This window comes from Oncorhynchus mykiss, chromosome 6 (assembly GCF_057628025.1).
Source record: "Oncorhynchus mykiss isolate SJ-2025 chromosome 6, ASM5762802v1, whole genome shotgun sequence".
Taxonomy (NCBI): Eukaryota; Metazoa; Chordata; class Actinopteri; order Salmoniformes; family Salmonidae; genus Oncorhynchus; species Oncorhynchus mykiss.
In genome coordinates, this window is record NC_143027.1 from 40,689,556 (window position 1) to 40,760,013 (window position 70,458).

Below are 70,458 nucleotides of genomic sequence, written 5' to 3' on the forward strand. Positions count from 1 at the left end.
GCCACGCCTGTCAGGTGGATGGATTATCTTATTACAATGAGAAATGCTCACTAACAAGGATATACAAATTTGTGCACTTTGAGAACATTTCTGGGATCTTTTATTTCAGCACATGAAAAGACTTGACATACTGCGTTTATATTTGTGCAGTATAAATGGCTCAATATTACTTTGACAGTAAACGATACCAAGTTAACACCGCTCTGGGGATGGTAACAATGAAGGCAGGGGTGCCCCACTGGCAGGTATGGAAAATAGGTGGGACACTGCATGTGTAAGGCCTATGCCATCCTGCAAAGAACCCACACCAAGACATGAAACTCACACAGGATGATCTGCAAGATTAAAATACATCTTTATGACATGAACCCGCCTAGCTTGTGAAGACAGATTGAGTAACGGATGTTTAAGTAGAATGAGTATCATTTTCTACACACACACACGAGGCCCTGAAGTACTAGCCAATAAGCATGAACGAACCTATGGCGGCAGGTGTCAAGAAACTAACAGCCGGCAGTAGTGACCTCACGTTATTATACAAATATAGACAAATCAACCCTTCAATTCCTACGTCCATGACACGTCAAATCAAACTTTGTCACATGCGCCAAATACAAGTGTACACCTTACTTACAAGCCCTTAACAAAGCAGTTCAAGATACAATATTTACCAAATCAAGTAAAAATTAAAAGTAGCAATAACGAGGCTATCGGTACCGAGTCAATATGCGGGGTAGAGGTTAGTGGAGGTAATTTGTACATATGTGAAGGGACTATGCATAGATAAACAGCGAGTAGCAGTGTACAACAGAGGGGGTGGGGGAAAAGGTGTTGTGCCCTCTTCACAACTGTCTTGGTGTGTTAGGACCATGATAGTTCGTTGGTAATGTGGACACCAAGGAACTTGAAACTCGCTCTGTCGATGTTAATGGGGGCTTGTTTAGCACGCCTTTTCCTGTAGTCAACGATCAGCTCCTTGATGCTCACATTGAGGGAGAGGTTGTCCTGGCACCACACTGCCAGGTCTCATCATTGTCAGTGACCAGGCCTACCACTGGTGTTGTGGTGCACCTCAAACTTGGTGTGTGAGTCATGTTTAACCACGCAGTCGTGGGTGAACAGGGAGTACAGGAGGGGCCCAAGTGTTGAGGCTCAGTGTGGCAGACGCGTTGTTGCCTACCCTTACCACCTGGGGGTGGCAGAGGGAGGTGTTTAGTCCCAGGGTCCTTAGCTTTTCCAACCACACTGTAGCTGGGAAACCAGTCACCCTCAAATGGTGCACCTTTAGCCCCTTGTCAGCTACACTGGGGTGGAACTAGTGAAAGCAATGTCCAAAAACATTGCCTGAAACTTGATTTTCAAAAATAACTGGAAATTGAGGAATCTGCTTTTAAACTGATGCACCCAATGTGGTAGGATTCTGACCCATATTGCAACAGACTAGATGGAACTAGCAAAGCCTTCATTTCTACACTGCTGGGTTGACATTTGCTATAAAGCAGTCACATTAAAATGTAGAAAATCCATTTTGGCCCAAGTGTAATGTTGACGGAACTACGCTATTCTATTGAATCCCACATTCATCCAACTCAAACCTTGCCTCATTATTACAAACTTCAATTTTCCCCTGAAGTTCTACCCATTGATATGAAATGCTGAGACCATTCAATGCCTTTCACATTTTATTAATCCAAAGAGTGCAGTAGATCTTCACATTCGTTTGCTGGTCCTCTTGTATGACATGCCAGACAGAGTCATGGTCTGAAAAGAGAAAGCATCTGTAATCATTACACTCAATAAATCCATGCCAGTACGCTATGCTTACCAAACCGGACGCGCTCGTTCTCACATTGATTTTGTTCACCCACACTAGAAGCGATCAGGACATGCAGGTTGAAATATCAAAACAAAGTCCGGAACAGTTATATTTGGGGCAAAAAGCATTTCATATTTATGACAATTTAGCTAGGCTAGCTAATTTGTCCTAGTATATAAACATTGGGTTGTTATTTTACCTGAAATCTGACAATTAAGCCACAGAAAACCGAATGTTTCTCATCATCTCGCCTCCTTTATATGGCGGTTGACAACCAACGTTACAACTGACCAGAGTGTGGACCTTAAAGTTCCTCTTTCAATCACCCACATGGGTATATGCTCCTAAGAACCAATGAGGAGATTGGAGAGGCCAGACTTGCAGCACATCAAATAGAACCAATTTTTATTTTAGCACCTGGCCACGCAGATGCTTGCTGAGGCGCGCGAGCAGTGTGGGTGCAAGGTTGAACATTTATTTTGCGAAGCGAGCGGTGGGGTCAGCATGTAATTAGGACATTGGCGGCAGCAAACTGTTGAATTGCGTTCACGGCACTGTCATAGACTACCCATTTTGTTAATGGTATAAATTAACCCTGAAATTGTGTCGCTTCGTGAAACCCCCAGACATATGCCCCAGACTCACGTTGACGAGGGTGTTTGCGTCTGTAAGTTCTGTGACATATTCAATCCCATTCAGGATGGCCGTCAGCTTGTTACCCTCCCTCGTCACCACAGACTGAAACAGGAGAGGTCAACGGTTAGATCTGAAAGCAGTGGTCACCAACTACAGTCAACTAGGACCAATTTAACAGGCCCAAGTTGGATGGCCATATATGGAGAAGAAAAAAAAGTGTGACAGTGTGCATCAGGTGTGCGAGTTGGTTTTGAGACGTAACTGTGCGCCCAGTCCCTGGAGAGCAGAGGAGATTCTGCCAACGAAAGTCAGTCCTCCCACAACATCACTGGGACCTGAACTAACCATAGTGACCCCACATCAGCTGAACTTATAGTGTAGTTAGATACTGGCTGTATATGTAGGGAGATGGATAAACCCAGGCTACATGTATGAAACTCATGGTTGGGTTGTGACATGCGCCACTCACATTGACCTTCTCCCCGGTCGGCGACTCGAGCTCCGTCTCCTGGCCAATGGTGAAGGAGTTGGTGAGGATCTTTGTCCCCGTGGTGACAGTCACCTTGAAGTGGTCTCCAGTCTCTTCAATCTCAGAGATGCTCTTGATGTCTTTGCCCTCCTGGATAAGCTCATCAGGGAGACCTACATGTTTGCGGCAGCGAGAGAGTCATATACGGTGCTTTTTAGTACTACAAAAAGTGAAGTGGGACATGAACACTGAATTATTACTACTGAAGTAAAGCGCTGATGCACTATAATATGGCAACACAATGATGGCTAGCACATAACATTCTGAGGACCATACGTTTTAGGGCTTGGTTATTTTGCATACCACATTCTGGCAATGGTGCAGGACAGTTGCTTGGCTTTGAAACATTCTCATTAAGGAATTTGACAAAATGTTATTTTCTTGGCATTTCATTATTTGATCAGAATATTTCCTGAAAGTTCAAACATTTAATTTAAGGTAAAGTTCTAGGAACATTAGTCATTTTACATTGGGAATGTTCTCAAGTTGTTCAGATGACTTTAAATATTCTCCTGTGGGAATGTCAGTACTTCAGCATAATGTTCTGTAGGTTCTCATAGTTACAGTTAGTCATGTTCAGAACACTAAGAACTTGCCATACAAAAACATTAATAAAAAAACATTCCGTTCCCAGAACATCCAAGGAAACTCAGAAGTAACCATTGCATTGGCAGTCACCATTGAACATCATTACCGAAAGGACTAAGACTTCTGCAATTAACACCCCAAGTCTAATCAAATGTACAAACCCAACTTCAAGACTTACCAACAGCCTCCATGAAAGACTCAAAGTTGTCATGTGACTCCATCTGGTATTTCCCTGAGAAAGACATGGTGACTACAAGACAGTGACAGTAGAGTCAGCCACAGCTCTCTGCTTGTCTTTATACCCCCATCTATCCAGCCCTGCACTCATTAACTAACTAAAGGTGTCTTCAATTGAGAACCCCTCCCCTCATATCTTCCCTGCTACATGCCTGTAGGCACAGATCTAGGATCAGCTTCCCAGCCAAGGGCAACTAATCTACATTGCAATGGTCAACTGTATTGTACTCCACTTCTCATCCACTTCTTCTACTTTGGCGGTGTGAGTGATCATTGATCTGATTTGATAAACAAGAACTCCTCGAAAAATGATAAGCAGTCTCATCATTGTAATACAAGTGTATGGATCAATCAACACATTTCAAATTCAACTTGACTTTATCTCACTATACACCTGTGTTGAAATTAAACTAGGCTACATTGCACTTTGAGTTGAGAGGTGTATTTTGTCTCCCTGCACTATAAAAAAGTTGAATCAATGTACAATTGTAAGGCAGCAGACTGCAATAGGATTGTGAGTTTGCAAAAATGTTTGGCATATAGCTGAACCAACATACATTCTCAAATTGAATTTTAATGTTCACTCAACTTTTCATTTGACGTTGAGTGAACATACAATTCAACTTGAAAAATTGGAATCCAGCCAGAGAACGTTAATCACCCCCAACCTGCACTGACAATGACTGCCAGGAATTATTTGATGTACGTAGTCTCAATAATAACTGGAACAGCCATCTCAGTAACAGATGCAAAAAGTCAAACTAATAACAGATTGGATTACTTTAGAAAAATGTATGCTACTTATGTTGGTGTAGCTTAAGATAATCAACCAATCAATGTACATGCAAAAACACAGGTCTTAAAAAATAGAATTCAACGTACAATTGTAAGGCAACCAGCTGCAATAGGGTTGTGAGTTTGCTCCACATCTGGGAATATAGCTGAACCAACATACAGTGTTGACTTCCAAAAACAAACATGAAATTGTAATTAGACTCAACAAGTTTTTATACATTCAGCTCACTGTGAGCAAAGTTTGTTGAGTGAACAAACGTTCACCCATTAGCTACATTTATTTTCCTTCTGAAGTCCAACAAACTCAGAGAATAACATTGATTAATCAGTTGGTTAAGTGAAGACACTTGCCAGTCGATCAGCGCATGCTCGGAGTACACATCCTGTTAATCGTTCTAGCCCTGCGGCCTTGTGAATGTTGACCTGTTTAAAGCTCTTACTCACTTCTGCTATGGAGAGCATGATCACACACTCGTCCGGAACAGCTGATGCTCTCATTCATGTTTCAGTGTTACTTGCCTCGAAGCGAGCATAGAAGTAATTCAGCTCGTCTGGATGGCTCGTGTCACTGGGCAGCTCTCGGCTGTGCTTCCCTTTGTTGTCTGTAATAGTTTGCAAGCCCTGCCACATCTGACGAGCGTCAGAGCCGGTGTAGTACGATTCGATCCTAGTCCTGTATTGACGTTTTGCCTGTTCTATGGTTCGTCGGAGGGCATAGCGAGATTTCTTGTAAGCTTCCGGTTTAGAGTCCCGCTCCTTGAAAGCGGCAGCTCTATCCTTCAGCTCAGTGCGGATGTTTCCTGTAATCCATTGCTTCTGGTTGGGGTATGTACGTACAGTCATTGTGGGAACGACGTCGTTGATGCACTTATTGATGAGGCCAGTGACTGATGTGGTGTACTCCTCAATGCCATGGGAAGAATCCCAGAATATATTCCAGGCTGTGTTCGCAAAACGGTCCTGTAGCTTAGCATTTGCTTCATCTGACCTCTTTTTTATTGACCGAGTCACTGGTGCTTCCTACTTTAGTTTTCACTTGTAAGCAGGAATCAGGAGGATAGAATTCTGGTCAGATTTGCCAAATGGAGGGCGAGGGAGAGCTTTGTACTTGTCTCTGTATGTGAAGTAAAGGTGGTATAGAGTTTTTTTCCTGCTCTGGTTGCACATTTAACATGCTTGCGGGAATGAGGTAAAGCGGACTTAAGTTTCCTTGCATTAAAGTCCCCGGCCACTAGTAGTGCCGCCTCTGGATGAGCGTTTTCCTGTTTGCTTATGGCAGTATACAGCTCATTGAGTGCGGTCTTAGTGCTAGCATTGGTTTGTGGTTTTAAATAAATACAAAGAATAGGAAAAACTTGAGACTTCCTTAGATTTCGTGCACCAGCTGTTGTTTACAAATAAACATAGACCGCCACCCCTTGTCTTACCAGAGACGTCTGTTCTATCCTGCCGAAAAAGCGTAAAACCTGCCAGCTGTATGTTATTCATGTCGTCGTTCAGCCACGACTCAGTGAAACATAAGATATTACCGTTTTTAATGTCCCATTTGTAGGATATACTGTATGTGCTCATTGCTCATCTATTTTATTATCCAATGATTGTACTTTGGCTAATAGGACCGATGGTAAAGGCAGATTACCCACATTACCCACCTTACAAGGCACCCAGACCTACATACCCGATATCTCCATCTCTTTTTCCTGCGAATGACCGGGGTGAGGGCCTTGTCGGGTGTCTGGAGTAAATCCTTTGCATTCGATTCGTTAAAGAAAAAAATATATTCTTCCAGTACGGGGTGAGTAATCACTGTCCTGATATCTAGAAGCTCTTTCTGGTCATAAGAGATGATGGCAGAAACATTATGTACAATATGAATTACAAATAAAGAGGATAAACACACACAATAGCACATTTGTTTAGGGGATCGTAAAACGGCAACCATCTCTTAGTGTTACATAAATAATAAAATATCAAGCATTACTAGCTGGCCAAAGCTCTGGTTAAACCGGATGTCCTCAGATAACTTTGGGCCCGGTATCCTGAGTCAAGTTTAGAGCCTACATGCAATAACATGATTATCCGAAGGACACATGGCTGCCATCACCCAAATATACTCCCCTGTAAACTACAAAAAACATCCTGCAACACTAACGAGCTTAGAGTGCCAAACTATTTCACTGACACTGATCCTTTCATGCTCTCCTGCAAAAACAGGAAACACCTGAGCCTAAAGCAGACACTGCCAGTCCCCCTATCTCACGCTTCCTTGACACACAAACATTTCATGAGCACGCACACGCACACTCCACTCCACTCCCCTCTACTGGTCCGGTGCCAAGAGCAGAGGACTCTGCTGTGCACCAATGGGGCTCCTGCTCTGGCTAGAGCAGGCCCGCCTCCAACCTTCACCGACCAGTCAGAAGACAGAACTACAAGAATCAACCTACGTCATTCTATGTACAAAATCCGCTGCACACTCTGTTTAAGCACCCTTTTCAGCTGTCTCCTTCCGAGCCAAATGAATAGGTCCGTGCACGTTAAACTGATAGGACAAGATATCTTTGACCTTAATAAACTGCCTTTTTGCTATACTTGATTCCACTCTGTCCAGCATCTTGATTTGGTCTCTTTCTCTCGTAGTTAAACATCAACAAAACTTGGTAGCAGAGGATGGTTTCAACATCTGAATTCGATTTATGACAAGTTGATGTGAGAGGACACAAATCATTGGGTGCGATCCAGACGGAAGAGTGACCTGTCGCAAGGAGACATCGGCCATTCAACTTGCCTCAGGAAACTGATCAGAGCTCTCGACATAAAAGGTAAGCAGAGCCTGTTAAATCAAAATCTGCATATTATATTTTAGTCAATTGCCAAATTTTTGATCAGTAGTGCTGAGCGTGAGTATGAATTGCTGTTAAATTGCTTTTAAGAAATCAAGGCACGGTTAAAAGATATCTTGCATAAATAGAGACTGGTTAACTGAATCTGCATGTAAAAGATCCTATTAAATAAGTGGTATACTGTTTAATTGGTTATGTTAGAGGTGTAGTTAACAGATAATTAACTGAATCTGCATGTAAAAGATCCTATTAAATAAGTGGTTTATTGTTTAATTGGTTGTGTTAGAGGTGTAGTTAATTAATAGATCGACTGAATCTGCATGTAAAAGACCCTATTAAATAAGTTGTAGACTGTTTAATTGGTTATGTTAGAGGTGTAGTTGAATAGATATAGTACATGTAAATTTAGCGTTCCACAAGACAGAGATCGGGAATGATGTGACCATTGCACATCAAACTATAATTAATATAACCAGATTTGACATTCCGCGAATTTGTTGTGCCCAATTCAGACAAAACATTTGTTGGGGAATGATTGCCATGCTGTAAATAAATAAACAGTGTAATATTGACGGTCGCTGAGCCAAATACTGTTATTACCAGTCACCGAGCTGTGATTTAACCCAGCCGCCGTGCTGAATGCTGACTGGTTGCTATCTTCCTTTTTCTGCTGTTGGTATTCCCCAAGATGGTAATATTATTCTGATAATTGTTACACACCCGCCTAAATTTACTGATATATTGTTCCAAAAGGAAATTACGGAATTATTTCTAGAAAGTACTTAAATAAGCAGCCGAGCTGAGCACTGACTTTTGATTGACAGCCGCCGAGTTAAACACTGACTTTTAGTTTTTTCATTTCTATTGGTAGTTCCTAAAGTACTAAAATTATTCTGACAATTGTTATAGAACCGCTTGAATTTACTAATATATTGTTCCAAAAGGTGATTGCTGAATTATTTTTAGAAAGTATTTGAATAATTCACTGAACAAATCCGAATAAAAAATACCGGTTCCCAAAGTGATACAATTATTCTGACAATTGTTATAGAATCGCCTGATTTCACTAATATATTGTTCCAAAAGGAATCATTTCTAGAAAATACCTAAATAAATCACTGAACAAATTCAAATAAACTACCGGAGAAACACACACGTAGCTGTCACCACATACTGAGAAATCTTTGCGTGCGAGGGTGAGACACAAGAGATAAGTCTGTGCCGGCACCGCGAATACATCCCAGGTCTCGACCAAGGACGGGCTAAGTATACAAAGATAGAAATAAACACATATACACAGAGGACTGACTGAAACCTAGAGGACACATTACAGACATTACCAGATGAGCTAGAATAAGGATTAGGAGCCAAATAAGACCTTTTTCAGATAATCACTGCCTTAGTTATATCCTGCCTAACCGCGTTAATAATTACCTTAGCAGTTCACGTAATTATTTTGTGATAACATGTCTGGCTCAACTACACCCAAACTCAAGTTCAATGAATACCTAGAACAGCGCATGACTGATAGAGCGGGAGGGAAAGAACAGTATAGCAAAGTGAAGAAAGTGTGGGAACGGATAAAACTAAAATGGACACAGGCAGGTTACCTTAGAGGGGGACCTCCCGTAGAGGAGGAACTCCAATCTATGCAGAAAGGGCTAGAAGAAGCCGTAGAAAGATAACGAGAGCAAGTGAGACAGAGGGGAACAAGACTCATTTGTTCAGCAAGGAAGGCACTAAAGAGGGAGAGCGAGCCGAAGCGGAGTTGAAAATAGGGACATGGGCGATAGAGGAGAGTAGGAGGGTGCTACTAAAAAACATACTGGACATGATGTGTGTGGGCTCAGCAGAGACCAAAACTCCACTCGAGAGTTTACCCACAGTCCCCCAAACTGACAACACCAACACGGCGTCTGCTCCTCCCACACTATATCCAGAAATACCAATAGAGGTGGCCCAACCTCCACCATATTCAATGGGGCACAATCAACGTGGCCCGTCTCATAACCCGTTCAATGGTAACCCTTTCCTCACCAGGGCCCAGCCCGCAATACAGGCCCCAGTTCTAACTGTACAGGCGGGCCAGCTGAATGGGGCTATGAGCTTCGGAATAACAGGAGGGCAGATAGAGTGTGAGCCACCCCCCACCACCAGCACTCCATATCCAGAGAACAGAAGCAAGAGCACCAATGCAAGGAAGGAGCCTTCCCCGGAAACTCCGCCGGTTCTCTCCTGATAGATCTCGGAGGCTCTGTAGGGTCCCTATCAGGTCCGGGAAATGGAGCTGCAGGTGGGCGTTTCCCCCTGGAGGCACAACGACCAAACCCCAACTACTTCCATCTAAAGGGTTCCCCGCGTAGCCTCCAAGTAGAGGAAGGGTCCATACCTCAGCCACGAGAGTCAGGGAACGGAAGATGATGAGGACAGCAACAGAAAGACACCCACCAGTTCAGAAATAGACTGTGAAATACAACACTTAAGAAGAGAACTAAGTGAATCAATAGCCCAAGTGAAGGGCCTGATGAACGATGAAGGCAGAGGGATGGGAGAGTACCACATCGAAGGCATGATGAAGGGAAAGGTGACTGACGTAACCGAAACACAGGGGGCGACCGCCACCCGGAAGTCTGCCAGGGTGGCTGGACTAAGATCTAAAGGAGTGACCACCAGAGAAGACTGGGACCTGGAATGGGGTGGAGCCAGCATGTATCCCCTACACCCAGCAGCTGATCCACGCTACGTAGAGAACCAACCCTGGAAAATGACTGACCTGACCACACTGATGGAACAGATGCCCAGCCTACATGGAGGAGCCTCCGCATGACTACACCAGCTGCAGACTCTGACCTCCGGTCTGGATCTCTGCCTAGGAGACATGAAAGCACTACTAGCCAGAGCCACCAACCATGGCCCCTAGATCGTTTCAGGACCATTTTATGGGATGAACTGCGCAGATCTTACCCTACTGAAGGGAACTATGCCACTCTGTCCTCCTTCACTATCAGGACGTGGAGGAGCACCAGGGAGAGGAAGAGGAGGACCCCCACCTCTACACTACAGCCCACCAGAACCTAGCTATATGCAGCAGGAACAGCCGGAATACAACCACCCAGGATCCAGCCACATGCAGCAACAGCAAGATATGGCAGGGAACGCTATGCCCTGGCAATGAAGATGTCCCCCACCCGCTGCAGGAGAAGGGAGCCAACTTACTGAAAAAAAAAAAAAATGTTTTTTTGTATTTTTATTTTTTACCCCATACCAATGAACCTCCTCGCACCCGGATCATCAACAGGTTTTGTACAACTGACAACAGATCTATCTGCGGTTGGATGTTTCTGTAAAAGACGAATTCACCTCATCCGTCCTTTTCCAGAAACAAGAGGGGGAGGAAGCAGAAAGGAAGCAGAACAAATAACAAAGAACAAAGGACTGGTGAAACTAAAGACCCTTCAAAAGGTCTCGCACATCTGGTGGCATCCTCAAATTAAAGTAATGACTGACTTATTTTGCGACGTAATGACTGACTTATTTTGTGACAAATGCAGCATCTGTGGCAGACACAACCCGAAGAAACCATATCAAACATACCTAATGCATATTTTCAGGACAGTAGCATAGAACGCTATCTCCCAATTATGGTAGATAGGTGTCCAAATGGTTAGAAGCAATACCAACAGCAAAAGAGAATGCTAGGTCAGTCATTAAGTGGCTACAAACCAAACTAATACCCAGGTATATTGACAGTGGCTCACATTTCAGTAACAAACACCTAAGACAGGTGGAAGAAAGATTTGGCATAACACACAGATTCGGTTCTGTGTAACATTCCCGGTCCCGAGATCTGGTGGAACGTCAAACCAAAAGCTGAAAGCTAAGATAGCTAAAGCATGTGCAGGTACGAAGTTGACATGGGTTGAAGTCCTGCCTCTGGCACTGATGGCTATGAGAGCCTCACCAGGAGCAGGCACCCATCTCTCTCCTCATGAGAAAATGACTGGAAGAGTCATGCCTGGTCCACCAAGGGAGGGAGGTCATATGCCCGCTCTTGATGTACAACAAATTGTAATGTCTGATTATGTGAAAAAATTGACGCTTCTCTCTGCAGCACTCTCTACCCAGGTTCGCAAGGTCCAAGAGGGGGAGCTGCCGGGGGACACACCACCACTGAAGGTAAAAGTTGGTGACTGGGTGAGGGTTAAAGTCCACAAAAGAAAGTGGCTGGAACCCAGGTGGACTGGACCGTAAGAAGTGAAGGAGGTTACTTCACACTCAGTTCAGGTCAAAGGTAAATCAGGCGCACCTTGGCACCACCTCACACATTGCACCCAGCCCCAACTCCTTCCAGAACACTGACTGAAGTCAGAGCTGATTTGAACAGCCTAATTTCGATACCAAATGAAGACACTCCTGACTCAGGTGATGGGGCATCAAACTCCGCATCCCCTGAAAAAGGAACCTCGCCCAGTTAGAGGGACATTTCTCCCTCCCTGGGTAAGGCTAGGAATATCTGGCCCCTTATTTGTGATATTCCTACTGATATTTGGGGTGTCCCTGGGCACTTTCACATGGTTAATTGAACACCTATCTCACCCTGCCACTCCACTTACCACTACCCGAATCTCTAACACCGTTCCTGACACCACTCCCTCCAATCACTCCCGTTCCAAACGCAGCACTGCACCCACACACCAACAATGTACTCCAGACAAGGTTAGAAGCACCACCTTATGTATACCCACGAATGCAACCACCACAATTGCACTACCTTGGGGGACATGGGGAGACAAGAGGAATGGGAGGGGACTGACGGCTCTTTCATACACCAGGTATGACTGGTACATGACAAAAGGGAAAACCTATGACGAATGGACCTGGCAAAATCTGGTGGCTGAGACTGGTTATGACTGGTCAAGCTGTTCCTCTGGTCAGACAGTTCTTGAATGGAGGAGCAGATTGTCCCTGACCAGGACCAGTACCGGTCTCCAATTAATTATCCGGGCCCAACCCAGTAAGGGCTGTCAGGATTTTTGGGTTGCTCCATATGTAGGCTCTACTGAGACAAGGGTATTTTGGCAAGTACAAATCTGCTCTGTGGAAAAGGGTCAGCCCACAGCAATTACTGTAGGAAATGACAAAAACAAGACTGTCTCTGTAGCTCAGGGGACAGGAGTCTGGGGTCCTGTAACTGTGGTTTCCACTCCCACCTCCCCTGATGACACCATACTCACTACCACTGGAATTTCTGGGTTTTCCAATAATTGGCTCTTATTGGCTGAACAAGCAGCCAACACAACCTTGCAAAGCTGTGTTGTGTGCATGGGAGCCAGGCCTCTGCTTCGCATAGTGCCGGCAGTACTGACTGATGACTGCCTACTGCCCCTTATGAATAAAGACAACCCACCCGCCAATTGCTCACAATGGGACACGATTTATCCAGTAGTCTCCGCTATTGCTAAGAAACCCACATTTTCCTCTAAGGTGGCTAAGGCTAATTTCACATGCATCACCATGACAGGTGTAGGACGGTCCTTGGGACAACTCCCTGCCAGTTGGTGCACTCACACTCATGTTATTATAAGTTATTTTCAACCGATGTCCAGAGCTGATGTATGGTGGTGGTGTGGGGGGCACTGGGCTGTTTGACAAACTTCCCCGGAACACCACTGGAGTTTGTACGCTTGTTAACCTTTTGCTGCCAATCTCTGTTTACCCAATAGGCGTCCAGGACCTGCTTTCTCGTATTAACTCTCCAGGTCCTGACAGGCTGTTGTCCAGGCCCAAGCGAGCAGTGGGACCGATGACAGGGGATCCCACCTATATTGATGCCATTGGGGTTCCTAGAGGGGTACCAGATGAGTATAAACTCGTTGACCAAGTGGCTGCAGGCTTTGAATCTTCTATCTGTTGGTGGTGTACAGTTAATAAAAATGTAGATCGTATTAACTACATTCATTTCAATGTCCAAAAACTAGGCAGTTGGACTCAGCAAGGATTCGAAGCAGTACATGGTCAACTGGCAGCAACATCTTTGATGGCGTTTCAAAATAGAATTGCTGTTGACATGTTATTGGCTGAACGTGGTGGGGTTTGTGCTATGTTTGGTGAGCAGTGTTGCACTTTCATTCCCAATAACACAGCGACTGATGGTAGTCTTACTGTTGCCCTAGAGGGTCTTCGTACACTTAATGGGAAGATGAAGCACCACTCCGGGGTTGACACCTCTATGTGGGACTCCTGGATGGATGCGTTCTGTAAATATAAGACTCTGATCTCCTCTGTCCTAGTGTCCGTAGCTGTTTTTGTGGCTATCCTAACCCTGTGCGGTTGTTGCTGTATTCCTTGCGCCCACACTTTGGCCACTAGAGTGATTTCACTGCCATTACCCCAATGCCTACAGACCAGGCCCATATGTACCCGCTTTTGGGGGTTGATGACCCTGAGGCAGTGTTTGCACCTTTTGAGGAACCCCTTCCTCCTGACTTCTCCTCTTGCCCATTCCATGTGTAGCACTAGTGTTGCCTTTTCTGGTCCTTGTCTTATTGCCTAGTTTCGCTGCATAATAGAGGGGGTTTTTGTTTTCGTTATCTCCTCCTTCTCGGTTCTATATGGTTTTCACTTCTTAAAAGACGTGAAGAGGGGGACTCAAAAATTTGGTTTCTACCAAATTGTTTGGTTGCTCCATATTCTATTTCTATTGTTCACGTCTTATAGAAGTGAAGAGGGGGATTTGTTATATAAATAATCAAATATCAAGCATTACTAGCTGGCCAACGCTCTGGTTAAACCGGATGTCCTCAGATAACTCTGGGCCCAGTATCCTCAGTCAAGTTTAGAGCCTACATGCAATAACATGATTATCCGAAGGACACATGGCTGCCATCACCCAAATATACTCCCCTGTAAACTACAAAGAACATCCTGCAACACTAACAAGCTTAGATTGCCAAACTATTTCACTGACACTGATCCTTTCATGCACTCCTGCAAAAACAGGAAACACCTGAGCCTAAAGCAGACACTGCCAGTCCCCCTATCTCACGCTTCCTTGACACACAAACATTTCATGAGCACGCACACGCACACTCCACTCCACTCCCTTCTACTGGTCGGGTGCCAAGAGCAGAGGACTCTGCTGTGCACCAATGGGGCTCCTGCTCTGGCTAGAGCAGGCCCGCCTCCAACCTTCACCGACCAGTCAGAAGACAGAACTACAAGAATCAACCTACGTCATTCTATGTACAAAATCCGCTGCACACTCTGTTTAAGCACCCTTTTCAGCTGTCTCCTTCCGAGCCAAATGAATAGGTCCGTGCACGTTAAACTGCTAGGACAAGATATCTTTGACCTTAATAAAGGTCAGTGTAGTCAGCTCAGCTATCCCCTTTGACATCGTGTCTGTGCCTCGATCTATGTTGGGCAAAACTAAACATGGCGGTGTTCGCCTTAGCAATCTCACTGGAGTAAAGACTTCCTCAATTCTGGTCATTATTGAAAGAGATTGTGATATCTCATATCGCAAAATAGGGCTACTGAATGTTAGATCCCTCACTTGCAAGGCAGTCATAGTCAATGAACTAAATACTGATCATAATGTTGAGGTGACTGGCCTGACTGAAACATGGTTATAGCCTAATGAATTTACTGTGTTAAATGAGGCCTCTCCACTAGTGACCATATCCCCCGCATATCCCACATAGGCGGAGGCGTTTCTAATATTTACGACAGCACATTTTTATTGACAACAAAAAACGACTACATTTTCGTCTTTTGAGCTTTTAGTCATGAAATCTATGCAGCCTACTCAATCACTTTTTAGTGGGTATTGTCCAACATGTCTCCGGGCCTACTCATTGCCACAGTCATACCCTGGATCTAGTTTTGTCCCGTGGAATAAATATTGTGGATCTAAATGTTGTTCCTCATAATCCTGGACTATCGAACCACCATCTTATTACGTTTGCAATTGCAACAAGTAATCTGCTCAGACCCCAACCGAGGATCATCAAAAGCCATGCTATAAATTCTCGGACAACCCAACAAGTCCTAAATGCCCTTCCAGACTCCCTCCACCTACCCAAGGACGTCGGAGTACAAAAATCGGTTAACCACCTAACTGAGGATCTAAATTTAACCTAGCGTAATACCCTAGATGCAGTCGCACCTCAAAAAATCGAAAGAAAATTTGCAACAAGAAATTAGCTCCCTCGTATATAGAAAATATCAGAGGCCTGAAGCAAGCTTCCAGAAAATTGGAATGGAAGTGGCTCTCCACCAAACTGGAAGTCTTGGAAAAGACAGTACTGTGCTATATCAAAGAGCCCTCACTGCTGCTCGATCATCCTATTTTTCCAACCTAATTGAGCAGAATAAGAACAATCTTAAATGTATTTTTGATAATGTCACAAAGGTAACTAAAAAGCAGCATACCCCAAGAGAGGATGTATTTCACTTCATCAGTGACTCCCGGAGGACCTGAGCCCTAGGACCATGTCTCAGGACTACCTGGCCTGATCAAATCAAAATCAAATCAAATTTATTTATATAGCCCTTCGTACATCAGCTGATATCTCAAAGTGCTGTACAGAAACCCAGCCTAAAACCCCAAACAGCAAGCAATGCAGGTGTAGAAGCACGGTGGCTAGGAAAAACTCCCTAGAAAGGCCAAAACCTAGGAAGAAACCTAGAGAGGTACCAGGCTATGTGGGGTGGCCAGTCCTCTTCTGGCTGTGCCGGGTGGAGATTATAACAGAACATGTTCAAGATGTTCAAATGTTCATAAATGACCAGCATGGTTGAATAATAATAAGGCAGAACAGTTGAACCCAGACAGGATGACCACATCAGTGAATCAACCCACTCAGGTGACGCACCCCCTCCAGGGACGGCATGAGAGAGCCCCAGTAAGCCAGTGACTCAGCCCCTGTAATAGGGTTAGAGGCAGAGAATCCCAGTGGAAAGAGGGGAACCGGCCAGGCAGAGACAGCAAGGGCGATTCGTTGCTCCAGAGCCTTTCCGTTCACCTTCCCACTCCTGGGCCAGACTACACTCAATCATATGACCCACTGAAGAGATGAGTCTTCAGTAGAGACTTAAAGGTTGAGACCGAGTTTGCGTCTCCGACATGGGTAGGCAGACCGTTCCATAAAAATTGAGCTCTATAGGAGAAAGCCCTGCCTCCAGCTGTTTGCTTAGAAATTCTAGGGACAATTAGGAGGCCGGCGTCTTGTGACCGTAGCGTACGTGTAGGTATGTACGGCAGGACCAAATCAGAGAGATAGGTAGGAGCAAGCCCATGTAATGCTTTGTAGGTTAGCAGTAAAACCTTGAAATCAGCCCTTGCTTTGACAGGAAGCCAGTGTAGAGAGGCTAGCACTGGAGTAATATGATCAAATTTTTGGGTTCCAGTCAGGATTCTAGCAGCCGTATTTAGCACTAACTGATGTTATGACTCCTGACTGTCCCCAGTCCACCTGGTCGTACTGCTGCTCCAGTTTCAACTGTTCTGCCTGCGGCTATGGAACCCTGACCTGTTCACCGGACATGCCACCTTGTCCCAGACCTGCTGTTTTCGATTCTCTCATTTGATTTGGGTGCTCAGGGTCCCATCTAGCTAAGAATTTAACTCCAATATTTGCCATACATGAAATGTCAAAGAGTGAAATTCTGAGCTAGTTCCCTTCCAGTGATGTTGCCTATATACTGAAGAAGGAGGTCAGTAAATGGGTGGGTAACTTTGAACTACAAATCCTATCATCCAATCTCTCAAGTGACCCCATGGAACCCTAGCATCACTTGCAGCTCATTGGACTCGATAGGAAGGCTGTGGTCAGCTAAGTCCAGGAGCCTTAGGAAAATGTCACCAGAGTTGCTTCCCTCTGATTGGCTGATTTGATTGTCACCTTCCAACTCGGCCTTCCAAGATTGGTCCACACTGCAGCCCTATGAGATTTAAAATAAAGGATGGAGCAGGACACACAAGTCAACTCCCTCCCTGAATCACACCTTCACTTTTCTAACCACATGTCCCTTACATACCACCTTTGCATTCCCGAAGACCCCCAGCATAAAACTTAAAAAGCCCTGATGTGGGGAGTGAGTCTACTCTTTAGTCATTATAGACTAGATAGCTGATTTTATTACAGACATAAATACTCCTGTTTAAATCAGCTGTCAAGGTCCTAGGCTGGTGTGGTAACACATGGTCTGCGGTTGTGAGGCAGCTTGGACGTACTGCCAAATTCTCTAAAATGACATTGGAGGTGGCTTATGGTAGAGAAATTAGCATTTCATTATCTGATAACAGCGCTGGTGGACAGTCCTGCAGTCAGCATGCCAATTGCACACTCTCTCAACTTGAGACATTTGCGGCATTGTGACAAAACTGTACATTTTAGTGGCCTTTTATTGTCCTGATATGCCACACCTGTCAGGTGGATGGATTATCTTATTACAATGAGAAATGCTCACTAACAAGGATGTATACAAATTTGTGCACTTTGAGAACATTTCTGGGATCTTTTATTTCAGCACATGAAAAGACTTGACATATTGCGTTTATATTTGTGCAGTATAAATGGCTCAATATTACTTTGACAGTAAACGATACCATCCTAACACCGCTCTGGGGATGGTAACAATGAAGGCAGGGAAAATAGGTGGGACACTGCATGTGTAAGGCCTATTCCATCCTGCAGAGAACCCACACCAAGACCTTGAGATAAGGCAAGAAACTCACAGGATGATCTGCAAGATTAAAATGCATCTTTATGACATGATCCCGCCTCGCTTATGAAAACAGTTTGAGTAACGGATGTTTAAGTAGAATGAGTATAATTTTCTACACACACAACACACAGGAGGAGGCCCTGAAGAACTAGCCAATAAGCATGAACGAACCTATGGCGGCAGGTGTCAAGAAACTAGCAGCCGGCAGTAGTGACCTCATGTGATACAAATATCTCAGACAAATCAACCCTTCAATTCCTACGTCCATGACACGTCAAATCAAACTTTGTCACATGCGCCAAATACAAGTGTACACCTTACTTACAAGCCCTTAACAAAGCAGTTCAAGAAGATAAAATATTTACCAAATCAAGTAAAAAAAATAAAAGTAGCAATAACAGGGCTATCGGTACCGAGTCAATATGCAGGGTTAGAGGTTAGTGGATGTAATTTGTACACATGTGAAGGGACTATGCATAGATAAACAGCAGTGTACAACAGAGGGGGTGGGGGAAAAGGTGTTGTGCCCTCTTCACAACTGTCTTGGTGTGTTAGGACCATGATAGTTCGTTGGTAATGTGGACACCAAGGAACTTGAAACTCGCTCTGTCGATGTTAATGGGGGCTTGTTTAGCACGCCTTTTCCTGTAGTCAACGATCAGCTCCTTGATGCTCACATTGAGGGAGAGGTTGTCCTGGCACCACACTGCCAGGTCTCATCATTGTCAGTGACCAGGCCTACCACTGGTGTTGTGGTGCACCTCAAACTTGGTGTGAGAGTCATGTTTAACCACGCAGTCGTGGGTGAACAGGGAGTACAGGAGGGGCCCAAGTGTTGAGGCTCAGTGTGGCAGACGCGTTGTTGCCTACCCTTACCACCTGGGGGTGGCAGAGGGAGGTGTTTAGTCCCAGGGTCCTTAGCTTTTCCAACCACACTGTAGCTGGGAAACCAGTCACCCTCAAATGGTGCACCTTTAGCCCCTTGTCAGCTACACTGGGGTGGAACTAGTGAAAGCAATGTCCAAAAACATTGCCTGAAACTTGATTTTCAAAAATAACTGGAAATTGAGGAATCTGCTTTTAAACTGATGCACCCAATGTGGTAGGATTCTGACCCATATTGCAACAGACTAGATGGAACTAGCAAAGCCTTCATTTCTACACTGCTGGGTTGACATTTGCTATAAAGCAGTCACATTAAAATGTAGAAAATCCATTTTGGCCCAAGTGTAATGTTGACGGAACTACGCTATTCTATTGAATCCCACATTCATCCAACTCAAACCTTGCCTCATTATTACAAACTTCAATTTTCCCCTGAAGTTCTACCCATTGATATGAAATGCTGAGACCAGACCATTCAATGCCTTTCACATTTTATTAATCCAAAGAGTGCAGTAGATCTTCACATTCGTTTGCTGGTCCTCTTGTATGACATGCCAGACAGAGTCATGGTCTGAAAAGAGAAAGCATCTGTAATCATTACACTCAATAAATCCATGCCTGTACGCTATGCTTACCAAACCGGACGCGCTCGTTCTCACATTGATTTTGTTCACCCACACTAGAAGCGATCAGGACATGCAGGTTGAAATATCAAAACAAAGTCCGGAACAGTTATATTTGGGGCAAAAAGCATTTCATATTTATGACAATTTAGCTAGGCTAGCTAATTTGTCCTAGTATATAAACATTGGGTTGTTATTTTACCTGAAATCTGACAATTAAGCCACAGAAAACCGAATGTTTCTCATCATCTCGCCTCCTTTATATGGCGGTTGACAACTGACCAGAGTGTGGACCTTAAAGTTCCTCTTTCAATCACCCACATGGGTATATGCTCCTAAGAACCAATGAGGAGATTGGAGAGGCCAGACTTGCAGCACATCAAATAGAACCAATTTTTATTTTAGCACCTGGCCACGCAGATGCTTGCTGAGGCGCGCGAGCAGTGTGGGTGCAAGGTTTGAACATTTATTTTGCGACGCGAGCGGTGGGGTCAGCATGTAATTAGGACATTGGCGGCAGCAAACTGTTGAATTGCGTTCACGGCACTGTCATAGACTACCCATTTTGTTAATGGTATAAATTAACCCTGAAATTGTGTCGCTTCGTGAAACCCCCAGCCATATGCCCCAGACTCACGTTGACAAGGGTGTTTGCGTCTGTAAGTTCTGTGACATATTCAATCCCATTCAGGATGGCCGTCAGCTTGTTACCCTCCCTCGTCACCAGACTGAAACAGGAGAGGTCAACGGTTAGATCTGAAAGCAGTGGTCACCAACTACAGTCAACTAGGACCAATTTAACAGGCCCAAGTTGGATGGCCATATATGGAGAAGATAAAAAAAGTTTGACAGTGTGCGAGTTGGTTTTGAGACGTAACTGTGCGCCCAGTCCCTGGAGAGCAGAGGAGATTCTGCCAACGAAAGTCAGTCCTCCCACAACGTCACTGGGACCTGAACTAACCATAGTGACCCCACATCAGCTGAACTTATAGTTTAGTTAGATACTGGCTGTATATGTAGGGAGATGGATAAACCCAGGCTACATGTATGAAACTCATGGTTGGGTTGTGACATGCGCCACCCACATTGACCTTCTCCCCGGTCGGCGACTCGAGCTCCGTCTCCTGGCCAATGGTGAAGGAGTTGGTGAGGATCTTTGTCCCCGTGGTGACAGTCACCTTGAAGTGGTCTCCAGTCTCTTCAATCTCAGAGATGCTCTTGATGTCTTTGCCCTCCTGGATAAGCTCATCAGGGAGACCTACATGTTTGAGGCAGCGAGAGTCATATAAGGTGCTTTTTAGTACTACAAAAAGTGAAGTGGGACATGAACACTGAATTATTACTACTGAAGTAAAGCGCTGATGCACTATAATATGGCAACACAATGATGGCTAACACATAACATTCTGAGGACAATACGTTTTAGGGCTTGGTTATTTTGCATACCACATTCTGGCAATAGTGCAGGACAGTTGCTTGGCTTTGGAACATTCTCATTAAGGAATTTGACAAAATGTTATTTTCTTGGCATTTCATTATTTGATCAGAATATTTCCCGAAAGTTCAAACATTTAATTTAAGGTAAAGTTCTAGGAACATTAGTCATTTTACATTGGGAATGTTCTCAAGTTGTTCAGATGACTTTAAATATTCTCCTGTGGGAATGTCAGTACTTCAGCATAATGTTCTGTAGGTTCTCATAGTTAGTTAGTCATGTTCTCAGAACACTAAGAACATGCCATACAAAAACACTAATCAAAACGCATTCCGTTCTCAGCTTCAACAAACGCCATCTTCTCTTAAGTGTGTTGAACACAGTAGTTGGCCACACCTGATCTTAATGAGTGCTTGTTCCTGTTGAAATGGTCTGAAGAGACTAAATTTATAGTTACAAAACTAATGCATGACAACTCCATCCTGGTGGCACAGTGGATTAATTCCACAGATAGAGGACAGAAGAGCATAGGTTTGAATCTCAATGACATAATAAATTATTAATGCCTAAGCAAATCATTTAACAATCCCATTGTTGCTGGAAGTTCAAAATAGTTAGCCCAAACCAAACTAGCGGTGTTAAGTCTTAAATTAAACATTCAGTGAAAGTTATTCAAAAGAAACCTATAATTTGTTAAATCTAACACCATTGCAAGTACCCATTGCATTTGCAGTCACCATTGAACATCATTACCGAAAGGACTAAGACTTCTGCAATTAACACCCCAAGTCTAATGAAATGTACAAACCCAACTTCAAGACTTACCAACAGCCTCCATGAAAGACTCAAAGTTGTCATGTGACTCCATCTGGTATTTCCCTGAGAAAGACATGGTGACTATAAGACAGTGACAGTAGAGTCAGCCACAGCTCCCTGCTTGTCTTTATACCCCCATCTATCCAGCCCTGCACTCATTAACTAACTAAAGGTGTCTACAATTGAGAACCCCTCCCCTCATATCTTCCCTGCTACTTGTCTGTAGGCACAGATCTAGGATCAGCTTCCAAGCCAAGGGCAACTAATCTGCATCGCAATGGTCAACTTTATTGTACTCCACTTCTCATCCTCTCTTCTTCTACTTTGGCGGTGTGAGTGATCATTGATCTGATTTGATTAACAAGAACTCCTCGACTCCTTAGAAAAATGATAAGCAGTCTCATCATTGTAATACAAGTGTATGGATCAATCAACACATTTCAAATTCAACTTGACTTTATCTCACTATACACCTGTGTTGAAATTAAACTAGGCTACATTGCACTTTGAGTTGAGAGGTGTATTTTGTCTCCCTGCACTAAAAAAAAGTTGAATCAATGTACAATTGTAAGGCAGCAGACTGCAATAGGATTGTGAGTTTGCAAAAATGTTTGGCATATAGCTGAACCAACATACATTCTCAGGTTGAATTTTAATGTTCACTCAACTTTTCATTTGACGTTGAGTGAACATACAATTCAACTTGAAAAATTGGAATCCAGCCAGAGAACGTTAATCATCCCCAACCTGCACTGACAATGGCTGCCAGGAAATACTTCTATTTGATTTAGGTAGTCTCAATAATAACTGGAACAGCCATCTCAGTAACAGATGCATAAAGTCAAACTAATAACAGATTGGATTACTTTAGAAAAATGTATGTTACTTATGTTGGTGTAGCTTAAGATAATCAACCAATCAATGTACATGAAAAAACACAGGTCTAAAAAGAAAACAATTCAACGTACAATTGTAAGGCAACCAGCTGCAATAGGGTTGTGAGTTTGCTCCACATCTGGGAATATAGCTGAACCAACATACAGTGTTGACTTCCAAAAACAAACATGAAATTGTAATTAGACTCAACAAGTTTTTATACATTCAGCTCACTGTGAGCAAAGTTTGTTGAGTGAACAAACGTTCACCCATTAGCTACATTTATTTTCCTTCTGAAGTCCAACAAACTCAGAGAATAACACTGATTAATCAATTGGTTAAGTGAAGACACTTGCCAGTCGGTCAGCGCATGCTCGGAGTACACGTCCTGGTAATAATTCTAGACCTGCGGCCTTGTGAAGGTTGACCTGTTTAAAGCTCTTACTCACTTCTGCTATGGAGAGCGTGATCACACACTCGTCCGGAACAGCTGATGCTCTCATTCATGTTTCAGTGTTACTTGCCTCGAAGCGAGCATAGAAGTAATTCAGCTCGTCTGGATGGCTCGTGTCACTGGGCAGCTCTCGGCTGTGCTTCCCTTTGTTGTCTGTAATAGTTTGCAAGCCCTGCCACATCTGACGAGCGTCAGAGCCGGTGTAGTACGATTCGATCCTAGTCCTGTATTGACGTTTTGCCTGTTTGATGGTTCGTCGGAGGGCATAGCGAGGTTTCTTGTAAGCTTCCGGTTTAGAGTCCCGCTCCTTGAAAGCGGCAGCTCTACCCTTCAGCTCAGTGCAGATGTTGCCTGTAATCCATTGCTTCTGGTTGGGGTATGTACGTACAGTCATTGTGGGAACGACGTCGTTGATGCACTTATTGATGAGGTCAGTGACTGATGTGGTGTACTCCTCACTGCCATGGGAAGAATCCATTCTGGGATATTCCAGTCTGTGTTAGCAAAACAGTCCTGTAGCTTAGCATCTGCTTCATCTGCCCTCTTTTTTATTGACTGAGTCACTGGTGCTTCCTACTTTAGTTGTCACTTGTAAACAGGAATCAGGAGGATATAATTATGGTCAGATTTGCCAAATGGAGGGCGAGGGAGAGCTTTGTACTTGTCTCTGTGTGTGAAGTAAAGGTGGTATAGAGTTTTTTTTCCCCTCTGGTTGCACATGTTCTATTTTGGTTTCATCTGACCATATGACATTCTCCCAATCTTCTTCTGGATCATCCAAATGCTCTCTATCAAACTTCAGACGGGCCTGGACATGTACTGGCTTAAGCAGGGGGACATGTCTGGCACTGCAGGATTTGAGTCCCTGGCGGCGTAGTGTGTTACTGATGGTAGGCTTTGTTACTTTGGTCCCAGCTCTCTGCAGGTCATTCACTAGGTCCCCCCGTGTGGTTCTGGGATTTTTGCTCACCGTTCTTGTGATCATTTTGACCCCACGGGGTGAGATCTTGCGTGGAGCCCCAGATCGAGGGAGATTATCAGTGGTCTTGTATGTCTTCCATTTCCTAATAATTGCTCCCACAGTTGATTTCTTCAAACCAAGCTGCTTACCTATTGCAGATTCAGTCTTCCCAGCCTGGTGCAGGTCTACAATTTTGTTTCTGGTGTCCTTTGACAGCTCTTTGGTCTTGGCCATAGTGGAGTTTGGAGTGTGACTGTTTGAGGTTGTGGACAGGTGTCTTTTATACTGATAACAAGTTCAAACAGGTGCCATTAATACAGGTAACGAGTAGAGGACAGAGGAGCCTCTTAAAGAAGAAGTTACAGGTCTGTGAGAGCCAGAGATCTTGCTTGTTTGTTATTGACCAAATACTTATTTTCCACCACAATTTGCAAATAAATTCATTAAAAATCCTACAATGTGATTTTCTGGATTTTTTTTCTTCTCATTTTGTCTGTCATAGTTGAAGTGTAGCTATGATGAAAATTGCAGGCCTCTCTCATCTTTTTAAGTGGGAGAACTTGCACAATTGGTGGCTGACTAAATACTTTTTTGCCCACTGTATATCCTACAAATGGGACATTAAAAACTGTAATATCTTATGTTTCACTGAGTCGTGGCTGAACGACGACATGAATAACATACAGCTGGCAGGTTTTACGCTTTTTCGGCAGGATAGAACAGACGTCTCTGGTAAGACAAGGGGTGGCGGTCTATGTTTATTTGTAAACAACAGCTGGTGCACGAAATCTAAGGAAGTCTCAAGTTTTTCCTATTCTTTGTATTTATTTAAAACCACAAACCAATGCTAGCACTAAGACCACACTCAATGAGCTGTATACTGCCATAAGCAAACAGGAAAACGCTCATCCAGAGGCGGCACTCCCAGTGGCCGGGGACTTTAATGCAAGGAAACTTAAGTCCGTTTTACCTCATTCCCGCAAGCATGTTAAATGGGCAACTAGAGGGGGAAAAAACCTCTATACCTTTACTTCAAACACAGAGACAAGTACAAAGCTCTCCCTCGCCCCCCATTTGGCAAATCTGACCATCCTCCTGTCAATACAGGACTAGGATCGAATCGTACTACACCGGCTCTGACGCTCGTCAGATGTGGCAGGGCTTGCAAACTATTACATACAACAAAGGGAAGCACAGCCGAGAGCTGCCCAGTGACACGAGCCATCCAGACGAGCTAAATTACTTCTATGCTCGCTTCGAGGCAAGTAACACTGAAACATGCATGAGAGCATCAGCTGTTCCGGACAAGTGTGTGTTCACGCTCTCCGTAGCAGATGTGAGTAAGAGCTTTAAACAGGTCAACATTCACAAGGGCTAGAACGATTACCAGGACGTGTACTCCGAGCATGCGCTGACCGACTGGCAAGTGTCTTCACTTAACCAATTGATTAATCAGTGTTATTCTCTGAGTTTGTTGGACTTCAGAAGGAAAATAAATGTAGCTAATGGGTGAACGTTTGTTCATTCAACAAACTTTGCTCACAGTGAGCTGTATGTATAAAAACTTGTTGAGTCTAATTACAATTTCATGTTTGTTTTTGGAAGTCAACACTGTATGTTGGTTCAGCTATATTCCCAGATGTGGAGCAAACTCACAACCCTATTGCAGCTTTACAATTGTACGTTGAATTGTTTTCTTTTTAGACCTGTGTTTTTTCATGTACATTGATTGGTTGATTATCTTAAGGTACACCAACATAAGTAACATTTTTCTAAAGTAATCCAATCTGTTATTAGTTTGACTTTTTGCATCTGTTACTGAGATGGCTGTGCCAGTTATTATTGAGACTACCTAAATCAAATAGAAGTATTTCCTGGCAGCCATTGTCAGTGCAGGTTGGGGGTGATTAACGTTCTCTGGCTGGATTCCAATTTTTCAAGTTGAATTGTATGTTCACTCAACATCAAATGAAAAGTTGAGTGAACATTAAAATTCAACCTGAGAATGTATGTTGGTTCAGCTATATGCCAAACATTTTTGCAAACTCACAATCCTATTGCAGTCTGCTGCCTTACAATTGTACATTGATTCAACTTTTTTATAGTGCAGGGAGACAAAATACACCTCTCAACTCAAAGTGCAATGGAGCCTAGTTTAATTTCAACACAGGTGTATAGTGAGATAAAGTCAAGTTGAATTTGAAATGTGTTGATTGATCCATACACTTGTATTACAATGATGAGACTGCTTATCATTTTTCTAAGGAGTCGAGGAGTTCTTGTTAATCAAATCAGATCAATGATCACTCACACCGCCAAAGTAGAAGAAGAGAGGATGAGAAGTGGAGTACAATAAAGTTGACCATTGCGATGTAGATTAGTTGCCCTTGGCTGGGAAGCTGATCCTAGATCTGTGCCTACAGGCATGTAGCAGGGAAGATATGAGGGGAGGGGTTCTCAATTGAAGACACCTTTAGTTAGTTAATGAGTGCAGGGCTGGATAGATGGGGGTATAAAGACAAGCAGAGAGCTGTGGCTGACTCTACTGTCACTGTCTTGTAGTCACCATGTCTTTCTCAGGGAAATACCAGATGGAGTCACATGACAACTTTGAGTCTTTCATGGAGGCTGTTGGTAAGTCTTGAAGTTGGGTTTGTACATTTGATTAGACTTGGGGTGTTAATTGCAGAAGTCTTAGTCCTTTCGGTAATGATGTTCAATGGTGACTGCCAATGCAATGGTTACTTCTGAGTTTCCTTGGATGTTCTGGGAACGGAATGTTTTTTTATTAATGTTTTTGTATGGCAAGTTCTTAGTGTTCTGAACATGACTAACTGTAACTATGAGAACCTACAGAACATTATGCTGAAGTACTGACATTCCCACAGGAGAATATTTAAAGTCATCTGAACAACTTGAGAACATTCCCAATGTAAAATGACTAATGTTCCTAGAACTTTACCTTAAATTAAATGTTTGAACTTTCAGGAAATATTCTGATCAAATAATGAAATGCCAAGAAAATAACATTTTGTCAAATTCCTTAATGAGAATGTTTCAAAGCCAAGCAACTGTCCTGCACCATTGCCAGAATGTGGTATGCAAAATAACCAAGCCCTAAAACATATGGTCCTCAGAATGTTATGTGCTAGCCATCATTGTGTTGCCATATTATAGTGCATCAGCGCTTTACTTCAGTAGTAATAATTCAGTGTTCATGTCCCACTTCACTTTTTGTAGTACTAAAAAGCACCGTATATGACTCTCTCGCTGCCGCAAACATGTAGGTCTCCCTGATGAGCTTATCCAGGAGGGCAAAGACATCAAGAGCATCTCTGAGATTGAAGAGACTGGAGACCACTTCAAGGTGACTGTCACCACGGGGACAAAGATCCTCACCAACTCCTTCACCATTGGCCAGGAGACGGAGCTCGAGTCGCCGACCGGGGAGAAGGTCAATGTGAGTGGCGCATGTCACAACCCAACCATGAGTTTCATACATGTAGCCTGGGTTTATCCATCTCCCTACATATACAGCCAGTATCTAACTACACTATAAGTTCAGCTGATGTGGGGTCACTATGGTTAGTTCAGGTCCCAGTGATGTTGTGGGAGGACTGACTTTCGTTGGCAGAATCTCCTCTGCTCTCCAGGGACTGGGCGCACAGTTACGTCTCAAAACCAACTCGCACACCTGATGCACACTGTCACACTTTTTTTTCTTCTCCATATATGGCCATCCAACTTGGGCCTGTTAAATTGGTCCTAGTTGACTGTAGTTGGTGACCACTGCTTTCAGATCTAACCGTTGACCTCTCCTGTTTCAGTCTGTGGTGACGAGGGAGGGTAACAAGCTGACGGCCATCCTGAATGGGATTGAATATGTCACAGAACTTACAGACGCAAACACCCTTGTCAACGTGAGTCTGGGGCATATGGCTGGGGGTTTCACGAAGCGACACAATTTCAGGGTTAATTTATACCATTAACAAAATGGGTAGTCTATGACAGTGCCGTGAACGCAATTCAACAGTTTGCTGCCGCCAATGTCCTAATTACATGCTGACCCCACCGCTCGCGTCGCAAAATAAATGTTCAATCCTTGCACCCACACTGCTCGCGCGCCTCAGCAAGCATCTGCGTGGCCAGGTGCTAAAATAAAAATTGGTTCTATTTGATGTGCTGCAAGTCTGGCCTCTCCAATCTCCTCATTGGTTCTTAGGAGCATATACCCATGTGGGTGATTGAAAGATGAACTTTAAGGTCCACACTCTGGTCAGTTGTAACGTTGGTTGTCAACCGCCATATAAAGGAGGCGAGATGATGAGAAACATTCGGTTTTCTGTGGCTTATTGTCAGATTTCAGGTAAAATAACAACCCAATGTTTATATACTAGGACAAATTAGCTAGCCTAGCTAAATTGTCATAAATATGAAATGCTTTTTGCCCCAAATATAACTGTTCCGGACTTTGTTTTGATATTTCAACCTGCATGTCCTGATCGCTTCTAGTGTGGGTGAACAAAATCAATGTGAGAACGAGCGCGTCCGGTTTGGTAAGCATAGCGTACTGGCATGGATTTATTGAGTGTAATGATTACAGATGCTTTCTCTTTTCAGACCATGACTCTGTCTGGCATGTCATACAAGAGGACCAGCAAACGAATGTGAAGATCTACTGCACTCTTTGGATTAATAAAATGTGAAAGGCATTGAATGGTCTCAGCATTTCATATCAATGGGTAGAACTTCAGGGGAAAATTGAAGTTTGTAATAATGAGGCAAGGTTTGAGTTGGATGAATGTGGGATTCAATAGAATAGCGTAGTTCCGTCAACATTACACTTGGGCCAAAATGGATTTTCTACATTTTAATGTGACTGCTTTATAGCAAATGTCAACCCAGCAGTGTAGAAATGAAGGCTTTGCTAGTTCCATCTAGTCTGTTGCAATATGGGTCAGAATCCTACCACATTGGGTGCATCAGTTTAAAAGCAGATTCCTCAATTTCCAGTTATTTTTGAAAATCAAGTTTCAGGCAATGTTTTTGGACATTGCTTTCACTAGTTCCACCCCAGTGTAGCTGACAAGGGGCTAAAGGTGCACCATTTGAGGGTGACTGGTTTCCCAGCTACAGTGTGGTTGGAAAAGCTAAGGACCCTGGGACTAAACACCTCCCTCTGCCACCCCCAGGTGGTAAGGGTAGGCAACAACGCGTCTGCCACACTGAGCCTCAACACTTGGGCCCCTCCTGTACTCCCTGTTCACCCACGACTGCGTGGTTAAACATGACTCACACACCAAGTTTGAGGTGCACCACAACACCAGTGGTAGGCCTGGTCACTGACAATGATGAGACCTGGCAGTGTGGTGCCAGGACAACCTCTCCCTCAATGTGAGCATCAAGGAGCTGATCGTTGACTACAGGAAAAGGCGTGCTAAACAAGCCCCCATTAACATCGACAGAGCGAGTTTCAAGTTCCTTGGTGTCCACATTACCAACGAACTATCATGGTCCTAACACACCAAGACAGTTGTGAAGAGGGCACAACACCTTTTCCCCCACCCCCTCTGTTGTACACTGCTGTTTATCTATGCATAGTCCCTTCACATGTGTACAAATTACATCCTCTAACCCTGCATATTGACTCGGTACCGATAGCCCCGTTATTGCTACTTTTATTTTTTTTACTTGATTTGGTAAATTTTATCTTCTTGAACTGCTTTGTTAAGGGCTTGTAAGTAAGGTGTACACTTGTATTTGGCGCATGTGACAAAGTTTGATTTGACGTGTCATGGACGTAGGAATTGAAGGGTTGATTTGTCTGAGATATTTGTATCACATGAGGTCACTACTGCCGGCTGCTAGTTTCTTGACACCTGCCGCCATAGGTTCGTTCATGCTTATTGGCTAGTTCTTCAGGGCCTCCTCCTGTGTGGTGTGTGTGTAGAAAATTATACTCATTCTACTTAAACATCCGTTACTCAAACTGTTTTCATAAGCGAGGCGGGATCATGTCATAAAGATGCATTTTAATCTTGCAGATCATCCTGTGAGTTTCTTGCCTTATCTCAAGGTCTTGGTGTGGGTTCTCTGCAGGATGGAATAGGCCTTACACATGCAGTGTCCCACCTATTTTCCCTGCCTTCATTGTTACCATCCCCAGAGCGGTGTTAGGATGGTATCGTTTACTGTCAAAGTAATATTGAGCCATTTATACTGCACAAATATAAACGCAATATGTCAAGTCTTTTCATGTGCTGAAATAAAAGATCCCAGAAATGTTCTCAATCAATCAATCAAATTTATTTTATATAGCCCTTCGTACATCAGCTGATATCTCAAAGTGCTGTACAGAAACCCAGCCTAAAACCCCAAACAGCAAGCAATGCAGGTGAAGAAGCACGGTGGCTAGGAAAAACTCCCTAGAAAGGCCAAAACCTAGGAAGAAACCTAGAGAGGAACCAGGCTATGTGGGGTGGCTCTTCTGGCTGTGCCGGGTGGAGATTATAACAAAACATGGTCAAGATGTTCAAATGTTCATAAATGACCAGCATGGTCGAATAATAATAAGGCAGAATAGTAGAAACTGGAGCAGCAGCACAGTCAGGTGGACTGGGGACAGCAAGGAGTCATCATGTCAGGTATTCCTGGGGCATGGTCCTAGGGCTCAGGTCCTCCGAGAGAGAGAAAGAAAGAGAGAATTAGAGAGAGCATATGTGGGATGGCCAGTCCTCTTCTGGCTGTGCCGGGTGGAGATTATAACAGAACATGGCCAAGATGTTCAAATGTTCATAAATGATCAGCATGGTCGAATAATAATAAGGCAGAACAGTTGAAACTGGAGCAGCAGCACAGCCAGGTGGACTGGGGACAGCAAGGAGTCATCATGTCAGGTAGTCCTGGGGCATGGTCCTAGGGCTCAGGTCCTCCGAGAGAGAGAAAGAGAGAAGGAGAGAATTAGAGAACGCACACTTAGATTCACACAGGACACCGAATAGGACAGGAGAAGTACTCCAGATATAACAAACTGACCCTAGCCCCCCGACACATAAACTACTGCAGCATAAATACTGGAGGCTGAGACAGGAGGGGTCAGGAGACACTGTGGCCCACTCCGAGGACACCCCCGGACAGGGCCAAACAGGAAGGATATAACCCCACCCACTTTGCCAAAGCACAGCCCCCACACCACTAGAGGGATATCTTCAACCACCAACTTACCATCCTGAGACAAGGCTGAGTATAGCCCACAAAGACCTCCGCCACGGCACAACTTAAGGGGGGGGGGGGGGGGCGCCAACCCAGACAGGATGACCACAAAGTGCACAAATTTGTATACATCCTTGTTAGTGAGCATTTCTCATTGTAATAAGATAATCCATCCACCTGACAGGTGTGGCATATCAGGACAATAAAAGGCCACTAAAATGTACAGTTTTGTCACAATGCCGCAAATGTCTCAAGTTGAGAGAGTGTGCAATTGGCATGCTGACTGCAGGACTGTCCACCAGCGCTGTTATCAGATAATGAAATGCTAATTTCTCTACCATAAGCCACCTCCAATGTCATTTTAGAGAATTTGGCAGTACGTCCAAGCTGCCTCACAACCGCAGACCATGTGTTACCACACCAGCCTAGGACCTTGACAGCTGATTTAAACAGGAGTATTTATGTCTGTAATAAAATCAGCTATCTAGTCTATAATGACTAAAGAGTAGACTCACTCCCCACATCAGGGCTTTTTAAGTTTTATGCTGGGGGTCTTCGGGAATGCAAAGGTGGTATGTAAGGGACATGTGGTTAGAAAAGTGAAGGTGTGATTCAGGGAGGGAGTTGACTTGTGTGTCCTGCTCCATCCTTTATTTTAAATCTCATAGGGCTGCAGTGTGGACCAATCTTGGAAGGCCGAGTTGGAAGGTGACAATCAAATCAGCCAATCAGAGGGAAGCAACTCTGGTGACATTTTCCTAAGGCTCCTGGACTTAGCTGACCACAGCCTTCCTATCGAGTCCAATGAGCTGCAAGTGATGCTAGGGTTCCATGGGGTCACTTGAGAGATTGGATGATAGGATTTGTAGTTCAAAGTTACCCACCCATTTACTGACCTCCTTCTTCAGTATATAGGCAACATCACTGGAAGGGAACTAGCTCAGAATTTCACTCTTTGACATTTCATGTATGGCAAATATTGGAGTTAAATTCTTAGCTAGATGGGACCCTGAGCACCCAAATCAAATGAGAGAATCGAAAACAGCAGGTCTGGGACAAGGTGGCATGTCCGGTGAACAGGTCAGGGTTCCATAGCCGCAGGCAGAACAGTTGAAACTGGAGCAGCAGTACGACCAGGTGGACTGGGGACAGTCAGGAGTCATAACATCAGTTAGTGCTAAATACGGCTGCTAGAATCCTGACTGGAACCCAAAAATTTGATCATATTACTCCAGTGCTAGCCTCTCTACACTGGCTTCCTGTCAAAGCAAGGGCTGATTTCAAGGTTTTACTGCTAACCTACAAAGCATTACATGGGCTTGCTCCTACCTATCTCTCTGATTTGGTCCTGCCGTACATACCTACACGTACGCTACGGTCACAAGACGCCGGCCTCCTAATTGTCCCTAGAATTTCTAAGCAAACAGCTGGAGGCAGGGCTTTCTCCTATAGAGCTCAATTTTTATGGAACGGTCTGCCTACCCATGTCGGAGACGCAAACTCGGTCTCAACCTTTAAGTCTCTACTGAAGACTCATCTCTTCAGTGGGTCATATGATTGAGTGTAGTCTGGCCCAGGAGTGGGAAGGTGAACGGAAAGGCTCTGGAGCAACGAATCGCCCTTGCTGTCTCTGCCTGGCCGGTTCCCCTCTTTCCACTGGGATTCTCTGCCTCTAACCCTATTACAGGGGCTGAGTCACTGGCTTACTGGGGCTCTCTCATGCCGTCCCTGGAGGGGGTGCGTCACCTGAGTGGGTTGATTCACTGATGTGGTCATCCTGTCTGGGTTCAACTGTTCTGCCTTATTATTATTCAACCATGCTGGTCATTTATGAACATTTGAACATCTTGAACATGTTCTGTTATAATCTCCACCCGGCACAGCCAGAAGAGGACTGGCCACCCCACATAGCCTGGTACCTCTCTAGGTTTCTTCCTAGGTTTTGGCCTTTCTAGGGAGTTTTTCCTAGCCACCGTGCTTCTACACCTGCATTGCTTGCTGTTTGGGGTTTTAGGCTGGGTTTCTGTACAGCACTTTGAGATATCAGCTGATGTACGAAGGGCTATATAAATAAATTTGATTTGATTTTGATTTGATCAGGCCAGGTAGTCCTGAGACATGGTCCTAGGGCTCAGGTCCTCCGGGAGTTGGAGGGAGAGAGTATTAGAGGGAGAATACTTAAATCCACACAGGACACCAGATAAGACAGGAGAATTACACCAGATATAACAGAATGACCCTAGTGGTGTAGGGGGGGGGGGGGGGGGCAAGGCTGAGTATAGCCCACAAAGATCTCCTCCACTGCACGAGCCAGAAGGAGTGCAAAACCAAACAGGAAGATCATGTTAGTGACTCAACCCACTCAAGTGACGCACCCCTCCTAGGAAAGGCATGAAGAGCACTAGTAAGCCAGTGACTCAGCCCCCGTAATAGGGTCTGAGGCAGAGAATCCCAGTGGAGAGAGGGGAGCCAGCCAGGCAGAGAGAGCAAGGGCGGTTTGACGCTCCAGTGCCTTGCCGTTCACCTTCGCACCCCTGGGCCAGACTACACTCAATTGTAGGACCTACTGAATAGATGAGTCTAAAGTAAAGACTTAAAGGCCGAGTCTGCGTCTCTCACATCGATAGGCAGACCATTCCATAAAAATGAAGCTCTATTGGAGAACGCCCTGCCTCCAGCTGTTTGCTTAGAAATTCTATCGACAATAAGGAGACCTGCGTCTTGTGACCGTAGCGTACATGTAGGTGTGTAAGGCAGGACCAAATTGGAGAGATAGGTAGGATCAAGCCTATGTATTGCTTTGTAGGTTAGCAGTAAAATCTTGATATCAGCGCTAGCCTTAACATGATGCCAGTATAGAGAGGCTAGCACTGGAGTAATTTGATACAATTTTGGTGTTCTAGTCAAGATTCCAGAAGCCGTGTTTAGCACTAACTGAAGTTTATTTAGTGCTTTATCCGGGTAGCTGGAGAGTAGAGCATTACAGTAGTCTAATCTAGAATTGACAAAAACTGATTAGTTAGTTTTTACATAATTTTTGGACAAAAGATTACTGATTTTTGCAATGTTACAAAGATGGAAAAAAGTTGTCCTTGAAATATTCTTGATGTGTTTGTCAAAAGAGAGATGAGGGTCCAGAGTAATGCCGAGGTCCTTCATAGTTTTATTTTAGACGACTGTACAACTATCAAGATGAATGGTCAGATCCAACAGAAGATCTCTTTGTTTCTTGGGACCTAGAACTAGCATCTCTGTTTTGTCCGAGTTCAAAAGTAAAACATTTGCCGCCATCCACTTCCTTATGTCTGAAACACAGGCTTCCAGGGTAGGACATTTTGGGGCTTCACCATGTTTCATCGAAATGTACGGCTGTGTGTCGTCCGCATAGCAGTGAAAGAGGTAGAATATATAGTGAAAACAATAGTGGTCCTAAAACGGAACCTTGAGGCACACCAAAACTTACAAATGATTCGTCAGAGGACAAACCTTCCACAGAGATGAACTGATATCTTTCCGACAGATAAGATGTAAACGAGGCAAGAACTTGTCCGTGTAGACCAATTAGGGTTTCCTATCTCTCAAAACTTGTGGTGATCGGGGGTGTCAAAATCAGCACTAAGGTCTGGGAGCACGAGGACAGATGCAGAGCCTTGGACTGACGCCATTAAAAAGGTAATTTACCACCTTCATGAGTGCAGTCTCAGTGCTATGATGAGGTCTTTAACCAGACTGAAGCGTTTCATGTACATTATTTGTCTTCAGGAAGGCAGAGAGATGCTGGGCAATATTATTGTTATTATTATTATTATTTTTATTATTATTATTATTATTTTTTTAAATTTATTATTATATATATATTTTTTGAGGAATAGGATATTCAATATCGGCCGGGTCAATGTTTTGCTTTTTCAAGAGAGGCTTTATTTCTGCCAATTTTAGAGAGTTTGGTACATATCCGGAGGATAGAGAGCCATCCATTATGCTCAACATAGGAGGGGCAAGCACAGGAAGTAGCTCTTTAAACTACTGAGTTGGAATAGGGGCCAGTACGCAGCTTGAAGGTTTAGAGGACATGACTATTTTCATGTGTCAAGAGATACAGGATTAGAAAACGTGAGTGTCTCCATTGATCCTAAGTCCTGGCAGTTATGTGCAGACTCAGGACAACTGAGCTTTGGAGAAATATGCAGGTCAAAGAGGAGTCCGTAATTTGCTTCCTAATGATCATGATCTTTTCGTCGTAGAAGTTCATGAATTCCTCACTGATGAAGTGAAATACATCCTCTCTTGGGGTATGCTGCTTTTTAGTTACCTTTGTGACATTATCAAAAATACATTTAAGATTGTTCTTATTCTGCTCAATTAGGTTGGAAAAATAGGATGATCGAGCAGCAGTGAGGGCTCTTTGATATAGCACAGTACTGTCTTTTCCAAGACTTCCAGTTTGGTGGAGAGCCACTTCCATTCCAATTTTCTGGAAGCTTGCTTCAGGCCTCTGATATTTTCTATATACGAGGGAGCTAATTTCTTGTTGCAAATTTTCTTTCGATTTTTTGAGGTGCGACTGCATCTAGGGTATTACGCTAGGTTAAATTTAGATCCTCAGTTAGGTGGTTAACCGATTTTTGTACTCCGACGTCCTTGGGTAGGTGGAGGGAGTCTGGAAGGGCATTTAGGACTTGTTGGGTTGTCCGAGAATTTATAGCATGGCTTTTGATGATCCTCGGTTGGGGTCTGAGCAGATTACTTGTTGCAATTGCAAACGTAATAAGATGGTGGTTCGATAGTCCAGGATTATGAGGAACAACATTTAGATCCACAATATTTATTCCACGGGACAAAACTAGATCCAGGGTATGACTGTGGCAATGAGTAGGCCCGGAGACATGTTGGACAATACCCACTAAAAAGTGATTGAGTAGGCTGCATAGATTTCATGACTAAAAGCTCAAAAGACGAAAATGTAGTCGTTTTTTGTTGTCAATAAAAATGTGCTGTCGTAAATATTAGAAACGCCTCCGCCTATGTGGGATATGCGGGGGATATGGTCACTAGTGGAGAGGCCTCATTTAACACAGTAAATTCATTAGGCTATAACCATGTTTCAGTCAGGCCAGTCACCTCAACATTATGATCAGTATTTAGTTCATTGACTATGACTGCCTTGCAAGTGAGGGATCTAACATTCAGTAGCCCTATTTTGCGATATGAGATATCACAATCTCTTTCAATAATGACCAGAATTGAGGAAGTCTTTACTCCAGTGAGATTGCTAAGGCGAACACCGCCATGTTTAGTTTTGCCCAACATAGATCGAGGCACAGACACGATGTCAAAGGGGATAGCTGAGCTGACTACACTGACCTTTATTAAGGTCAAAGATATCTTGTCCTAGCAGTTTAACGTGCACGGACCTATTCATTTGGCTCGGAAGGAGACAGCTGAAAAGGGTGCTTAAACAGAGTGTGCAGCGGATTTTGTACATAGAATGACGTAGGTTGATTCTTGTAGTTCTGTCTTCTGACTGGTCGGTGAAGGTTGGAGGCGGGCCTGCTCTAGCCAGAGCAGGAGCCCCATTGGTGCACAGCAGAGTCCTCTGCTCTTGGCACCCGACCAGTAGAAGGGAGTGGAGTGGAGTGTGCGTGTGCGTGCTCATGAAATGTTTGTGTGTCAAGGAAGCGTGAGATAGGGGGACTGGCAGTGTCTGCTTTAGGCTCAGGTGTTTCCTGTTTTTGCAGGAGTGCATGAAAGGATCAGTGTCAGTGAAATAGTTTGGCAATCTAAGCTTGTTAGTGTTGCAGGATGTTCTTTGTAGTTTACAGGGGAGTATATTTGGGTGATGGCAGCCATGTGTCCTTCGGATAATCATGTTATTGCATGTAGGCTCTAAACTTGACTGAGGATACTGGGCCCAGAGTTATCTGAGGACATCCGGTTTAACCAGAGCGTTGGCCAGCTAGTAATGCTTGATATTTGATTATTTATATAACAAATCCCCCTCTTCACTTCTATAAGACGTGAACAATAGAAATAGAATATGGAGCAACCAAACAATTTGGTAGAAACCAAATTTTTGAGTCCCCCTCTTCACGTCTTTTAAGAAGTGAAAACCATATAGAACCGAGAAGGAGGAGATAACGAAAACAAAAACCCCCTCTATTATGCAGCGAAACTAGGCAATAAGACAAGGACCAGAAAAGGCAACACTAGTGCTACACATGGAATGGGCAAGAGGAGAAGTCAGGAGGAAGGGGTTCCTCAAAAGGTGCAAACACTGCCTCAGGGTCATCAACCCCCAAAAGCGGGTACATATGGGCCTGGTCTGTAGGCATTGGGGTAATGGCAGTGAAATCACTCTAGTGGCCAAAGTGTGGGCGCAAGGAATACAGCAACAACCGCACAGGGTTAGGATAGCCACAAAAACAGCTACGGACACTAGGACAGAGGAGATCAGAGTCTTATATTTACAGAACGCATCCATCCAGGAGTCCCACATAGAGGTGTCAACCCCGGAGTGGTGCTTCATCTTCCCATTAAGTGTACGAAGACCCTCTAGGGCAACAGTAAGACTACCATCAGTCGCTGTGTTATTGGGAATGAAAGTGCAACACTGCTCACCAAACATAGCACAAACCCCACCACGTTCAGCCAATAACATGTCAACAGCAATTCTATTTTGAAACGCCATCAAAGATGTTGCTGCCAGTTGACCATGTACTGCTTCGAATCCTTGCTGAGTCCAACTGCCTAGTTTTTGGACATTGAAATGAATGTAGTTAATACGATCTACATTTTTATTAACTGTACACCACCAACAGATAGAAGATTCAAAGCCTGCAGCCACTTGGTCAACGAGTTTATACTCATCTGGTACCCCTCTAGGAACCCCAATGGCATCAATATAGGTGGGATCCCCTGTCATCGGTCCCACTGCTCGCTTGGGCCTGGACAACAGCCTGTCAGGACCTGGAGAGTTAATACGAGAAAGCAGGTCCTGGACGCCTATTGGGTAAACAGAGATTGGCAGCAAAAGGTTAACAAGCGTACAAACTCCAGTGGTGTTCCGGGGAAGTTTGTCAAACAGCCCAGTGCCCCCCACACCACCACCATACATCAGCTCTGGACATCGGTTGAAAATAACTTATAATAACATGAGTGTGAGTGCACCAACTGGCAGGGAGTTGTCCCAAGGACCGTCCTACACCTGTCATGGTGATGCATGTGAAATTAGCCTTAGCCACCTTAGAGGAAAATGTGGGTTTCTTAGCAATAGCGGAGACTACTGGATAAATCGTGTCCCATTGTGAGCAATTGGCGGGTGGGTTGTCTTTATTCATAAGGGGCAGTAGGCAGTCATCAGTCAGTACTGCCGGCACTATGCGAAGCAGAGGCCTGGCTCCCATGCACACAACACAGCTTTGCAAGGTTGTGTTGGCTGCTTGTTCAGCCAATAAGAGCCAATTATTGGAAAACCCAGAAATTCCAGTGGTAGTGAGTATGGTGTCATCAGGGGAGGTGGGAGTGGAAACCACAGTTACAGGACCCCAGACTCCTGTCCCCTGAGCTACAGAGACAGTCTTGTTTTTGTCATTTCCTACAGTAATTGCTGTGGGCTGACCCTTTTCCACAGAGCAGATTTGTACTTGCCAAAATACCCTTGTCTCAGTAGAGCCTACATATGGAGCAACCCAAAAATCCTGACAGCCCTTACTGGGTTGGGCCCGGATAATTAATTGGAGACCGGTACTGGTCCTGGTCAGGGACAATCTGCTCCTCCATTCAAGAACTGTCTGACCAGAGGAACAGCTTGACCAGTCATAACCAGTCTCAGCCACCAGATTTTGCCAGGTCCATTCGTCATAGGTTTTCCCTTTTGTCATGTACCAGTCATACCTGGTGTATGAAAGAGCCGTCAGTCCCCTCCCATTCCTCTTGTCTCCCCATGTCCCCCAAGGTAGTGCAATTGTGGTGGTTGCATTCGTGGGTATACATAAGGTGGTGCTTCTAACCTTGTCTGGAGTACATTGTTGGTGTGTGGGTGCAGTGCTGCGTTTGGAACGGGAGTGATTGGAGGGAGTGGTGTCAGGAACGGTGTTAGAGATTCGGGTAGTGGTAAGTGGAGTGGCAGGGTGAGATAGGTGTTCAATTAACCATGTGAAAGTGCCCAGGGACACCCCAAATATCAGTAGGAATATCACAAATAAGGGGCCAGATATTCCTAGCCTTACCCAGGGAGGGAGAAATGTCCCTCTAACTGGGCGAGGTTCCTTTTTCAGGGGATGCGGAGTTTGATGCCCCATCACCTGAGTCAGGAGTGTCTTCATTTGGTATCGAAATTAGGCTGTTCAAATCAGCTCTGACTTCAGTCAGTGTTCTGGAAGGAGTTGGGGCTGGGTGCAATGTGTGAGGTGGTGCCAAGGTGCGCCTGATTTACCTTTGACCTGAACTGAGTGTGAAGTAACCTCCTTCACTTCTTACGGTCCAGTCCACCTGGGTTCCAGCCACTTTCTTTTGTGGACTTTAACCCTCACCCAGTCACCAACTTTTACCTTCAGTGGTGGTGTGTCCCCCGGCAGCTCCCCCTCTTGGACCTTGCGAACCTGGGTAGAGAGTGCTGCAGAGAGAAGCGTCAATTTTTTCACATAATCAGACATTACAATTTGTTGTACATCAAGAGCGGGCATATGACCTCCCTCCCTTGGTGGACCAGGCATGACTCTTCCAGTCATTTTCTCATGAGGAGAGAGATGGGTGCCTGCTCCTGGTGAGGCTCTCATAGCCATCAGTGCCAGAGGCAGGACTTCAACCCATGTCAACTTCGTACCTGCACATGCTTTAGCTATCTTAGCTTTCAGCTTTTGGTTTGACGTTCCACCAGATCTCGGGACCGGGAATGTTACACAGAACCGAATCTGTGTGTTATGCCAAATCTTTCTTCCACCTGTCTTAGGTGTTTGTTACTGAAATGTGAGCCACTGTCAATATACCTGGGTATTAGTTTGGTTTGTAGCCACTTAATGACTGACCTAGCATTCTCTTTTGCTGTTGGTATTGCTTCTAACCATTTGGACACCTATCTACCATAATTGGGAGATAGCGTTCTATGCTACTGTCCTGAAAATATGCATTAGGTATGTTTGATATGGTTTCTTCGGGTTGTGTCTGCCACAGATGCTGCATTTGTCACAAAATAAGTCAGTCATTACGTCGCAAAATAAGTCAGTCATTACTTTAATTTGAGGATGCCACCAGATGTGCGAGACCTTTTGAAGGGTCTTTAGTTTCACCAGTCCTTTGTTCTTTGTTATTTGTTCTGCTTCCTTTCTGCTTCCTCCCCCTCTTGTTTCTGGAAAAGGACGGATGAGGTGAATTCGTCTTTTACAGAAACATCCAACCGCAGATAGATCTGTTGTCAGTTGTACAAAACCTGTTGATGATCCGGGTGCGAGGAGGTTCATTGGTATGGGGTAAAAAATAAAAATACAAAAAAACATTTTTTTTTTTTTTCAGTAAGTTGGCTCCCTTCTCCTGCAGCGGGTGGGGGACATCTTCATTGCCAGGGCATAGCGTTCCCTGCCATATCTTGCTGTTGCTGCATGTGGCTGGATCCTGGGTGGTTGTATTCCGGCTGTTCCTGCTGCATATAGCTAGGTTCTGGTGGGCTGTAGTGTAGAGGTGGGGGTCCTCCTCTTCCTCTCCCTGGTGCTCCTCCACGTCCTGATAGTGAAGGAGGACAGAGTGGCATAGTTCCCTTCAGTAGGGTAAGATCTGCGCAGTTCATCCCATAAAATGGTCCTGAAACGATCTAGGGGCCATGGTTGGTGGCTCTGGCTAGTAGTGCTTTCATGTCTCCTAGGCAGAGATCCAGACCGGAGGTCAGAGTCTGCAGCTGGTGTAGTCATGCGGAGGCTCCTCCATGTAGGCTGGGCATCTGTTCCATCAGTGTGGTCAGGTCAGTCATTTTCCAGGGTTGGTTCTCTACGTAGCGTGGATCAGCTGCTGGGTGTAGGGGATACATGCTGGCTCCACCCCATTCCAGGTCCCAGTCTTCTCTGGTGGTCACTCCTTTAGATCTTAGTCCAGCCACCCTGGCAGACTTCCGGGTGGCGGTCGCCCCCTGTGTTTCGGTTACGTCAGTCACCTTTCCCTTCATCATGCCTTCGATGTGGTACTCTCCCATCCCTCTGCCTTCATCGTTCATCAGGCCCTTCACTTGGGCTATTGATTCACTTAGTTCTCTTCTTAAGTGTTGTATTTCACAGTCTATTTCTGAACTGGTGGGTGTCTTTCTGTTGCTGTCCTCATCATCTTCCGTTCCCTGACTCTCGTGGCTGAGGTATGGACCCTTCCTCTACTTGGAGGCTACGCGGGGAACCCTTTAGATGGAAGTAGTTGGGGTTTGGTCGTTGTGCCTCCAGGGGGAAACGCCCACCTGCAGCTCCATTTCCCGGACCTGATAGGGACCCTACAGAGCCTCCGAGATCTATCAGGAGAGAACCGGCGGAGTTTCCGGGGAAGGCTCCTTCCTTGCATTGGTGCTCTTGCTTCTGTTCTCTGGATATGGAGTGCTGGTGGTGGGGGGTGGCTCACACTCTATCTGCCCTCCTGTTATTCCGAAGCTCATAGCCCCATTCAGCTGGCCCGCCTGTACAGTTAGAACTGGGGCCTGTATTGCGGGCTGGGCCCTGGTGAGGAAAGGGTTACCATTGAACGGGTTATGAGACGGGCCACGTTGATTGTGCCCCATTGAATATGGTGGAGGTTGGGCCACCTCTATTGGTATTTCTGGATATAGTGTGGGAGGAGCAGACGCCGTGTTGGTGTTGTCAGTTTGGGGGACTGTGGGTAAACTCTCGAGTGGAGTTTTGGTCTCTGCTGAGCCCACACACATCATGTCCAGTATGTTTTTTAGTAGCACCCTCCTACTCTCCTCTATCGCCCATGTCCCTATTTTCAACTCCGCTTCGGCTCGCTCTCCCTCTTTAGTGCCTTCCTTGCTGAACAAATGAGTCTTGTTCCCCTCTGTCTCACTTGCTCTCGTTATCTTTCTACGGCTTCTTCTAGCCCTTTCTGCATAGATTGGAGTTCCTCCTCTACGGGAGGTCCCCCTCTAAGGTAACCTGCCTGTGTCCATTTTAGTTTTATCCGTTCCCACACTTTCTTCACTTTGCTATACTGTTCTTTCCCTCCCGCTCTATCAGTCATGCGCTGTTCTAGGTATTCATTGAACTTGAGTTTGGGTGTAGTTGAGCCAGACATGTTATCACAAAATAATTACGTGAACTGCTAAGGTAATTATTAACGCGGTTAGGCAGGATATAACTAAGGCAGTGATTATCTGAAAAAGGTCTTATTTGGCTCCTAATCCTTATTCTAGCTCATCTGGTAATGTCTGTAATGTGTCCTCTAGGTTTCAGTCAGTCCTCTGTGTATATGTGTTTATTTCTATCTTTGTATACTTAGCCCGTCCTTGGTCGAGACCTGGGATGTATTCGCGGTGCCGGCACAGACTTATCTCTTGTGTCTCACCCTCGCACGCAAAGATTTCTCAGTATGTGGTGACAGCTACGTGTGTGTTTCTCCGGTAGTTTATTTGAATTTGTTCAGTGATTTATTTAGGTATTTTCTAGAAATGATTCCTTTTGGAACAATATATTAGTGAAATCAGGCGATTCTATAACAATTGTCAGAATAATTGTATCACTTTGGGAACCGGTATTTTTTATTCGGATTTGTTCAGTGAATTATTCAAATACTTTCTAAAAATAATTCAGCAATCACCTTTTGGAACAATATATTAGTAAATTCAAGCGGTTCTATAACAATTGTCAGAATAATTTTAGTACTTTAGGAACTACCAATAGAAATGAAAAAACTAAAAGTCAGTGTTTAACTCGGCGGCTGTCAATCAAAAGTCAGTGCTCAGCTCGGCTGCTTATTTAAGTACTTTCTAGAAATAATTCCGTAATTTCCTTTTGGAACAATATATCAGTAAATTTAGGCGGGTGTGTAACAATTATCAGAATAATATTACCATCTTGGGGAATACCAACAGCAGAAAAAGGAAGATAGCAACCAGTCAGCATTCAGCACGGCGGCTGGGTTAAATCACAGCTCGGTGACTGGTAATAACAGTATTTGGCTCAGCGACCGTCAATATTACACTGTTTATTTATTTACAGCATGGCAATCATTCCCCAACAAATGTTTTGTCTGAATTGGGCACAACAAATTCGCGGAATGTCAAATCTGGTTATATTAATTATAGTTTGATGTGCAATGGTCACATCATTCCCGATCTCTGTCTTGTGGAACGCTAAATTTACATGTACTATATCTATTCAACTACACCTCTAACATAACCAATTAAACAGTCTACAACTTATTTAATAGGGTCTTTTACATGCAGATTCAGTCGATCTATTAATTAACTACACCTCTAACACAACCAATTAAACAATAAACCACTTATTTAATAGGATCTTTTACATGCAGATTCAGTTAATTATCTGTTAACTACACCTCTAACATAACCAATTAAACAGTATACCACTTATTTAATAGGATCTTTTACATGCAGATTCAGTTAACCAGTCTCTATTTATGCAAGATATCTTTTAACCGTGCCTTGATTTCTTAAAAGCAATTTAACAGCAATTCATACTCACGCTCAGCACTACTGATCAAAAATTTGGCAATTGACTAAAATATAATATGCAGATTTTGATTTAACAGGCTCTGCTTACCTTTTATGTCGAGAGCTCTGATCAGTTTCCTGAGGCAAGTTGAATGGCCGATGTCTCCTTGCGACAGGTCACTCTTCCGTCTGGATCGCACCCAATGATTTGTGTCCTCTCACATCAACTTGTCATAAATCGAATTCAGATGTTGAAACCATCCTCTGCTACCAAGTTTTGTTGATGTTTAACTACGAGAGAAAGAGACCAAATCAAGATGCTGGACAGAGTGGAATCAAGTATAGCAAAAAGGCAGTTTATTAAGGTCAAAGATATCTTGTCCTATCAGTTTAACGTGCACGGACCTATTCATTTGGCTCGGAAGGAGACAGCTGAAAAGGGTGCTTAAACAGAGTGTGCAGCGGATTTTGTACATAGAATGACGTAGGTTGATTCTTGTAGTTCTGTCTTCTGACTGGTCGGTGAAGGTTGGAGGCGGGCCTGCTCTAGCCAGAGCAGGAGCCCCATTGGTGCACAGCAGAGTCCTCTGCTCTTGGCACCGGACCAGTAGAGGGGAGTGGAGTGGAGTGTGCGTGTGCGTGCTCATGAAATGTTTGTGTGTCAAGGAAGCGTGAGATAGGGGGACTGGCAGTGTCTGCTTTAGGCTCAGGTGTTTCCTGTTTTTGCAGGAGAGCATGAAAGGATCAGTGTCAGTGAAATAGTTTGGCACTCTAAGCTCGTTAGTGTTGCAGGATGTTTTTTGTAGTTTACAGGGGAGTATATTTGGGTGATGGCAGCCATGTGTCCTTCGGATAATCATGTTATTGCATGTAGGCTCTAAACTTGACTCAGGATACCGGGCCCAAAGTTATCTGAGGACATCCGGTTTAACCAGAGCTTTGGCCAGCTAGTAATGCTTGATATTTTATTATTTATGTAACACTAAGAGATGGTTGCCGTTTTACGATCCCCTAAACAAATGTGCTATTGTGTGTGTTTATCCTCTTTATTTGTAATTCATATTGTACATAATGTTTCTGCCATCATCTCTTATGACCAGAAAGAGCTTCTAGATATCAGGACAGTGATTACTCACCCCGTACTGGAAGAATATATTTTTTTCTTTAACGAATCGAATGCAAAGGATTTACTCCAGACACCCGACAAGGCCCTCACCCCGGTCATTCGCAGGAAAAAGAGATGGAGATATCGGGTATGTAGGTCTGGGTGCCTTGTAAGGTGGGTAATGTGGGTAATCTGCCTTTACCATCGGTCCTATTAGCCAAAGTACAATCATTGGATAATAAAATAGATGAGCAATGAGCACATACAGTATATCCTACAAATGGGACATTAAAAACGGTAATATCTTATGTTTCACTGAGTCGTGGCTGAACGACGACATGAATAACATACAGCTGGCAGGTTTTACGCTTTTTCGGCAGGATAGAACAGACGTCTCTGGTAAGACAAGGGGTGGCGGTCTATGTTTATTTGTAAACAACAGCTGGTGCACGAAATCTAAGGAAGTCTCAAGTTTTTCCTATTCTTTGTATTTATTTAAAACCACAAACCAATGCTAGCACTAAGACCGCACTCAATGAGCTGTATACTGCCATAAGCAAACAGGAAAACGCTCATCCAGAGGCGGCACTACTAGTGGCCGGGGACTTTAATGCAAGGAAACTTAAGTCCGCTTTACCTCATTCCCGCAAGCATGTTAAATGTGCAACCAGAGCAGGAAAAAAACTCTATACCACCTTTACTTCACATACAGAGACAAGTACAAAGCTCTCCCTCGCCCTCCATTTGGCAAATCTGACCAGAATTCTATCCTCCTGATTCCTGCTTACAAGTGAAAACTAAAGTAGGAAGCACCAGTGACTCGGTCAATAAAAAAGAGGTCAGATGAAGCAAATGCTAAGCTACAGGACCGTTTTGCGAACACAGCCTGGAATATATTCTGGGATTCTTCCCATGGCATTGAGGAGTACACCACATCAGTCACTGGCCTCATCAATAAGTGCATCAACGACGTCGTTCCCACAATGACTGTACGTACATACCCCAACCAGAAGCAATGGATTACAGGAAACATCCGCACTGAGCTGAAGGATAGAGCTGCCGCTTTCAAGGAGCGGGACTCTAAACCGGAAGCTTACAAGAAATCTCGCTATGCCCTCCGACGAACCATAGAACAGGCAAAACGTCAATACAGGACTAGGATCGAATCGTACTACACCGGCTCTGACGCTCGTCAGATGTGGCAGGGCTTGCAAACTATTACAGACAACAAAGGGAAGCACAGCCGAGAGCTGCCCAGTGACACGAGCCATCCAGACGAGCTGAATTACTTCTATGCTCGCTTCGAGGCAAGTAACACTGAAACATGAATGAGAGCATCAGCTGTTCCGGACGAGTGTGTGATCATGCTCTCCATAGCAGAAGTGAGTAAGAGCTTTAAACAGGTCAACATTCACAAGGCCGCAGGGCTAGAACGATTAACAGGATGTGTACTCCGAGCATGCGCTGATCGACTGGCAAGTGTCTTCACTTAACCAACTGATTAATCAATGTTATTCTCTGAGTTTGTTGGACTTCAGAAGGAAAATAAATGTAGCTAATGGGTGAACGTTTGTTCACTCAACAAACTTTGCTCACAGTGAGCTGAATGTATAAAAACTTGTTGAGTCTAATTACAATTTCATGTTTGTTTTTGGAAGTCAACACTGTATGTTGGTTCAGCTATATTCCCAGATGTGGAGCAAACTCACAACCCTATTGCAGCTGGTTGCCTTACAATTGTACGTTGAATTCTATTTTTTAAGACCTGTGTTTTTGCATGTACATTGATTGGTTGATTATCTTAAGCTACACCAACATAAGTAGCATACATTTTTCTAAAGTAATCCAATCTGTTATTAGTTTGACTTTTTGCATCTGTTACTGAGATGGCTGTTCCAGTTATTATTGAGACTACGTACATCAAATAATTCCTGGCAGTCATTGTCAGTGCAGGTTGGGGGTGATTAACGTTCTCTGGCTGGATTCCAATTTTTCAAGTTGAATTGTATGTTCACTCAACGTCAAATGAAAAGTTGAGTGAACATTAAAATTCAATTTGAGAATGTATGTTGGTTCAGCTATATGCCAAACATTTTTGCAAACTCACAATCCTATTGCAGTCTGCTGCCTTACAATTGTACATTGATTCAACTTTTTTATAGTGCAGGGAGACAAAATACACCTCTCAACTCAAAGTGCAATGTAGCCTAGTTTAATTTCAACACAGGTGTATAGTGAGATAAAGTCAAGTTGAATTTGAAATGTGTTGATTGATCCATACACTTGTATTACAATGATGAGACTGCTTATCATTTTTCGAGGAGTTCTTGTTTATCAAATCAGATCAATGATCACTCACACCGCCAAAGTAGAAGAAGTGGATGAGAAGTGGAGTACAATACAGTTGACCATTGCAATGTAGATTAGTTGCCCTTGGCTGGGAAGCTGATCCTAGATCTGTGCCTACAGGCATGTAGCAGGGAAGATATGAGGGGAGGGGTTCTCAATTGAAGACACCTTTAGTTAGTTAATGAGTGCAGGGCTGGATAGATGGGGGTATAAAGACAAGCAGAGAGCTGTGGCTGACTCTACTGTCACTGTCTTGTAGTCACCATGTCTTTCTCAGGGAAATACCAGATGGAGTCACATGACAACTTTGAGTCTTTCATGGAGGCTGTTGGTAAGTCTTGAAGTTGGGTTTGTACATTTGATTAGACTTGGGGTGTTAATTGCAGAAGTCTTAGTCCTTTCGGTAATGATGTTCAATGGTGACTGCCAATGCAATGGTTACTTCTGAGTTTCCTTGGATGTTCTGGGAACGGAATGTTTTTTTATTAATGTTTTTGTATGGCAAGTTCTTAGTGTTCTGAACATGACTAACTGTAACTATGAGAACCTACAGAACATTATGCTGAAGTACTGACATTCCCACAGGAGAATATTTAAAGTCATCTGAACAACTTGAGAACATTCCCAATGTAAAATGACTAATGTTCCTAGAACTTTACCTTAAATTAAATGTTTGAACTTTCAGGAAATATTCTGATCAAATAATGAAATGCCAAGAAAATAACATTTTGTCAAATTCCTTAATGAGAATGTTTCAAAGCCAAGCAACTGTCCTGCACCATTGCCAGAATGTGGTATGCAAAATAACCAAGCCCTAAAACGTATGGTCCTCAGAATGTTATGTGCTAGCCATCATTGTGTTGCCATATTATAGTGCATCAGCGCTTTACTTCAGTAGTAATAATTCAGTGTTCATGTCCCACTTCACTTTTTGTAGTACTAAAAAGCACCGTATATGACTCTCTCGCTGCCGCAAACATGTAGGTCTCCCTGATGAGCTTATCCAGGAGGGCAAAGACATCAAGAGCATCTCTGAGATTGAAGAGACTGGAGACCACTTCAAGGTGACTGTCACCACGGGGACAAAGATCCTCACCAACTCCTTCACCATTGGCCAGGAGACGGAGCTCGAGTCGCCGACCGGGGAGAAGGTCAATGTGAGTGGCGCATGTCACAACCCAACCATGAGTTTCATACATGTAGCCTGGGTTTATCCATCTCCCTACATATACAGCCAGTATCTAACTACACTATAAGTTCAGCTGATGTGGGGTCACTATGGTTAGTTCAGGTCCCAGTGATGTTGTGGGAGGACTGACTTTCGTTGGCAGAATCTCCTCTGCTCTCCAGGGACTGGGCGCACAGTTACGTCTCAAAACCAACTCGCACACCTGATGCACACTGTCACACTTTTTTTTCTTCTCCATATATGGCCATCCAACTTGGGCCTGTTAAATTGGTCCTAGTTGACTGTAGTTGGTGACCACTGCTTTCAGATCTAACCGTTGACCTCTCCTGTTTCAGTCTGTGGTGACGAGGGAGGGTAACAAGCTGACGGCCATCCTGAATGGGATTGAATATGTCACAGAACTTACAGACGCAAACACCCTCGTCAACGTGAGTCTGGGGCATATGTCTGGGGGTTTCACGAAGCGACACAATTTCAGGGTTAATTTATACCATTAACAAAATGGGTAGTCTATGACAGTGCCGTGAACGCAATTCAACAGTTTGCTGCCGCCAATGTCCTAATTACATGCTGACCCCACCGCTCGCTTCGCAAAATAAATGTTCAACCTTGCACCCACACTGCTCGCGCGCCTCAGCAAGCATCTGCGTGGCCAGGTGCTAAAATAAAAATTGGTTCTATTTGATGTGCTGCAAGTCTGGCCTCTCCAATCTCCTCATTGGTTCTTAGGAGCATATACCCATGTGGGTGATTGAAAGAGGAACTTTAAGGTCCACACTCTGGTCAGTTGTAACGTTGGTTGTCAACCGCCATATAAAGGAGGCGAGATGATGAGAAACATTCGGTTTTCTGTGGCTTAATTGTCAGATTTCAGGTAAAATAACAACCCAATGTTTATATACTAGGACAAATTAGCTAGCCTAGCTAAATTGTCATAAATATGAAATGCTTTTTGCCCCAAATATAACTGTTCCGGACTTTGTTTTGATATTTCAACCTGCATGTCCTGATCGCTTCTAGTGTGGGTGAACAAAATCAATGTGAGAACGAGCGCGTCCGGTTTGGTAAGCATAGCGTACTGGCATGGATTTATTGAGTGTAATGATTACAGATGCTTTCTCTTTTCAGACCATGACTCTGTCTGGCATGTCATACAAGAGGACCAGCAAACGAATGTGAAGATCTACTGCACTCTTTGGATTAATAAAATGTGAAAGGCATTGAATGGTCTCAGCATTTCATATCAATGGGTAGAACTTCAGGGGAAAATTGAAGTTTGTAATAATGAGGCAAGGTTTGAGTTGGATGAATGTGGGATTCAATAGAATAGCGTAGTTCCGTCAACATTACACTTGGGCCAAAATGGATTTTCTACATTTTAATGTGACTGCTTTATAGCAAATGTCAACCCAGCAGTGTAGAAATGAAGGCTTTGCTAGTTCCATCTAGTCTGTTGCAATATGGGTCAGAATCCTACCACATTGGGTGCATCAGTTTAAAAGCAGATTCCTCAATTTCCAGTTATTTTTGAAAATCAAGTTTCAGGCAATGTTTTTGGACATTGCTTTCACTAGTTCCACCCCAGTGTAGCTGACAAGGGGCTAAAGGTGCACCATTTGAGGGTGACTGGTTTCCCAGCTACAGTGTGGTTGGAAAAGCTAAGGACCCTGGGACTAAACACCTCCCTCTGCCACCCCCAGGTGGTAAGGGTAGGCAACAACGCGTCTGCCACACTGAGCCTCAACACTTGGGCCCCTCCTGTACTCCCTGTTCACCCACGACTGCGTGGTTAAACATGACTCACACACCAAGTTTGAGGTGCACCACAACACCAGTGGTAGGCCTGGTCACTGACAATGATGAGACCTGGCAGTGTGGTGCCAGGACAACCTCTCCCTCAATGTGAGCATCAAGGAGCTGATCGTTGACTACAGGAAAAGGCGTGCTAAACAAGCCCCCATTAACATCGACAGAGCGAGTTTCAAGTTCCTTGGTGTCCACATTACCAACGAACTATCATGGTCCTAACACACCAAGACAGTTGTGAAGAGGGCACAACACCTTTTCCCCCACCCCCTCTGTTGTACACTGCTACTCGCTGTTTATCTATGCATAGTCCCTTCACATATGTACAAATTACCTCCACTAACCTCTACCCCGCATATTGACTCGGTACCGATAGCCTCGTTATTGCTACTTTTAATTTTTACTTGATTTGGTAAATATTGTATCTTGAACTGCTTTGTTAAGGGCTTGTAAGTAAGGTGTACACTTGTATTTGGCGCATGTGACAAAGTTTGATTTGACGTGTCATGGATGTAGGAATTGAAGGGTTGATTTGTCTATATTTGTATAATAACGTGAGGTCACTACTGCCGGCTGTTAGTTTCTTGACACCTGCCGCCATAGGTTCGTTCATGCTTATTGGCTAGTACTTCAGGGCCTCGTGTGTGTAGAAAATGATACTCATTCTACTTAAACATCCGTTACTCAATCTGTCTTCACAAGCTAGGCGGGTTCATGTCATAAAGATGTATTTTAATCTTGCAGATCATCCTGTGTGAGTTTCATGTCTTGGTGTGGGTTCTTTGCAGGATGGCATAGGCCTTACACATGCAGTGTCCCACCTATTTTCCATACCTGCCAGTGGGGCACCCCTGCCTTCATTGTTACCATCCCCAGAGCGGTGTTAACTTGGTATCGTTTACTGTCAAAGTAATATTGAGCCATTTATACTGCACAAATATAAACGCAGTATGTCAAGTCTTTTCATGTGCTGAAATAAAAGATCCCAGAAATGTTCTCAAAGTGCACAAATTTGTATATCCTTGTTAGTGAGCATTTCTCATTGTAATAAGATAATCCATCCACCTGACAGGTGTGGCATCAGGACAAAAGGCCACTAAAATGTACAGTTTTGTCACAATGCCGCAAATGTCTCAAGTTGAGAGAGTGTGCAATTGGCATGCTGACTGCAGGACTGTCCATCAGCGCTGTTATCAGATAATGAAATGCTAATTTCTCTACCATAGGCCACCTCCAACGTCATTTTAGAGAATTTGGCAGTACGTCCAAGCGGCCTCACAACCGCAGACCATGTGTTACCACACCAGCCTAGGACCTTGACAGCTGATTAAACAGGAGTATTTATGTCTAATAAAATCGGCTATCTAGTCTATAATGACTAAAGAGTAGACTCACTCCCCACATCAGGGCTTTTTAGGCTGGGGGGCTCCGGGAATGAAAACGTGGTATAGGTATGTAAGGGACATGTGGTTGGAAAAGTGAAGGTGCAATTCAGGGAGGGAGTTGACTTGTGTGTCCGGCTCCATCCTTTATTTTAAATCTCATAGGGCTGCAGTGTGGACCAATCTTGGAAGGCCGAGGTGGAAGGTGACAATCAAATCAGCCAATCAGAGGGAAGCAACTCTGGTGACATTTTCCTAAGGCTCCTGAACTTAGCTGACCACAGCCTTCCTATCGAGTCGACCAATGAGCTGCAAGTGATGCTAGGGTTCCATGGGGGTCACTTGAGAGATTTGTTGATAGGATTTGTACTTCAAAGTGACCTATTTGTAGTTCCTTGTTCAGCCCACCTATTTTACCCACCCATTTACTGACCTCCTTCTTCAGTATATAGGCAACATCACTGGAAGGGAACTAGCTCAGAATTTCACTCTTTGACATTTCATGTACAGTGGTGAGAACAAGTATTTGATACACTGCCGATTTTGCAGGTTTTCCTACTTACAAAGCATGTAGAGGTCTGTAATTTTTATAGGTTCACTTCAACTGCGAGAGATGGCATCTAAAACAAAAATCCAGAAAATCACATTGTATGATTAAGTAATTCATTTGCATTATTTTGCATGACATAAGTATTTGATCACCTACCAACCAGTAAGAATTCCGGCTCTCACAGACCTGTTCGTTTTTCTTTAAGAAGCCCTACTGTTCTCCACTCATTACCTGTATTAACTGCAACTGTTTGAACTCGTTACCTGCATAAAAGACACCTGTCCACACACTCAATCAAACAGACTCCAACCTCTCCACAATGGCCAAGATCAGAGAACTGTAAGGACATCAGGGATAAAATTGTAGACCTGCACAAGGCTGGGATGGGCTACAGGACAATAGGCAAGCAGCTTGGTGAGAAGGCAACAACTGTTGGCACCAATTATTAGAAAATGGAAGAAGTTCAAGATGACGGTCAATCACCCTCGGTCTGGGGCTCCATGCAAGATCTCACCTCGTGGGGCATCAATTATCATGAGGAAGGTGAGGGATCAGCCCAGAGCTACACGGCAGGACCTGGTCAATGACCTGAAGAGAGCTGGGACCACAGTCTCAAAGAAAACCATTAGTAACACAATACGCCGTCATGGATTAAAATCCTGCAGCGCACGCAAGGCCCCATTGCTCAAGCCAGCGCATGTCCAGGGCCGTCTGAAGTTTGCCAATGACCATCTGGATGATCCAGAGGAGGAATGGGAGAAGGTCATGTGGTCTGATGAGACGAAAATAGAGCTTTTTGGTCTAAACTCCACTCGCTGTGTTTAGAGGAAGAAGAAGGATGAGCACAACCCCAAGGTCACCATCCCAAACGTGAAACATGGAGGTGGAAACATCATTCTTTGGGGATGCTTTTCTGCAAAGGGGACAGGACGACTGCACCGTATTGAGGGGAGGATGGATGGAGCCATGTATCGCGAGATCTTGGCCAACAACCTCCTTCCCTCAGTAAGAGCATTGAAGATGGGTCGTGGCTGGGTCTTCCAGCATGACAACGACCCGAAACACACAGCCAGGGCAACTAAGGAGTGGCTCCGTAAGAAGCATCTCAAGGTCCTGGAGTGGCCTAGCCAGTCTCCAGACCTGAACCCAATAGACCATCTTTGGAAGGAGCTGAAAGACTGTATTGCCCAGCGACAGCCCCGAAACCTGAAGGATCTGTAGAAGGTCTGTATGGAGGAGTGGGCCAAAATCCCTGCAGCAGTGTGTATAAACCTGGTCAAGAACTACAGGAAATGTATGATCTCTGTAATTGCAAACAAAGGTTTCTGTACCAAAAATTTAGTTCTGCTTTTCTGATGTATCAAATACTTATGTCATGCAATAAAATGCAAATTAATTACTGAAAAATCATACAATGTGATTTTCTGCATTTTTGTTATAGATTCCGTCTCTCACAGTTGAAGTGTACCTATGAAAAAAAATTACAGACCTCTAAATGCTTTGTAAGTAGGAAAACCTGCAAACTCGGCAGTGTATCAAATACTTGTTCTCCCTACTGTATGGCAAATATTGGAGTTAAATTCTTAGCTAGATGGGACCCTGAGCACTCAAATCAAATTAGAGAATCGAAAACAGCAGGTCTGGGACAAGGTGGCATGTCCGGTGAACAGGTCAGGGTTCCATAGCCGCAGGCAGAACAGTTGAAACTGGAGCAGCAGTACGACCAGGTGGACTGGGGACAGTCAGGAGTCATCAGGCCAGGTAGTCCTGAGCCATGGTCCTAGGGCTCAAATCCTCCGGGAGGGGAGGGAGAGAGTATTAGGGAGAATACTTAAATCCACACAGGACACCAGATAAGACAGGAGAATTACACCAGATATAACAAACTGACCTGAGTGGTTTAGGGGGCGGGGGTGGGGGGACAAGGCTGAGTATAGCCCACAAAGATCTCCTCCACTGCACGAGCCAGAAGGGGCTCAAAACCAAACAGAAAGATCATGTTAGTGACTCAACCCACTCACGTGACACACCCCTCATAGGAAAGGTATGAAGAGCACTAGTAAGCCAGTGTCTCAACCCCCATAATAGTTTCAGAGGCAGAGAATCCCAGTGGAGAGAGGGGAGCCGACCAGGCAGAGAGAGCAAGGGCGGTTTGGCGCTCCAGTGCCTTGCCGTTCACCTTCGCACCCCTGGGCCAGACTACACTCAATCGTAGGACCTACTGAAGAGATGAGTCTAAAGTAAAGACTTAAAGCTTGCGACCTAGTTTGCGTCTCTCACATGGGTAGGCAGACCATTCCATAAAAGAGCTCTATAGGAGAAAGCCCTGCCTCCAGCTGTTTGCTTAGAAATTCTAGGGACAATTAGGAGGCCTGCGTCTTGTGACCGTAGCGTACTTGTAGGTGTGTACGGCAGGACCAAATCAGAGAGATAGGTAGGAGCAAGCCCATGTAATGCTTTGTAGGTTAGCAGTAAAACCTTGAAATCAGCCCTTGCCTTGACAGGAAGCCAGTGTAGGGAGGCTAGCACTGGATTAATATGATCAAATTTCCTTCACAGTTTTATTTTAGACGACTGTACAACCATCAAGATGAATTGTCAGATCCAACAGAAGATCTCTTTGCTTCTTGGGACCTAGAACTAGCCTCTCTGTTTTGTCCGAGTTCAAAAGTAAAACATCCACCACCGCCATCCACTTTCTTATATCTGAAACACAGGCTTCCAGGGTAGGACATTTTGGGGCTTCACCATGTTTCATCGAAATGTACAGCTGTGTGTCGTCCGCATAGCAGTGAAAGAGGTGGAATATATAGTGAAAACAATAGTGGTCCTAAAACGGAACCTTGAGGCACACCAAAACATACAATTGATTTGTCAGAGGAAAAACCTTCCACAGAGATGAACTGATATCTTTCCGACAGATAAGATCGAATCCAGGCAAGAACTTGTCCGTGTCGACCAATTAGGGTTTCCTATCTCTCCAAAAAATTGTGGTGATCGGGGGTGTCAAAATCAGCACTAAGGTCTGGGAGCACGAGGACAGATGCAGAGCCTTAGACTGACACCATTAAATAGGTCATTTACCACCTTCATGAGTGCAGTCTCAGTGCTATGATGGGGTCTTAAACCAGACTGAAGCGTTTCATATACTTTATTTGTCTTCAGGAAGGCAGATAGATGCTGGTCATTATTATTGTTGTTATTATTATTATTATTATTATTATTATTATTATTGTTATTATTTTAGAGGAAGAGGATATTCGATATCAGCCGGGTCAATGTTTTGCTTTTTCAGGAGAGGCTTTATTACTGCCACTTTTAGAGAGTTTGGTACATATCCGGAGGATAGAGAGCCATCCATTATGCTCAACATAGGAGGGGCAAGCACAGGAAGTAGCTCTTTAAACTACTGAGTTGGAATAGGGGCCAGTACGCAGCTTGAAGGTTTAGAGGACATGACTATCTTCATGTGTCAAGAGATACAGGATTAGAACACTTGAGTGTCTCCATTGATCCTAAATCCTGGCAGTTCTGTGAAGACTCAGGACAACTGAGCTTTGGAGAAATATGCAGGTCAAAGAGGAGTCCGTAATTTGCTTCCTAATGATCATGATATTTTCGTCGTAGAAGTTCAGGAATTCATCACTGATGAAGTGAAATACATCCTCTCTTGGGGTATGCTGCTTTTTAGTTACCTTTGCGACAGTATCAAAAATACATTTAGGATTGTTCTTATCCTCCTCAATTAGGTTGGAAAAATAGGATGACCGAGCAGCAGTGAGGGCTCTTTGATATTGCACAGTACTGTCTTTTCCAAGACTTCCAGTTTGGTGGAGAGCCACTTCCGTTCCAATTTTCTGGAAGCTTGCTTCAGGGCTCTGATATTTTCTATATACCAGGGAGCTAATTTCTTGCGAATTTTTTGGGGGTGATTTTTTGAGGTGCGACTGCATCTAGGTTATTACGCTAGGTTAAATTTAGATCCTCAGTTAGGTGGTTAACCGATTTTTGTACTCTGAAGTCCTTGGGTAGGTGGAGGGAGTCTGGAAGGGCATCTAGGAATTGTTGGGTTGTCCGAGAATTTATAGCATGGCTTTTGATGATCCTCGGTTGGGGTCTGAGCAGATTATTTGTTGCAATTGCAAACGTAATAAGATGGTGGTTCGATCCACAATATTTATTCCACTGGACAAAACTAGATCCAGGGTATGACTGTGGCAATGAGTAGGTCTGGAGACTTGTTGAACAAAACCCACTAAAAAGTGATTGAGTAGGCTGCATAGATTTCATGAATAAAAGCTCAAAAGACGAAAATGTAGTTGTTTTTTGTTGTCAATAAAAATTTGCTGTCTTAATATAAGAAAAGCCTCTGCCTATGTGGAATATGCGGGGGATATGGTCACTCGTATAACTTGGAGAGGCCTCATTTAACACAGTAAATCAGGCTATAACCATGTTTCAGTCAGGCCAGTTACATCAGCATTATGATCAGTGTTTAGTTCATTGACTATGACTGCCTTGCAAGTGAGGGATCTAACATTCAGTAGCCCTATTTTGCGATGTGAGATATCACAATCTCTTTCAATAATGACAAGAATGGAGGAAGTATTTACTCCAGTGAGATTGCTAAGGCGAACACCGCCATGTTTAGTTTTGCCCAACCTAGATCGAGGCACAGACATGATGTCAATGGGGATAGCTGAGCAGACTACACTGACAGTGCTAGTGGCAGACTCCACTAAGCTGGCAGGCTGGCTAACAGCCTGCTGCCTGGCATGCCCTCTATCTCATTGTGGAGCTAGATGAGTAAGGGAACACCCCCCTGAAATGGACAAAAATGAAATGCCATAAGAAATGTCCAAATGCAGTATGAAAGATTTGAAAATGCCAAATCAGCATGTTATGTCCATTTGCCATGTACCATCACGAATTTGACATGCTCAAAAATCCTGCAGGAATGCGAAATTGACTGGCCCGATGAACTCGGGATGGCTGAGCAGTGATTCTGGCTCCTCTCCATCACTCGTTAGGGTTGATTTCAGAATGTCACTTTGGTGATGGTACCTCACTGTTTAAACATATTGCAAATGGACAAAGTCACCATCAAGTCACCGTCCATCTGTCAATTAGATATCATTCTGACTCCAAACTGATACAAACTGACACCACACCCACTTTTTCCAACTTGTTTAGAAGCCAACTATCACATACTTCAGAGCTGGCCCAAAATTCACAACGCCTTCTGTTCAAACCATAGTAAAAACGTAAAACACGTAGTTACATTCTAGCTGCGGGTCCATTTCTGACATTATGTGTAGGCCTATGTGAGGCGACCCCGAATCCCAAGTTTCGGCTCGATAGGTCATTTGGTGCCCGAGCAAGACCCTAATTGGTGCTGAAAATCCACTTTTTTCCATGCCTTGCTACGGAATGAATGAGCAAACGTTGGGGTCTGTCTATGTGGGCCGAGGTGGTCGCAATGCACCTAGTTTTGACTCTGGGACATTTCTAAATGTCGTCATTTTCGTGATGCAAAGATGAATTGAAATTATTGCAAATGTACGAGGCTGTTTCTCAGTCCGAGAACCTTCTAGAGCCACGTAACTCACCACGCACTATCGACCTGAGGTCTAGAACAGGTTTCTAAAGTTTCAGAAGTCTAGGTCTGACGGTTATTTTTTAGCTCGAACAAAGGTAACTATTGCAGGCACTGTCTGTCTCTACGCACCTCAATATGTCCCTCCTTCTAAGATGTGTGTGTGTGTGTGATTTAGTGTTTCTTTGAAATTTTATGGGAGAAATGACTGATTTACAGTTCATGGGGGTTGCCTAATCACACATATGAAGTTTTGAAAATATCTGACCTTTTTAACCCTTCGAAAAAGCCCCTCTGACACCATTTAAGGCACTTCCGGTTGGCACAGGAAGCTACAAGTCCTGATTGGGGTATACCTTTACAGAATCCTGAGTTTTAAGTGTTTACGTTAAGAACTGACCAATTTACACAGGGTTGAATGCACTATTTATCACAAACTGCTGGTTGGGTATGGAAAAACACGTTTAGGGTGATTTTAACCACTTCCGGTTGCTTCAGGAAGCTTAGAATCGACACAAGTATACCTCATAGTGTCCTGATGGACTGTCATTGAAGACAGGTTCATAAGGCATTCATAACCCACATAGGCTTCAAGTTGACTTTAGAGGAGCAGGCAATGTATTCCTATGGGGAGAGATGTCATTGTAATCTGTGAGATCAAAAAACCCTGATTAACTGTTAAGGGTTAATGCCACACGGTCAAGGTTAGGCTTGCACAGATCGGGAGGACCTCGGGAACGTACCTGAGGTCGAATTGTGCTTCTCACCCTAACGGTTCTCTCACTGTCACCCAAAAGCACTCAGAGCGAGCTACGGTCAAGCGGGGCATCTCGTTGAACTCGGCACGGCCTAGCGAATATGGAAATGCCATTGCAGGCTCTGTGTGTCTTTTTTATTTTTTTTATTTTATATATATTTTTTAGAATTTTACCCCTTTTTCTCCCCAATTTAGTGGTATCCAATTGTTTAGTAGCTACTATCTTGTCTCATCGCTACAACTCCCGTACGGGCTCGGGAGTGACGAAGGTTGAAAGTCATGTGTCCTCCGATACACAACCCAACCAAGCCGCACTGCTTGTTAACACAGCGCCATCCAACCCGGAAGCCAGCCGCACCAATGTGTCGGAGGAAACACTGTGTACCTGGCAACCTTGGTTAGCGCACACTGCGCCCGGCCCGCCACAGGAGTCGCTGGTGCGTGACGAGACAAGGATTTCCCTACCGGCCAAACCCTCCCTATCCCGGACAACGCTAGGCCAATTGTGCGTCGCCCCACGGACCTCCCAGTCGCGGCCGGTTACGACAGAGCCTGGGCACGAACCCAGAGTCTCTGGTGGCACAGCTGGCGCTGCGTGTCTTTAAGCACCGCACTTTGTCACTCCATCCTTGCTGTGTGTGTGTGTGTGTGTGTGTAGGTGTGTGTGTGTGCAGGTGTGTGTGTGTGTGTGTGTGTGCAGGTGTGTGTGTGTGTGTGAGAGAGAGAGAGCTTTTCTTTGACATCTGTTGGGAGAAATGACTGACTTGCAGTTCATGGGGGTTACCTAATCACACATATGAAGTTTTGAAAAGATCTGACCTTTTTAACCCTTCAAAACAGCACCTATGACACCATTTTAAGGCACTTCCGGTTTACACAGGAAGCTGAAAGTGAACACATATCCTCCTTGGGATAGGCAATTATAGAATTTTGAGTTTCAGTCTTTATGTTAAGAACTGATTTATTTACGGAGCGTTTAGTGAGTGTGTGTTATTTCAGAAAATCACAGAAATCTCGCAGAGCTCTGAAGCACACTTTAAAAAGTTTCGTATGAACACGCTGCAACTGGATCTGTAACTGTTAAAAAAAAATATATTTTTGAACATCACCAATTTGACATTGTACGATTTCTCTTAAATGACAATAGAGAAATGGCTGTTTCTTTTTTTATTGACACTGGAGGTTCCTTTACTTTGACGTGAAGCGGAAAAATTATTGCTCTATTTTCATTTTGGACCTTTAATCCCAGAAAAATGGCCATAACTCAAAAACCGTTGAGGCCTAGATGCCATCTTGTTCGGGGCCAACTGCCCATCATGCCAAACCTATGTTCACCAAGTTTCGGCTTCGAAATATTTTCCGTTTAGGAGATAAGGCCATGTCGTGATTCGTGATGTTTTGGACATTTACAATATGATTCCATTTGCCCTCTTGTGGGATTTACCGGGACAGCGGAAAAATTACCAAAATTGGATTATTTTATGAAACGGAAAACGAATGTCCGAGAGTTCATTTGATGACTTCCCGGAAGATCCGGCCCTGCCGCACGGCCCGACGCCGTCCGCGAATTTTACAAACGTTTTCGGACGTCTAATAAGGGACCGTACATTTGCAATGTGGTCTTTCTCACTAACCATATGGCGATTGTCAAAATGTTCCCTTAAGGTATGTTTGGGCCCTGTCTATGCGATAGATAAGATGAGAGCACCCCTCCAGCTAAGATGGAGTCCATCAATCCTCAGCTGGCCAGGCTTGGTCCTGTTTGTGGGTGAGTCCCAGAAAGAGGGCCAATTATCTACAAAGTATATATTTTAGGATGTAGTAAACAGTATTCTACCAGCGATCTATCTAAGAGATTGTTGCCGTTTTACGATCCTCTAAACAAATGTGCTATTGTGTGTGTTTATCCGCTTTATTTGTAATTCATATTGTACATAATGTTTCTGCCATCATCTCTTATGACCAGAAAGAGCTTCTAGATATCAGGAGAGCGATTACTCACCCCGTACTGGAAGAACATATTTTTTTCTTTAACGAGTCGGACGCAAAGGATTTACTCCAGACACCCGACAAGGCCCTCACCCCAGTCATTCACAGGAGAAAGAGATGGAGATATTGGGTATGTAGGTCTGGGTGCCTTGTAAGGTGGGTAATGTGGGTAATCTGCCTTTACCATCGGTCCTATTAGCGAAAGTACAATCATTGGATAATAAAATAGATGAGCAACGAGCACATACAGTATATCCTACAAATGGGACATTAAAAACGGTAATATCTTATGTTTCACTGAGTCATGGCTGAACGACGACATGAATAACATACAGCTGGCAGGTTTTACGCTTTTTCGGCAGGATAGAACAGACGCCTCTGGTAAGACAAGGGGTCGCGGTCTATGTTTATTTGTAAACAACAGCTGGTGCACGAAATCTAAGGAAGTCTCAAGTTTTTCCTCGCCTGAGGTAGAGTATCTCATGATGAGCTGTAGAACACACTATTTACCAAGAGAGTTTTCGTCTATATTCTTTGTAGCTGTCTATTTAAAACCACAAACCAATGCTAGCACTAAGACCGCACTCAATGAGCTGTATACGGCCAAAAGCAAACAGGAAAACGCTCATCCAGAAGTGGCACTCCTAGTGGCCGGGGACTTTAATGCAAGGAAACTTAAGTCAGTTTTACCTCATTCCCGCAAGCATGTTAAATGTAAACCAGAGGGGGAAAAAACTCTATACCACCTTTACTTCACACACAGAGACAAGTACAAAGCTCTCCCTCGCCCTCCATTTGGCAAATCTGACCATAATTTTATCCTCCTGATTCCTGCTTACAAGTGAAAACTAAAGTAGGAAGCACCAGTGGTCAATAAAAAAGAGGTCAGACGAAGCAGATGCTAAGCTACAGGACTGTTTTGCTAACACAGACTGGAATATATTCTGGGATTCTTCCCATGGCATTGAGGAGTACACCACATCAGTCACTGGCCTCATCAATAAGTGCATCAACGACGTCGTTCCCACAATGACTGTACCTACATACCCCAACCAGAAGCAATGGATTACAGGAAACATCCGCACTGAGCTGAAGGTTAGAGCTGCCGCTTTCAAGGAGCGGGACTCTAACCCGGAAGCTTACAAGAAATCTCGCTATGCCCTCCGACGAACCATAGAACAGGCAAAAAGTCAATACAGAACTAGGGTCGAATCGTACTACACCGGCTCTGACGCTCGTCAGATGTGGCAGGGCTTGCAAACTATTACAGACAACAAAGGGAAGCACAGCCGAGAGCTGCCCAGTGACACGAGCCATCCAGACGAGCTAAATTACTTCTATGCTCGCTTCGAGGCAAGTAACACTGAAACATGAATGAGAGCATCAGCTGTTCCAGATGAGTGTGTGATCACGCTCTCCATAGCAGACTTGAGTAAGAGCTTTAAACAGGTCAACCTTCACAAGGCCGCAGGTCTAGAATTATTACCAGGACGTGTACTCCGAGCATGCGCTGACCGACTGGCAAGTGTCTTCACTTAACCAATTGATTAATCAGTGTTATTCTCTGAGTTTGTTGGACTTCAGAAGGAAAATAAATGTAGCTAATGGGTGAACGTTTGTTCACTCAACAAACTTTGCTCACAGTGAGCTGAATGTATAAAAACTTGTTGAGTCTAATTACAATTTCATGTTTGTTTTTGGAAGTCAACACTGTATGTTGGTTCAGCTATATTCCCAGATGTGGAGCAAACTCACAACCCTATTGCAGCTGGTTGCCTTACAATTGTACGTTGAATTGTTTTCTTTTTAGACCTGTGTTTTTTCATGTACATTGATTGGTTGATTATCTTAAGCTACACCAACATAAGTAACATACATTTTTCTAAAGTAATCCAATCTGTTATTAGTTTGACTTTATGCATCTGTTACTGAGATGGCTGTTCCAGTTATTATTGAGACTACCTAAATCAAATAGAAGTATTTCCTGGCAGCCATTGTCAGTGCAGGTTGGGGATGATTAACGTTCTCTGGCTGGATTCCAATTTTTCAAGTTGAATTGTATGTTCACTCAACATCAAATGAAAAGTTGAGTGAACATTAAAATTCAACCTGAGAATGTATGTTGGTTCAGCTATATGCCAAACATTTTTGCAAACTCACAATCCTATTGCAGTCTGCTGCCTTACAATTGTACATTGATTCAACTTTTTTTTAGTGCAGGGAGACAAAATACACCTCTCAACTCAAAGTGCAATGTAGCCTAGTTTAATTTCAACACAGGTGTATAGTGAGATAAAGTCAAGTTGAATTTGAAATGTGTTGATTGATCCATACACTTGTATTACAATGATGAGACTGCTTATCATTTTTCTAAGGAGTCGAGGAGTTCTTGTTAATCAAATCAGATCAATGATCACTCACACCGCCAAAGTAGAAGAAGAGAGGATGAGAAGTGGAGTACAATAAAGTTGACCATTGCGATGCAGATTAGTTGCCCTTGGCTTGGAAGCTGATCCTAGATCTGTGCCTACAGACAAGTAGCAGGGAAGATATGAGGGGAGGGGTTCTCAATTGTAGACACCTTTAGTTAGTTAATGAGTGCAGGGCTGGATAGATGGGGGTATAAAGACAAGCAGGGAGCTGTGGCTGACTCTACTGTCACTGTCTTATAGTCACCATGTCTTTCTCAGGGAAATACCAGATGGAGTCACATGATAACTTTGAGTCTTTCATGGAGGCTGTTGGTAAGTCTTGAAGTTGGGTTTGTACATTTCATTAGACTTGGGGTGTTAATTGCAGAAGTCTTAGTCCTTTCGGTAATGATGTTCAATGGTGACTGCAAATGCAATGGGTACTTGCAATGGTGTTAGATTTAACAAATTATAGGTTTCTTTTGAATAACTTTCACTGAATGTTTAATTTAAGACTTAACACCGCTAGTTTGGTTTGGGCTAACTATTTTGAACTTCCAGCAACAATGGGATTGTTAAATGATTTGCGTAGGCATTAATAATTTATTATGTCATTGAGATTCAAACCTATGCTCTTCTGTCCTCTATCTGTGGAATTAATCCACTGTGCCACCAGGATGGAGTTGTCATGCATTAGTTTTGTAACTATAAATTTAGTCTCTTCAGACCATTTCAACAGGAACAAGCACTCATTAAGATCAGGTGTGGCCAACTACTGTGTTCAACACACTTAAGAGAAGATGGCGTTTGTTGAAGCTGAGAACGGAATGCGTTTTGATTAGTGTTTTTGTATGGCATGTTCTTAGTGTTCTGAGAACATGACTAACTAACCATGAGAACCTACAGAACATTATGCTGAAGTACTGACATTCCCACAGGAGAATATTTAGTCATCTGAACAACTTGAGAACATTCCCAATGTAAAATGACTAATGTTCCTAGAACTTTACCTTAAATTAAATGTTTGAACTTTCGGGAAATATTCTGATCAAATAATGAAATGCCAAGAAAATAACATTTTGTCAAATTCCTTAATGAGAATGTTCCAAAGCCAAGCAACTGTCCTGCACTATTGCCAGAATGTGGTATGCAAAATAACCAAGCCCTAAAACGTATTGTCCTCAGAATGTTATGTGTTAGCCATCATTGTGTTGCCATATTATAGTGCATCAGCGCTTTACTTCAGTAGTAATAATTCAGTGTTCATGTCCCACTTCACTTTTTGTAGTACTAAAAAGCACCTTATATGACTCTCGCTGCCTCAAACATGTAGGTCTCCCTGATGAGCTTATCCAGGAGGGCAAAGACATCAAGAGCATCTCTGAGATTGAAGAGACTGGAGACCACTTCAAGGTGACTGTCACCACGGGGACAAAGATCCTCACCAACTCCTTCACCATTGGCCAGGAGACGGAGCTCGAGTCGCCGACCGGGGAGAAGGTCAATGTGGGTGGCGCATGTCACAACCCAACCATGAGTTTCATACATGTAGCCTGGGTTTATCCATCTCCCTACATATACAGCCAGTATCTAACTAAACTATAAGTTCAGCTGATGTGGGGTCACTATGGTTAGTTCAGGTCCCAGTGACGTTGTGGGAGGACTGACTTTCGTTGGCAGAATCTCCTCTGCTCTCCAGGGACTGGGCGCACAGTTACGTCTCAAAACCAACTCGCACACTGTCACACTTTTTTTATCTTCTCCATATATGGCCATCCAACTTGGGCCTGTTAAATTGGTCCTAGTTGACTGTAGTTGGTGACCACTGCTTTCAGATCTAACCGTTGACCTCTCCTGTTTCAGTCTGTGGTGACGAGGGAGGGTAACAAGCTGACGGCCATCCTGAATGGGATTGAATATGTCACAGAACTTACAGACGCAAACACCCTTGTCAACGTGAGTCTGGGGCATATGGCTGGGGGTTTCACGAAGCGACACAATTTCAGGGTTAATTTATACCATTAACAAAATGGGTAGTCTATGACAGTGCCGTGAACGCAATTCAACAGTTTGCTGCCGCCAATGTCCTAATTACATGCTGACCCCACCGCTCGCGTCGCAAAATAAATGTTCAATCCTTGCACCCACACTGCTCGCGCGCCTCAGCAAGCATCTGCGTGGCCAGGTGCTAAAATAAAAATTGGTTCTATTTGATGTGCTGCAAGTCTGGCCTCTCCAATCTCCTCATTGGTTCTTAGGAGCATATACCCATGTGGGTGATTGAAAGAGGAACTTTAAGGTCCACACTCTGGTCAGTTGTCAACCGCCATATAAAGGAGGCGAGATGATGAGAAACATTCGGTTTTCTGTGGCTTAATTGTCAGATTTCAGGTAAAATAACAACCCAATGTTTATATACTAGGACAAATTAGCTAGCCTAGCTAAATTGTCATAAATATGAAATGCTTTTTGCCCCAAATATAACTGTTCCGGACTTTGTTTTGATATTTCAACCTGCATGTCCTGATCGCTTCTAGTGTGGGTGAACAAAATCAATGTGAGAACGAGCGCGTCCGGTTTGGTAAGCATAGCGTACTGGCATGGATTTATTGAGTGTAATGATTACAGATGCTTTCTCTTTTCAGACCATGACTCTGTCTGGCATGTCATACAAGAGGACCAGCAAACGAATGTGAAGATCTACTGCACTCTTTGGATTAATAAAATGTGAAAGGCATTGAATGGTCTCAGCATTTCATATCAATGGGTAGAACTTCAGGGGAAAATTGAAGTTTGTAATAATGAGGCAAGGTTTGAGTTGGATGAATGTGGGATTCAATAGAATAGCGTAGTTCCGTCAACATTACACTTGGGCCAAAATGGATTTTCTACATTTTAATGTGACTGCTTTATAGCAAATGTCAACCCAGCAGTGTAGAAATGAAGGCTTTGCTAGTTCCATCTAGTCTGTTGCAATATGGGTCAGAATCCTACCACATTGGGTGCATCAGTTTAAAAGCAGATTCCTCAATTTCCAGTTATTTTTGAAAATCAAGTTTCAGGCAATGTTTTTGGACATTGCTTTCACTAGTTCCACCCCAGTGTAGCTGACAAGGGGCTAAAGGTGCACCATTTGAGGGTGACTGGTTTCCCAGCTACAGTGTGGTTGGAAAAGCTAAGGACCCTGGGACTAAACACCTCCCTCTGCCACCCCCAGGTGGTAAGGGTAGGCAACAACGCGTCTGCCACACTGAGCCTCAACACTTGGGCCCCTCCTGTACTCCCTGTTCACCCACGACTGCGTGGTTAAACATGACTCACACACCAAGTTTGAGGTGCACCACAACACCAGTGGTAGGCCTGGTCACTGACAATGATGAGACCTGGCAGTGTGGTGCCAGGACAACCTCTCCCTCAATGTGAGCATCAAGGAGCTGATCGTTGACTACAGGAAAAGGCGTGCTAAACAAGCCCCCATTAACATCGACAGAGCGAGTTTCAAGTTCCTTGGTGTCCACATTACCAACGAACTATCATGGTCCTAACACACCAAGACAGTTGTGAAGAGGGCACAACACCTTTTCCCCCACCCCCTCTGTTGTACACTGCTGTTTATCTATGCATAGTCCCTTCACATGTGTACAAATTACATCCACTAACCTCTAACCCTGCATATTGACTCGGTACCGATAGCCCTGTTATTGCTACTTTTATTTTTTTTACTTGATTTGGTAAATATTTTATCTTCTTGAACTGCTTTGTTAAGGGCTTGTAAGGTGTACACTTGTATTTGGCGCATGTGACAAAGTTTGATTTGACGTGTCATGGACGTAGGAATTGAAGGGTTGATTTGTCTGACATATTTGTATCACATGAGGTCACTACTGCCGGCTGCTAGTTTCTTGACACCTGCCGCCATAGGTTCGTTCATGCTTATTGGCTAGTTCTTCAGGGCCTCCTCCTGTGTGGTGTGTGTGTAGAAAATTATACTCATTCTACTTAAACATCCGTTACTCAAACTGTTTTCATAAGCGAGGCGGGATCATGTCATAAAGATGCATTTTAATCTTGCAGATCATCCTGTGAGTTTCTTGCCTTATCTCAAGGTCTTGGTGTGGGTTCTCTGCAGGATGGAATAGGCCTTACACATGCAGTGTCCCACCTATTTTCCCTGCCTTCATTGTTACCATCCCCAGAGCGGTGTTAGGATGGTATCGTTTACTGTCAAAGTAATATTGAGCCATTTATACTGCACAAATATAAACGCAATATGTCAAGTCTTTTCATGTGCTGAAATAAAAGATCCCAGAAATGTTCTCAAAGTGCACAAATTTGTATACATCCTTGTTAGTGAGCATTTCTCATTGTAATAAGATAATCCATCCACCTGACAGGTGTGGCATATCAGGACAATAAAAGGCCACTAAAATGTACAGTTTTGTCACAATGCCGCAAATGTCTCAAGTTGAGAGAGTGTGCAATTGGCATGCTGACTGCAGGACTGTCCACCAGCGCTGTTATCAGATAATGAAATGCTAATTTCTCTACCAATAAGCCACCTCCAATGTCATTTTAGAGAATTTGGCAGTACGTCCAAGCTGCCTCACAACCGCAGACCATGTGTTACCACACCAGCCTAGGACCTTGACAGCTGATTTAAACAGGAGTATTTATGTCTGTAATAAAATCAGCTATCTAGTCTATAATGACTAAAGAGTAGACTCACTCCCCACATCAGGGCTTTTTAAGTTTTATGCTGGGGGTCTTCGGGAATGCAAAGGTGGTATGTAAGGGACATGTGGTTAGAAAAGTGAAGGTGCGATTCAGGGAGGGAGTTGACTTGTGTGTCCTGCTCCATCCTTTATTTTAAATCTCATAGGGCTGCAGTGTGGACCAATCTTGGAAGGCCGAGTTGGAAGGTGACAATCAAATCAGCCAATCAGAGGGAAGCAACTCTGGTGACATTTTCCTAAGGCTCCTGGACTTAGCTGACCACAGCCTTCCTATCGAGTCCACCAATGAGCTGCAAGTGATGCTAGGGTTCCATGGGGTCACTTGAGAGATTGGATGATAGGATTTGTAGTTCAAAGTTACCCACCCATTTACTGACCTCCTTCTTCAGTATATAGGCAACATCACTGGAAGGGAACTAGCTCAGAATTTCACTCTTTGACATTTCATGTATGGCAAATATTGGAGTTAAATTCTTAGCTAGATGGGACCCTGAGCACCCAAATCAAATGAGAGAATCGAAAACAGCAGGTCTGGGACAAGGTGGCATGTCCGGTGAACAGGTCAGGGTTCCATAGCCGCAGGCAGAACAGTTGAAACTGGAGCAGCAGTACGACCAGGTGGACTGGGGACAGTCAGGAGTCATAACATCAGTTAGTGCTAAATACGGCTGCTAGAATCCTGACTGGAACCCAAAAATTTGATCATATTACTCCAGTGCTAGCCTCTCTACACTGGCTTCCTGTCAAAGCAAGGGCTGATTTCAAGGTTTTACTGCTAACCTACAAAGCATTACATGGGCTTGCTCCTACCTATCTCTCTGATTTGGTCCTGCCGTACATACCTACACGTACGCTACGGTCACAAGACGCCGGCCTCCTAATTGTCCCTAGAATTTCTAAGCAAACAGCTGGAGGCAGGGCTTTCTCCTATAGAGCTCCATTTTTATGGAACGGTCTGCCTACCCATGTCGGAGACGCAAACTCGGTCTCAACCTTTAAGTCTCTACTGAAGACTCATCTCTTCAGTGGGTCATATGATTGAGTGTAGTCTGGCCCAGGAGTGGGAAGGTGAACGGAAAGGCTCTGGAGCAACGAATCGCCCTTGCTGTCTCTGCCTGGCCGGTTCCCCTCTTTCCACTGGGATTCTCTGCCTCTAACCCTATTACAGGGGCTGAGTCACTGGCTTACTGGGGCTCTCTCATGCCGTCCCTGGAGGGGGTGCGTCACCTGAGTGGGTTGATTCTCTGATGTGGTCATCCTGTCTGGGTTGGCCCCCCCCCCCCCCCTTGGGTTGTGCCGTGGCGGAGGTCTTTGTGGGCTATACTCAGTCTTGTCTCAGGATGGTAAGTTGGTGGTTGAAGATATCCCTCTAGTGGTGTGGGGGCTGTGCTTTGGCAAAGTGGGTGGGGTTATATCATTCCTGTTTGGCCCTGTCCGGGGGTGTCCTCAGATGGGGCCACAGTGTCTCCTGACCCCTCCTGTCTCAGCCTCCAGTATTTATGCTGCAGTAGTTTATGTGTCGGGGGGCTAGGGTCAGTTTGTTACATCTGGAGTACTTCTCCTGTCCTATTCGGTGTCCTGTGTGAATCTAAGTGTGCGTTCTCTAATTCTCTCCTTCTCTCTTTCTTTCTCTCTCTCGGAGGACCTGAGCCCTAGGACCATGCCCCAGGACTACCTGACATGATGACTCCTTGCTGTCCCCAGTCCACCTGGCCGTGCTGCTGCTCCAGTTTCAACTGTTCTGCCTTATTATTATTCGACCATGCTGGTCATTTATGAACATTTGAACATCTTGAACATGTTCTGTTATAATCTCCACCCGGCACAGCCAGAAGAGGACTGGCCACCCCACATAGCCTGGTACCTCTCTAGGTTTCTTCCTAGGTTTTGGCCTTTCTAGGGAGTTTTTCCTAGCCACCGTGCTTCTACACCTGCATTGCTTGCTGTTTGGGGTTTTAGGCTGGGTTTCTGTACAGCACTTTGAGATATCAGCTGATGTACGAAGGGCTATATAAATAAATTTTATTTGATTTTGATTTGATCAGGCCAGGTAGTCCTGAGACATGGTCCTAGGGCTCAGGTCCTCCGGGAGTTGGAGGGAGAGAGTATTAGAGGGAGAATACTTAAATCCACACAGGACACCAGATAAGACAGGAGAATTACACCAGATATAACAGAATGACCCTAGTGGTGTAGGGGGTGGGGGGGGGGGGGGGGGGGCAAGGCTGAGTATAGCCCACAAAGATCTCCTCCACTGCACGAGCCAGAAGGAGTGCAAAACCAAACAGGAAGATCATGTTAGTGACTCAACCCACTCAAGTGACGCACCCCTCCTAGGAAAGGCATGAAGAGCACTAGTAAGCCAGTGACTCAGCCCCCGTAATAGGGTCAGAGGCAGAGAATCCCAGTGGAGAGAGGGGAGCCAGCCAGGCAGAGAGAGCAAGGGCGGTTTGACGCTCCAGTGCCTTGCCGTTCACCTTCGCACCCCTGGGCCAGACTACACTCAATTGTAGGACC

The 70,458-nt window shown here is 44.2% G+C and overlaps 5 protein-coding genes across 7 annotated transcripts; 3 read left to right on the forward strand and 2 right to left on the reverse strand.

The window, feature by feature from the left end:
• Positions 1 to 1,669: 1,669 nt before the first annotated feature.
• LOC110525956 (fatty acid binding protein 1-B.1) lies at positions 1,670 to 6,805 on the reverse strand. Its single transcript, XM_036980109.2, has 4 exons — positions 3,748 to 6,805; positions 2,922 to 3,094; positions 2,462 to 2,554; positions 1,670 to 1,761 (listed from the first exon to the last, which is right to left on the reverse strand). The coding sequence occupies exons 1-4, from the start codon at positions 3,812 to 3,814 to the stop codon at positions 1,711 to 1,713; spliced, it is 384 nt and encodes a 127-aa protein (XP_036836004.2). The 5' UTR covers positions 3,815 to 6,805; the 3' UTR covers positions 1,670 to 1,710.
• Positions 6,806 to 19,539: 12,734 nt separating this feature from the next.
• LOC149982848 (fatty acid binding protein 1-B.1-like) lies at positions 19,540 to 22,080 on the reverse strand. The gene is made up of 4 exons (XM_090239422.1): positions 21,944 to 22,080; positions 20,756 to 20,941; positions 20,321 to 20,439; positions 19,540 to 19,631 (listed from the first exon to the last, which is right to left on the reverse strand). Exons 1-4 carry the CDS (start codon positions 22,008 to 22,010, stop codon positions 19,581 to 19,583), a joined length of 423 nt encoding a protein of 140 aa, XP_090095548.1. The 5' UTR covers positions 22,011 to 22,080; the 3' UTR covers positions 19,540 to 19,580.
• A 4,634-nt stretch (positions 22,081 to 26,714) lies between these two features.
• Positions 26,715 to 28,937, forward strand: LOC149982849 (fatty acid binding protein 1-B.1-like). Its single transcript, XM_090237928.1, has 4 exons — positions 26,715 to 26,859; positions 27,513 to 27,685; positions 28,053 to 28,145; positions 28,846 to 28,937. The coding sequence occupies exons 1-4, from the start codon at positions 26,793 to 26,795 to the stop codon at positions 28,894 to 28,896; spliced, it is 384 nt and encodes a 127-aa protein (XP_090094054.1). The 5' UTR covers positions 26,715 to 26,792; the 3' UTR covers positions 28,897 to 28,937.
• Positions 28,938 to 35,440: 6,503 nt separating this feature from the next.
• Positions 35,441 to 49,937, forward strand: LOC149982850 (fatty acid binding protein 1-B.1-like). Of its 3 annotated transcripts, XM_090237931.1 has the most exons (5): positions 35,441 to 35,729; positions 45,175 to 45,327; positions 48,513 to 48,685; positions 49,053 to 49,145; positions 49,846 to 49,937. In XM_090237931.1, the coding sequence occupies exons 2-5, from the start codon at positions 45,315 to 45,317 to the stop codon at positions 49,894 to 49,896; spliced, it is 330 nt and encodes a 109-aa protein (XP_090094057.1). In that variant the 5' UTR covers positions 35,441 to 35,729; positions 45,175 to 45,314; the 3' UTR covers positions 49,897 to 49,937. The 3 variants fall into 3 exon arrangements, with proteins under 3 accessions (XP_090094057.1, XP_090094056.1, XP_090094055.1); XM_090237930.1 differs by lacking the exon at positions 35,441 to 35,729 and having other exon boundaries at positions 44,794 to 45,327; XM_090237929.1 differs by lacking the exon at positions 35,441 to 35,729 and having other exon boundaries at positions 45,175 to 47,859.
• A 13,458-nt stretch (positions 49,938 to 63,395) lies between these two features.
• Positions 63,396 to 65,945, forward strand: LOC149982851 (fatty acid binding protein 1-B.1-like). Its single transcript, XM_090237932.1, has 4 exons — positions 63,396 to 63,541; positions 64,542 to 64,714; positions 65,072 to 65,164; positions 65,854 to 65,945. Exons 1-4 carry the CDS (start codon positions 63,475 to 63,477, stop codon positions 65,902 to 65,904), a joined length of 384 nt encoding a protein of 127 aa, XP_090094058.1. The 5' UTR covers positions 63,396 to 63,474; the 3' UTR covers positions 65,905 to 65,945.
• The last annotated feature ends 4,513 nt before the right edge of the window (positions 65,946 to 70,458 follow it).

Excerpts from the sequence above, each read along its gene's own strand:
- LOC149982848 (XM_090239422.1), bottom strand. The coding sequence starts at position 22,010 with ATGTCTTTCTCAGGGAAATACCAGATGGAGTCACATGACAACTTTGAG. Across the intron at positions 20,440-20,755 it reads GGTCAATGTGGGTGGCGCAT|ATCTAACCGTTGACCTCTCC; the intron begins GTCACAACCCAA and ends CACTGCTTTCAG. Across the intron at positions 19,632-20,320 it reads ACGCAAACACCCTTGTCAAC|ACCATGACTCTGTCTGGCAT; the intron begins GTGAGTCTGGGG and ends TTCTCTTTTCAG.
- LOC149982850 (XM_090237929.1), top strand. The coding sequence starts at position 47,793 with ATGTCTTTCTCAGGGAAATACCAGATGGAGTCACATGACAACTTTGAG. Across the intron at positions 48,686-49,052 it reads CGACCGGGGAGAAGGTCAAT|TCTGTGGTGACGAGGGAGGG; the intron begins GTGAGTGGCGCA and ends CTCCTGTTTCAG. Across the intron at positions 49,146-49,845 it reads ACGCAAACACCCTCGTCAAC|ACCATGACTCTGTCTGGCAT; the intron begins GTGAGTCTGGGG and ends TTCTCTTTTCAG.
- LOC149982849 (XM_090237928.1), top strand. The coding sequence starts at position 26,793 with ATGTCTTTCTCAGGGAAATACCAGATGGAGTCACATGACAACTTTGAG. Across the intron at positions 26,860-27,512 it reads GTCTTTCATGGAGGCTGTTG|GTCTCCCTGATGAGCTTATC; the intron begins GTAAGTCTTGAA and ends GCAAACATGTAG. Across the intron at positions 27,686-28,052 it reads CGACCGGGGAGAAGGTCAAT|TCTGTGGTGACGAGGGAGGG; the intron begins GTGAGTGGCGCA and ends CTCCTGTTTCAG.
- LOC110525956 (XM_036980109.2), bottom strand. The coding sequence starts at position 3,814 with ATGTCTTTCTCAGGGAAATACCAGATGGAGTCACATGACAACTTTGAG. Across the intron at positions 2,555-2,921 it reads CGACCGGGGAGAAGGTCAAT|TCTGTGGTGACGAGGGAGGG; the intron begins GTGAGTGGCGCA and ends CTCCTGTTTCAG. Across the intron at positions 1,762-2,461 it reads ACGCAAACACCCTCGTCAAC|ACCATGACTCTGTCTGGCAT; the intron begins GTGAGTCTGGGG and ends TTCTCTTTTCAG.
- LOC149982851 (XM_090237932.1), top strand. The coding sequence starts at position 63,475 with ATGTCTTTCTCAGGGAAATACCAGATGGAGTCACATGATAACTTTGAG. Across the intron at positions 63,542-64,541 it reads GTCTTTCATGGAGGCTGTTG|GTCTCCCTGATGAGCTTATC; the intron begins GTAAGTCTTGAA and ends TCAAACATGTAG. Across the intron at positions 64,715-65,071 it reads CGACCGGGGAGAAGGTCAAT|TCTGTGGTGACGAGGGAGGG; the intron begins GTGGGTGGCGCA and ends CTCCTGTTTCAG.